Consider the following 72,089-nt stretch of genomic DNA (forward strand, 5'->3'; position numbering starts at 1 on the left):
ACTCAACATGTCCGCCGTCGGCCGATGCACTCAAAGAGTACAAACACATCGAGTATGCACACGAAACAACTCTCGCAAGCACTCTACACAAAGTATAACACCCGCCACACGTGGCAAGCACGACTCCATGGACCTTGAGACAAAATAAAACCGAGAACGTAAAAGCCTATTTTGCCACTCACTATACAGCCGTTTGCGTAAGTATTAACTGACAATGACTAAACGTCAAGTTTGGAATGCTAAAAGTTTATCAACATTGCATTTTTTTTTGTGTGTGTGTGTTCGTGTTCGCTTGCAAAACGACTGTGATAAGCGATTGACGGAACAATGCGCATTTGTACGCTGAAGCTCCCTGTTTCGCAACTGGAGCAGCGCTATGCGTGTGTTCGATTGATTGATTGATTGATTGATTGATTGATTGATATGTGGGGTTTAACATCCCAAACACGCCATATCACTATGACAGACACCGTAGTGGAGGTGTCTGAGCACACGTGCCTACAGCATTTTCGCCTCCATCGAAAATGTAGCCGCCGCAGCCAAGATTCGATCCCGCGACCTGCGGATTCGAGGGTGTGTTCATTTGATTTGCTTGTTCCTCGCCACGTATTTTCATATTAAACAGACCGCGACAGATGAACTTCCACTGACGTCACAAGTAGGATGGTCACGTGACTTGCGCAGATATATAACGTGTACATATAACGTGTATATATCTACACGTTATATCATATATAACGTGTAGATATATAACCTATATTTCGAATTAAAGGAATTTTTCTGTCAGGCGTCGCATTAGTATACCTCTATCTTGCAGGGATCAGTGGCGGCTGGTGCCTGGGTCAGTGGTTGGCTTGTATAACAGGGGCGGAGGGAGGGTTGGAGGTATGTACTCTACGCAGTGCCGCTTCGCGGTCGTCACTATCTTGCCCGCTTCATTGTACTACCAGAAACAGAGTCAACAACGATACCGCTCTACGAATGACGTCCCACGTGACGCTCTTGTTCGGACCACGTTACTCGAGCAAGTGACTGCGACCTGAAGTTTCGATATTGCGCTCGTCAAGAAACGGAAACACGCATTTCACTTTATTTGTGATACAAAGTGAATTCGTGATTACATTCCAACAAGTCCGCATTGTGAAAATGGTATCGGCATCGATTTACTGAAACGACGACTGTTTACCGAGTGTGCTGTGAGGGACGCCCTCGGTGTACAAGGTCCGAGAAGGATCTGGATCTCTTCAGAGATGCCTATTACTACAACTTGTTGGCCTGAAAGTTACATGAAAATTTTTGGGGGACCCTCAATCTTCGCCTATAAGAGTTGAACCCGAAAGCGATATTCTACGTACTTCAAACACTTTGTGTATGAACTCTTTTCTAACTTGCTATGCACCCTCTACATGACCTTAAGGGTGCATCAGCGTTTAAGCTTTTTATAGGGGGTAACTATCTTTAAACTATCAAGCCATTATCATAATACTATGTGTCGGACGCACGATGACAATGTACGCTTGTACCATGCATTATTATGGCAATAGTTCATGCTCTATTGTGAAGCATTTATACAGGACGTGTGGGTTTGTAAAGCATGAAAGTTACTTTCACTGCACTTCCAATCAGAGCAAGTTATTTTCACTGTATTCACAAGCAGAGCCGTTTCTGTGTGGTACACACTCGCTTGCCACGCAAATGGCCCAGGTTCGATCCTCACACAGACCTAGAATTTTTATTATTTATTTTACTTGCACCTTCCTCGATTTCTTGGTCACGTAAAGATGATGACGTTTCGCTCACAACCAACGACGCCGACGCCTGAATTTCTACGGAACCAGCTCTTTGAGGCCAGCCCATTACAATGCAGCCAGAATTCCATGAACTCGTATTCACAACTTGCTACTATTAGGCTTCAATCTTTAACAAACAATCTATCGAATGGTTTATAGAAAGGTGTGTCGTATCACGCATATCATGTACTACTACTCTACTATCACTGCTTAAGTGCCTATGATGCAAAAAGAAAAAGAAAGAACAAACATTATCGCAAGGTAAACAATTCAATATTTCAGTGCTGATCATTTTGACCTTTCGGAATTTCATGCAGCACTTTCAAGCATGGCTCTCAATCCAAATTTATCACAGTGGCTTATAGCTACTTTGGGAGATCGTGTTTGTGTTGAGCACAGCAGTGACGATGAGCAAGTTGGAGATTTGTTATCAACCCCTTCCTTTCAAGAAGTGAATTATTTGAAAAGCAGGGCACCGTCCCATTTGTGGCCGATTGCTCTAGGTGGGTTGCACCAAGTTGTTGAGGAACCAACCAACCTTTTTTTAAAAAAAAAACATTTGGCAGACTATACCAGTGAAGGAGCCGTAAGAAGACTGTCCTTTTACTCGACCCATTTTTCGTGCGACTCCCTATGCTGGTATTGTGAAAGATAACACACAAAAAATATGTTCCCATGCACTTTCATGAAAGTTCACGAACATGCTCTTTGGAAATGTACCACTCGAACAGGCGAAACCTGGCGTCGCGGCACGTTCTCACCGGCACCGATTGCCCAACGCGTCCAGCCGTCGCTCTGAAACGTAGCCCGGTATGTATAACGGAAAGCGAGCGAGTCGCAATCTGCGAGGGCATCGCGCCGTTTCTCTCTCCTTTTCGGCCAACGGTCAGTTCCTGGGCGTGGCAGGCGAGAAAAACCAAGAGCAGCGCGCGGCCTTGTTGGCGATATATGCGCGCGGCGCCTTGCCCCTTTTCGTTTTGTTCTTGATGAACGGCGGCCGCCTTGGCTGGCGACAGGCAGCAGACGTCGGCCGCGATCACGGACGTCGACAACGAGGCGGTGGTACGCCTGTTCTGGCACGCACGGGGTGCTGCCGACCACTGCGAGGCCCCTGTGTGGCGAGACTGTTTCTTCGCTCTCTTTAGATAACTGGCTTGCCGCACATTGAGCCTCGAGGCAACCCCAGACGGAGCTCGAGGATAATCGTACGACCACACACATGCCACCGTTAATTTATGTCCCTCGGCGTCCGTCCTCCTCCCCGTTTTCCACTTGAAACACGAATTTAATTCGACGGCCTTAGCTGGACATGTGGGGCTCATGCAAGTCCATGTTGACCATGTACACATTATTACTCAAGACGGTAAAATTAGATCCTCTATTCTACTTTAGGAGGGAAGTATTCGTTATACAAGGTCAACCAATTTTTTTCAATGAACGCAACAAAAACTTTGCATATTATGTACTACACTTCAGCTACTAATGATGATGATATGTGGGGTTTAACGTCCCAAAACCACCATATGAACTTCAGCTACTGAGGGGTCTTGTATGGTAATCAGGTATTTGCCTTGTATAGGGCAGTCCTTGTACAATAAGATACACCGGCATACGTGGCACTGTGTCACGATATATATGTGGTCTCTTAAGCTGGGGAATAATTTGTGCGGCTCAAATGTTTCCTGCGTGTTTTCGCAGGAGACCTACCTCGAGGCATGCAAGATTTGTGGTCTTGCGTAATTAATACACACTGCATGACTGTTATCGAGTTCCTGAAGAATAGCCCTCTTTCAAAGCACCGGTCATTCAGCGCAGGTTACGTGGATATCTTTGGTTATGGAGCACGAGGGCAGAGGAGTTTCCGCACACTAATAAGCCAACGTTCTTACTGGGGTGCTATGCAGATAAATATTAAGAAGAAAGATTCAGGCGCATCCTCAAACGTGAAAATCAAGTCCATGTCGTCTACATCAACACGAGGGATGGAAAATATTCTCGCACATAGACGGATGACCAAGATCTGTGACGTTACCTTTACGTTATCATGTGACATTTTCGCTTGGTCAAGGTAGGGTGACCGTGGACGCTGTGCCAAACTAAGCTAAGTGCAGAAAAGTTCCATCATCTTCAGCCCTCGTTTATGTTGTAGTGAACATTTACTAAACTGTCACATAGATATTTTTTCGGGAAACCATCCCATAGTGCGTCAGGTTAACTTTCTTACCATTACAGGTGAAGGCTCTATTCAGAGATCTCGTTTGTCATGGCTGCTGTCCTGACATGTCAGACCATGGTTCATCGGGCAGGGAAGTCTTGGCAGCCGAGTAGGGCTACCTGCCAGTCCTATCGAGTTAAGTTGGGGTTGAGAAGGATTGACCTGGCATGTTCATGACGTGTGGTAGGTTTCAGCCACTTCCTTGCAGTAGTGGCAGAGGCCGGAAAAGAAAGAGAGAAAATGCGTAAACAGTGCCGGGCACTGTGCTAACCCTAACTATAGCTCTAGAGGATCACGAAAACAGGGGTGATGGAAAGGACGCACAAAGTGTTTTGCCTGAATAACCAATCCCCCTGAGTTGGTATGGGCCTTAATTTAGGCAATTACCATCGCCATCATTTCATTGTCCCTGTCTTGATGTTCCTTCCACTGCCCATATGTCACTGTCCTAAATAGCTCGTACCCAGCCTCTAGTTAAACACAACAGTTATGTGCCTTGCCTCACTGCCCTCTTTGAAGCAATTGGCTTGCCCTGAGTGCATCTCTCTAACCCTACCCCCTTCAACTCCGTTGAAAATATATGCGCATCCCTTGTCTACACCGTAATAAGCTATGTTTTCTCGCCTATTCTCTCTCTCTTTCTCTCTATGAAACATAACCTTTATCGACACCAGATGGCGACACTCTACAGACATCAGTATACACTTGGTCTCTCCTCTTCCATTCTCTCTCCCGATTGTATGAATGCTTCTTTCTTTCTCCTCCATTCGCTCTTGTTTCGCAAGATTCGAGGAGACGGAGCAGCCATGGAGCCGAGCTCGTGCGAAGGCCATCGCAGGCGGCAATCGCAGCTCCGCAATCCCCGCGCATTCGAGGTGGAGCGAAAGACCAAGGCGCTGCTCCGTTCTCCGCGCGAGCGATTAATCCGCCCTCCAGCTGGGTACGGTGCGCGCGACCCCGGAAAACCTTCGCTCTGATAAATGTATGCATTAAGATAATCCTCCTCCTCCCAATCCTTTCTCGCATGCGTCGTCGAGAACCCTGCAGTTACGGCCGCCATAAACAAGGGCAGCGCACAAAACAAGCGTGTGTTTGGGGTGACTTACGAACTCTAGTAGTGTTAGCGATGTCTGTGGTATTACGTAACAAAACCAGTGTCACGATGGCAGACGCTGTAGTGGAGGTCTCCAGAAATTCCGACCATCTGTTGTTCTTCAACGTGACACTGATATCCTGCAGTACGTGGGCCTCTGGCATTTCACCTCCATTGATATGCGATCGCTGAATCCGGAGTCGAACCAGCGACCTTCATGGCAGCAGCCGGGCACTATAAACCCGGTTACGCCACGGTGGATTATGTACTTCACTATTACAGAAGGCTGGGCCAACTGATCTTGTAGTTTAACAATCTTGACTTCGGGAAATTGAGATTTTTCACTGCCATCATTAGAGTTTTGTGATGAGAGATCAGCAAAAAAAAAACATGAAAAAAATACGTCTTCGTATTTATTTTTCTGTGGTCAGTGTCATGTTATTTTTTTTTTATGTTAGTTCCCGACCAGATGATCTTCCGTCAAAATGGATCGATGGAAAATTTTTGTTATGGTCCCTCGCAACACGCAGCGCTTAATTAGCGCACCCCTCCCACCTCCCAAGAGCAAGACCCGGTCTCTGGACGTTGTTATTAAATGCCTGTCGAAAATTTTTTTTCGCGGACATTAGGATGCTGTCATTTGATTTGTTTATCGTTTTACACATCTGTGTTTGGGCCTTGATATACTTCGTCCTACTGTTGGTACGTTTGTTTATCATTTCGACTTGTTTCATTCAAGAACTAACCAGTAGCTGGCCCTTTCTCTTTCTCCCATCATCATCATCATCATCATCATCATCATCATCATCATCACCATCGTCATCATCATCATCATCACCATCGTCGTCGTCGTCGTCGTCATCAAGCCGATGCAATTGTATTGTGTGCACGAAAACTTACAACACTTAAAAAATACCGATGTGTTAGACGTGGAAAAGGCCTCCTTTCAAACTCCTTTCAAGTTTCCTTCGAACTGCACCACACTCAACCAGCTCTATAGGGTTATGTAGCTCTCCCGGCCTTTGCTGACGTGAGCTTCAATTTCGTGACTGTGCCCCGCCAGCTGGGGCGAGTATACAGACTCATGGTATACAGCTTATGGTTTTGAGCTAGACACAAACTAAGTTTTTACGGCAGTATCGTATGCTGCAAACTTTCGTTGCTTGGTTTACATGACAGCCGCAAAAATAATGCAGCGAAATCGGGACTCTGTAGCCGAGGCGGAAACTACTAAAAAATGAGACGACGCTAACGCTGTCGATGGCACAAATATGGCGATTACATCTTGGGGACGTGTACGACTAGAAGTCACTGAGTGTTAATGAGACACGCCGTAGTGGACAGCTTCAGAAGATTTCACCACCTGACGTTACCCTAAGTGCACGAGCTTTTCGGCTCTATCTAAATGAAGTCGCTGCGTCCATTATTGAATCCCGTGACTTGAGTCAGCAGTGTAGTAAAGGTGTTACAGATTGATTTGCGTGCAGCTTCAATAATACGACAATGTGTAGCAAGTGCAGCGAAAGAACTTGTTGTTGGGCTAGTTGGTAGAGCATTTCGAAAAGTTAATTAGAACGCGAAAACTTGACAGGATCACTCACACACCCATGCATCAAACACACACAGCGCCCACTTTCAACTGATTTATTTATAGCTCGAAGGCTTGAATATATACAGGACGCATTGTGCGCACACACACCATAGAAGGCCAACAGCATACATTATCAAACGTACAGTTAGTCAATGTCATAGCCTCAGAGCGATCAACTGAAGTTCGCCTGGTAACAAGGAAATTGAAGGGGCGCTTACGCAGTGATCTTTATTTTTTCAATGAAAAAGGCCTCTAACACTTGCGCTTCTGGCCAGAATCTTCGTCTCAGAAAATCGTGCGTCACAGCCACACGAGATGACATGCACAACTAGGTGCGCATACTTGTCATCTCTTTTTGTTAATTTTTGGGCTTGTTCCCTTAATCGGTCATTAATACGCCGTTAGGTTTGGCCAATGTTCACTTTTCCGCAGGATAAGGGTATGTAGTACAGTTGGAAGTGGGCGCTGTGTGTGTTTGACGCATGGGTGTGTGCATGTGTGAGTGATCGTGTCAAGTTTTCGTGCTCGAATTAACTTTTCGAAGTGCAGTGAAAGCTCGATCAAAAGAACGGGTTACATTTACAACAAGCGTGTCCGAAATCTCTCTTGTCAGTGGTGTATAGAACCCTTCAGTATTGAAACCAGAGTTATTTGTTCTTGTTTTTTTTCTAATGGTCCAACAGCTTGCCGAAGTGGCTGTGTTCCCTGACCTCGGTCATGTTGCTGATGTGTGCTCCGTTTTTCTCGCGGCTCAAGGACTGGATGCAATCCAAACCACTGGGCTGTTTGGATCGTATCTGGTCTGGTGCCAAGAACTTTAACGCGACCCGTTGTGCAAGTGAGTTTCGTGGTGCGACTTTTCTTACTAAACCAAGGTTTCTGGGAGTGGATCAATGATGAGATCAAGCACTGAGCAGGTATAAAGTCGGAGTCTCTTTTGGGACTCTGGGACTAAGACGCTTCGAAAGGGAAAACTGCCTCCTAATTTTTCTTCTCAATTGATTTTATTGACCAACTGAGTCGATAGTATGGGTGTTTTCATTTACAAGTTATTTGGATTCGTGAGGAAGCGCAATGCACCTGTGAGATGCGGTGTACGAAAAAACCGTCAGTCGTCTTAAGTTATCACGATTACATGAATTCAGCCAGTGGACAGAAGCCGGCACTGGCTGAGAGGCACCCCCTTTCAAGTTACCCCCTTTCATAAGATCGTCTAAAGCGCACGCGCATGTGTTTTTTTTTTCTTTGGCGGTAGGTGCCATGTAGCATCAGCAAGCAAACTTATGAGACATTAGGGCAACGTTTGCTTTATGACTGCACGAGAATAATTTTAGAGCGAAAGCTAATATGAGAATAAAACTCAAGTCACGCGCTGCGCCGTAGTTGCCGCCGTACTTGGTACGAAAGACACAGTGGGGCTCGAGCCCGGAACCACTGCGTGGCGGCCATGTATTCTACCACTAAGCCCCGCCAGCGCTTGGGGCTGGTTCGCAAACTTGCCTTATGCAGGCTTGACGTCGGGAAAGGAATCGCGTTAACATGAGTAATAAAGCGTTTTAGAACATCAAAAGAGCAATCAGGCGTCACACGATGCGAATAGCGTGTAGAGTGGGCCGTCCAGTGCTCCAACCCATTACAAAAGCTTGTTCTTAATCACCCATTAACGGTGGCGCATACCCACTCCAGGCATAATTCTTCCTCGTCGTCAACCACTCCACGGACAACTGGCACAGAATTACTTGCAAGTGTTTAGCGGATACCACGCTTCTCAGAAGAATGACGAAGGATAGCATAGTGAATACCGGCTTACTACCCAGAAACTATTATTAATAATACCGTAGTGCATACCCAGCAAGTGTGCTTGCAGCAGTTACCCGATGAGTGTTTAGAAAAGGCTCTGAAAGGCCGCTCTTCTAGCTTTCGCTTTGACTGCGCTGCGCCTTCCGCGCAGGCCTGGCGTTTTTTTTTTTTGTGTGTGTGTGTGAATGCGAACAATCTCTGCAGAATCCCCAAGGTGGCGAAAAGGATAAGTTAAATGCATTTGTTGGTGTTTACTCTCCCAAAACCACCATTTGATTAAGAAACGCAGTAATGGAGGGCTCCGGCTGTTTGCACCACCTGTGGTTCGTTAACATACACCTAACCCTAAGTGCACAGGCTTCAAGCATTTTCGCCTTCATTGCAAATGCGATAGCCGCGGCCGGGATTCGATCCCAAGACCTGCGGGTCAGCAATGGAGCGCCATAACTATTACGCCACCATGGGGAGTGAAGGGATAAGTGATACGCAACAACCTGTTTGTGGCACGAAACTCCGTGGAAATCCGTTTCCCAGAGACTACTTTTAGGCCAGGGACCGAACCCAGGACCATCTACTTTTCTAGGCAGTCGCTCTACAGGAATTGATCGAACGAGTAAGTAAATGGCAAGGCCGCGGGGGAAATGCTCTGAGAAAAAAAGACCCGAAAAAGCTTTGGTACCGTGCTCAGTCACGTGACCATGACGAGTTTTGGTCCCGTGCTCAGTCACGTGACCAAGACGAGTTTTTCGACAAATAATAAGCCTTCTTTTAAAGAATAGATTTCCTCGTGGCTTCTTACTACAAACTGTTGATTGTCGATTTCCTTTTCTTATTTTTTTTCTGTACTCCTTCCTTGTCATGTTTACTTTTACTCAGTCGCACAGACCATCACGATACAAAAGAGCTCCGATATTCTATCCGAGGTGGTCGCTTTACAGCAATTGATCTACAAGTAAGCGAATGGCAAGGCCGAGGGAAAAGACCCGGAAAAGCTTTGGTCACGTACTCAATCACGTGACCGTGACGAGTTTTTGGACAACTAATAAGCTTTATTTTTAACAAAGGATTTCCTCGTGGCTTCGTACTGCAAAATGTTGGTTGTCGATTTTTTTCTTAATTTTTTTCTGTACTGCTTTGTCATGTCGACTCGTACTCAATTGAACATATATACCGTCACGATCCAAATGGTAGACTCTTAAGAGAGCTCCGATATTCTCGTTAAACACGAAAAAAAAATGCGTAAACGCTTTGGTCAATCACCACACTTCAATGATGGATGTTTGCTCTGACATTGGTCAGTACAAGCTCACCTCTTCGCCACAGAGCGCCTGGAGCTCGCACTGCGGTGTAAGCCGGAAGTTCCGAGAGTTCCATGACGAAGCACAGTTGTCTATTTTATTTGGTTTGTGCGCCTGACTGAAGCATTGTTAGAAAGTCTCTTGCTTTTCAATTTTAGAACTGCCTTTTAGGCTGCTTGGGGTAAGCCATATCAATGAGCGATTTCGCGGAGCACAGAATAGAACGGCTGTTAGCAGTCGAAGTGACACTCCCGGGAATTCTTGTTCTGGTTGTATCGGTTGTGCGGCGCACTCCGCCATGGTACCCACACACCGCCGAACAGTCCTGGGTCTGCATCGGAGTCTCCCAACTTCTCGTTCTCCCAGGGAACGTAGCTGTCACCGTATATTATCGTCTGCTTCATCTTCATCAAGATCTGCGGAAAAGTAGCAGTGGTCAGAAGGTGACCTTGTGGTTGCATAGGTTCTAATAGCACCGCTGTTTAGCAGGCATGGCGATATGTTTTCGAGATAAGTGGACGATCCAGCTTCCTCTGAAATTCCATGTAGTACGCAATAAAGCTATGACAACGACTATTCAGCAGGGTTTCAAATTCGAGACTGTGAAAAGTAGCCAAAAAGTATTAGCCAGCTTTCTCCAGCAGGCAAAACGAAACCAACAAAGAAGCCACATTTTGGAATGAATTTGTATTTGTTTGTTGATATTGGTTATTTTTTACTATAAGAACGTCATCATCACGAGAGCTGTTTTATAGTAAATTTAGAAAGGTAAAGAAACCTTATGGAAACGTGCATATGATGTGTACATGGACGAAAGTAAACACTGCGCTTTCACTATCAAGTTATACGACTAAACTCTCGGTATACACGTGTGTTGAATTAGCATCACCGCTGCAGTTGAGGAGCAAATATCCGAGCTCATAGGTTTCCATCACTTCTGGAGAGATAACAAGGTTGAAGCTGTTAAGGTTTTTTTTTTTTTAATTGGTTACCATTGCCCAGTAAAAAAAATGTGTGCATGCTTACAGCAGGATGCTTGTCGACGATGTTGTCCTGCTCGCAAGGGTCCTTGGCCAAGTCAAAAATGCACGGCCCTCGTCCCACGTGACAGCCCACGGGTTTCGCGATGCGTGTACAGTTCAGCAACGAGCCTCGTCGTGTGGGGTCTGTCAATTTGAAGCCGTTGCCATGGAAACGCTGAAGGGCCTGCGTATGGGAATTTCTGCCTTACGCGGAGCACGTTAAGGGACGCTGTTTATTTCATTGTAGCAAAATGACGGTAGTGGGTACATATACAGTAGTCAGAAAAAAACATAGCCTCGCTTTGTGAAGCCCTGACATAATCAACAGTGAGAAGTTAAGGATGAGGACACCTGCCATTGAGAAACAACAGGAACGCAACTACATTCGTGACCCGCCATGGCCTCCTGGTCCTGGCGGGTCACGCCAGGACCAGGAGCCTCCTGGCGGCCTCCTGGCATAGCTAGTTGCGCCATCTTCAACTGAGGCTTGTATTCGCACACAATGTGTAGGCTTGACCGCACAAGAACATGGCGCCTGTAAGCTTGGCGCAATGCTGCCCTCCAGGGCGCACTTGTCGCATGCGTATTTGTGAAAATCACATTGCAATAAATGATGCTGTCTTTGTCGTGAGCTTGTCGGCGATCAGCGGTTTCTGATATTGCAATCCGCTCTTTTGCCGAGGTCGCTCGCCATTTCACGTTGTCGGGTTTTCATTCTTGCCTGGATATGGACGAGTGACCGTCGTTGCTTCCAGTAGTAACTGAAAATGTTGCGCTGGTAAGGACGTGAATAGTAACAATGATAGAAATCCCCGCCCAATCAGTCCGTACACATGAGTAATCAGCTAGAGCTGGCGCGTCCGTCCCCGGTGTTTAGCAGTGAGTTCAACCCGACGTGACACTAAAGCCTTTCACTATTATTTGGTTACATGTTTATGCTTCTTAATGAAGTTAGACACACGTTGGGCTTGGGTTTACCACAATGTTTATTTCACATGCCGCACATATACAGTGCCTCGCATGATGGTGTTCATGGAAGAGTGTAATGAGCGGTTGAATGCGTGTCCCAATGCGTTATTCACAGTTGTCTTTTCTCGAACCACAGGTGGTCACAGACGTCGCAGTATAGTGCGAGAAACTCCCGCCGAAGCCGACCGTTCGCCCCGGTCACACGCGCTCCCTTAATCGTCACGTTGAGGCCGCAACGCCACTTGTTCGGCGTATGAGTGAGTGAGAACAACTTTATTATGGTCCAGTGCAGACGCTGAGGTTGCCACGCGTCACCCGGCTACTCCCACGTGGGGACCGGCAGGTATAGCCTGATGGCCCTGTCTCGGGAACACTGGACGGCCAGGATTTGGTCCGGGAGTTCTGGGCTGTATATAGGCACTGCGTCATGTCGCCTATCGGCGGAAAGAAATTAGGAACCTTTTTTTTTTCCTCTTCTTGAAGAACCACGTATTCATTGTTCAGAATTGCGATGTTTCAGGTGTTTCACACTGCGAGCCAGCTCGGCGGCGTGGTTTGCCTGATCTCCCCGCCCCTAGCACTTGCATTCCCGTGCGCGATTTAGCGTGGCTTGGAGGGCTTCCGGGTCATCGGTACGCAGTTTGCCACCGGCACCCAGCTTCCAGGGCCTGTTTTTGTGCCAGGACTGCGCCATCGGCCCGGCGAATGCGAGCTCCACTGTCGGCGCTATTATGGAAGTGTGGCAGCTTGGGCTAGTTGGTAAGGTAAGTTGATAACTGTCGTCATGCTATTCTGGAGTTGTCTGTGGCATACCCATGTGGAAGGTTGCAGAAGAAATCGATGGGCACGTGCTCGGTGACACGGCTGCGACGGGATGGACGACGTCACTCGCAACGCAGCCAATGACGCACGTGTTTGGGTACCACGCTGCGACCGACGTACCTGATAGGACAGCCAATAGAGACCGCTCGTGACACCATTGCCGGACAGGTTTTCGTTGCTCCTACCCATACAAAGCTTTCGCTGTAAAAATAAATAACCCATGGGGTTTAACGCCCCAAAAACACGACGTGATTATGAGGGAAGCCGTAGTGAATGGCTCCGGAAATTTCGATCATCTGGTGTTTTATAACGTGTACAACCATTGCACAGTAGACGGGCCTCCGTAATCTCATCTCCATCGAAATGCGACTGCCACGTGCAGGATCACACACGCGACTTTCGGGCCAACAACCGTGTACCAGCTGTTGGCCCGAAAGCAGTTACGCTACACCACAGCGGCAGACGATACACGCGGATAGGTGTGCAATTCCCAGAATGGAGGACCGGAACAGTTTGGAGGGACCATTGAGAAGAAAGAAAGAAAGAAAGACAGACAGACAGACAGAGGCAGACACAGACAGACACAGACAGACACAGACAGACACAGACAGACAGACAGACAGACAGACACAGGCAGACACAGACAGACAGACAGGCAGACACAGACAGACAGACACAGGCAGACACAGACAGACAGACAGACACTAACAGACACAGACAGACACTGACAGACACTGACAGACACTGACAGACACAGACGGACACTGACAGACACTGACAGACACAGACGGACACAGACAGACGGACACAGACGGACAGACACAGACGGACAGACAGACAGGCAGACACAGACAGACAGACAGAGACAGACAGACAGAGACAGACAGACAGACAGAGACAGACAGACAGACAGACAGACAGACAGACAGACAGACAGACAGACAGACAGACAGACAGACAGACAGACAGACAGACAGACAGACAGACAGACAGACAGACAGACAGACAGACAGACAGACAGACAGACAGACAGACAGACAGACAGACAGACAGACAGACAGACAGACAGACAGACAGACAGAGTAGCGCTTCGGAGTCGCTAACGCCAAGCTTCTCTGGGTCCCAAATTTTCCCACAAGACGAGCACTCCCGAAAAATTTTCGTCGCTTCGCATATCGTGAAGCTCTTACCTTGTACGCCTGGCAGGACGAGACAAGTTTCTCGAAATCAGTCGACGGCTTCAGCTCGAGTCCCACAGGTGGGAACCAAGTGGACTTCTTCTCCCAGCTGATGCTGCTGTGCTTGGCGACGAAGCCCTTGTAGCGGCCGAGGAGGATCACGAAATTTTGGCCCGCCAGATCAAACCTGTGCACGATGGACTTCCTAGGGGAGGCGAGGTTCTTGCTGATTGCCGGCCATTGGTTGTACGAGTCGAAGTTGGCCACCTCTCCTAAGATCTTTGCATCTCCACCTGCGCGAGACAAAGTTCGAAGTTCATTTGCCGTTTCGGCAATACCTCTGTTGTCATGAGACATAAATTGCCATGAAGACGGAACAAAAAGGCATCTATACACGCAAGGATAGGCTGATAACAACACGGCTAGAGCAGACAACCACGGACAACAACACAAGAAGAACACAAAGGCATATATACATGCATATGCGTACATAAAGGGCGCAGTTACACACACACTAGTTGAATAGAGCTTAATAAAGAGTAATAATCCAAATAAGTACCACCAAATGAAGATGTTTTATAGATACGCGGTTTTGGGAACTTCTAGAGCCAGATATTTTTGGTATTGCACCAAGCAAATAAATAGAGAAAAAAATAAGAAATTAGCCCAACCAGTAATTCAGTCATGCAATCAAGAATAAAGTCAATCCTACCAATCAATCATTAATCAGTTATACGAATAAATAAAAAAATAATCAATAAGTGAATGAATGAATCAATAAATCGATGACACTAAATCCCTCCACCAATCTTTCATTCACGCAATCGATCAATCATACATATTATCGATCAGGTAAGAAACTTTAACAAATTGCTTGATTGGGCTGGCTGGTGCTGCACGGTAGAAGAAGAAAGTGCTTAACAGCACAAACGACAGGAAGGGATAGAAGAGATGAGAACAGAGCGCTGAACTCAGAGCTCTGTTATCGTCTTTTCTATCGCCTCCTGTACGTCGTTTGCGCTGTTAAGCACTTTTTCGTCTAACAATTTTACACCTAATTGGTCAGTCATCGTACCAATTAATCGATCAAAATGAACAGAGCCCGTCATATATATCATCAGCGTCGCACTGCTGATGCTGATCAAACTTCGTGATCCGACTTGAAATGGTAAGCCTAAAGGAATAAGGTGGTGAAGCGCAACCGCCGAACATTTGCTGACTTTAGTTTTGTGAGAAAACAACTTCAAGCTACGTGAACACACACGAAGTCAGAAGTACGAATATTAGACAAATCCGTGTACTACCCATCATTTCTATGCTCGCTAAAGCGCCGTGCATCGCAGCTCCCATAGGCACTAGCACCAGAGTTCCCTCTAGCCTATATTTATGAAACTTTATGGATCACGCCTTTCACGCAAGCCATACCCTCCTAAAGAAAGCATGCGTAGATATCTTACACCATGGGCATAGTGCAGACGGTAAAGATCCAGATGCCAGTTACTGGCCATTCGAAGAAGGCACATGTGATGACATCGCTCGTAGTTCTTTTGATATAATCAGATCGTTCAACATTGATTCCGGCGCCACGCGATGACGCAGCTAAAATAAACAAGCCGCCAGTGACCGGTTCTTTAGAGACAAGTTCAGCTTGCGCCGGACAGCAACCAGTGACGTGCGCTTTGAGTGGCCTGATGAAAAAGATAAGAAGCGCCCGGCAACCGAGCGCTTTTACAGCGCTTCGGCTCCTGTTCGCCAGGATGAGTTGCGCTTTTGTTCACTCTAACTCGACTGACGGCACTCGCTTTGATGTTTTTATCATGCCACTACCAAGATCACCAAGCGCAACAAGCATTCCCACCGCCGCCGATTACGCACCGGCAAGGTGAACGATTGTGGGCACCCAGTCGGTGACGTGCATCAGCTGGTTGGACACTCGCGGAGACCTGTCCGCCATCAGCGGGCTCCAGACGAATGCGGGCACCCGGACGCCGCCTTCGAAGTACGTGCCCCGGCTTCCGCGCAGGGGCCAGTTGAAGGACCAGTTGCTGCCGTCATCGTCCCCGTCTGGAAGGCCTCCACTGGACGACACGAAGACGAGCACCGTGTCGTTGAGCATGGTCCGATTCTGGAGCGCCGCGAACACCTGGCCCACGGAGGTGTCCACTTCGGCCAGGGCCCCTTCGTCACCACGAAACCCGCACATGCTCAGAGGTATTTATTACATGAGGCAGTGCTATTTCTATATTTAGAAGTTAAGACTGGCAAGTTGGCGCTCTATTTCTTTCCGGCGCAGGATTTCCGGTAATATTTTTTTGCAAGAATAAGGCACACAGTTTTGAACAACTATTAACGATTGAAGGCGTGTAAATTTCATTTTTACTCCGGAAGGCTATTTCGAAGAAACTTCATTTAAATTTTTCTCTCCATCGAGAAGTATGTTGTCTTTTGAACCCCGTGCATGCCTATGTGCGTGGGAATTCTGACTCTGCTTGGTGCGACGAGGCTATAAAAATGCATCGGAACCTCCTGGGTTTCGCTTTGTAAGAGGCGAGACTATTAATGAGCGCAATCATTCATGATATAAATGAAAATACCCCCCCCCCCCAGGACTGCGTTGTTTTTTTTCCTTCGTGGTTGCTATGCAAAGAACGTAGCCTGTATCGTGGGATATCAGAAAACGCAGCTTCGGAGCGGGAAAATGGGCACATATAGCAAGCACAGCACTTTTTCAATAAGTGCAGTTCTTCTGTTTTTTAGTATTCGGTGCACACTATTTGGCCATTCCTTTCCTAAATAGACCAACTATGCGGCTTACCTTCAGCGTGATCGTCAACGCACGCGTGAGCACGCTAAAGCATTTAGCAGCCCGGAAGCGAGATTTCTTAAAATATATTTAATGAATCAGCTATCGCTCTTCTGTAGGTAGCTTTCACGACGTTTTTAAAACATGCACACGAACACATTTAGCCGACCGTAAGGACCACAACCGTTACAAATAGTAGTAATAAAACACATCACTCGCGTAAAGATTCAAGCGCATATTGTAATTTCAGGAACCGATCCGACGCGGTAGACGCATCACGGCCTCTGCGTGTGTTCGTACAAGCATGGTATTGCGATCACACATGAAGTAACGGCTGCGAAAAAAAAAAAAGTGGTGAAAAAGCGCATGGCCTCTGAGATTTCCCGCTAGTGGCGTGGCAGTTACGGAGGCTTGCGCAAATGTCGTGGAAATGGAGAACTCGTGCGGAAAAAGGATGGAAGATGGCACGCAGCCACAAGTGCTTTTCATATTTCCCGTTAATAGAGAGCCCAACGACTCCTCAAGGAAGATGCCTGCGACTTGAGCCTTAAAGCTGGTCAACGCCTCCTAGATTTCCTGTGCCTGCCAGATTATCGGCGGTCACTTGGGAAGTGGCGATCGTCGGAACTACGGTGGTGACGCCACTAACGTAGGGGTGTCTTCAAATAGATATCTACGTTTTTGAAACCTGTATGCAACAAAAATAACGTTAAAAAGCATTAAAAAGGCGTAAACGAAATTATAATTAACCATACGTAAGTGACGCCGTCATTCAGCAAGCAACTTTTTTAATAAAAGGCATTCTCTAGAATTAGTAGCAAACGCCAGAATTGCCGATCTCGAAGGCCGAGTACAAAAATTCTTACCCCTACGTAGGCAGCGCTGCCATAGATGACCGGCGTTTCGCGCTCATCCGGCAGGCACAGAAAATCTAGGAGGCGTTAAGCTGGTTTCCGGCACTTTCTCGTTCTCTCCTTTTCCACTCCCCGAAACATTGTGGGCTGCGAGCGCTCACTGTGGCGGCCACTCTAAACCATGCTGCCTTTGAGGTTAACGCTATGTCTCTAGCTGTCTCGGAGGCATCACTTCCGAATCGAACAAAAACAATGTTGACTTCGAGCGCACTTTGCGGAGAAAACACTGAACTACGAGGAACCTCCCGTCCTCATGGGAAAGCGTGCGATGTCGCAGGCATCTTTTTAGAGGAGGCGTTGGAGAGCCAATCAGTTCAAACCGCAGTGCGCGCAGGCGCAATGACGTTCAGGCAGTTGAAAGCGTTGAGGTTCGTTGGATGCGAAGCTCTCGCAGCGAAGAGTGAGTGTGTAGTGTTCGAATAAGTTCGTTTATTGCATATTGACTTCGTTTATTATTATCACGTGCGTTTATCGTCGCTGGAAGTCGTCCACGGAACGACAGACACCAATTGTTTTTCGACATGGAATCGTTGGTGACCCTACATTATCGTTCACCCTACGGTTGGGCGCGAAGTTTTGAACAAGATAACCAGCGCGCTCCTTTTGCCGAAACCGTCTTCGCAGCAGATACAGAGCTCCGGTGAGTTCAAGAACGTTGCCGAATTGCGGGAGGGTGCATGACGGCTTTACGCCCGTAAGATAGCGCGAGCGGCGAGTTGCCAGAACGAAGGTGGTTGGCAAGTGTTTGATACGAAAGCTTGCATTGTGCTGGTCTCTCTGCTTGTCGTGCTGTTCTTCATACACTTATTCGGAGCTGGGTTGTCGTGTGCATTGATGAAAACGGAAAACAGCCTGAAGAAAATACAAGCGGCCTGTTGTGACACTGTGTTGGCATTATGCAAGCGTTTATTTATTTATTTATTTTACCCTCAGGGTACACAGTACATTTCAGAGGGGAAGGGCATGCACAACAATGAAAAAAACAAGGACTGCAAAGCAAATGGCATAAAAATGTTGTCACTAATTGGGGTAAAAAGATTATTACTCCTAACTCACATCATAATAAAGCAAATGATAACACTAATTTTATTATTATTACATGGTGAAGGCACAAAGCATTACAAATAAACTGTTACACAAACATACAGGGGGTAATTAGGTAATCATTGTTTTAAGGACATTCTTAAATTGAATGGGTTAAGGACATTCTTAAATTGAATGGGTTCATTGATGCTTGTTATTGATGCAGGCAGTGAATTCCATTTATTACAAGTTCTTGGGAGATATGATTGGGCATATGTTACTGTGTCGCAATGGGGGACTGTGACTTTTTGTTGGTGATTACGGCGAAGAGAAATGAAGGGAGCAGCTTGGATTAAACGGGAACGGAGTTTCCGTTTAACAACTATGGCGTTGCGTTGGTGTACCGTTTTCTTCGACTGTATTCAGTGCGTGATCGTTGCTTGAACGACAATAAGTGTAGTCACCATAAAAATGGATCTCCTTCTGAACATAATAGTCGCCCCATACTCTTTTTATGGTGGAAATGCGGCAATAGTTCACGTTCGATAAACATAGTTATACTGAGGTAACGTACGGATGAACTTTCTAGATGTAGACGGCCGTGTACGCACTAGACTGTCATGCGCGTGCTATGTTGCCCTGCGGCGTATGTGTTTGCGCTTGAGTCGCCGTTCACAATGGTGAGCTCGTTTTTGCAAGGAATGGACGTGATTGTTCCATTGCGAGGATTTCAGGGGGTCGGCATCAAGTCTCGGCTCGTATCGCTTAGGTGGTACAGGCGAAATCAAATTAGTCGAGTAGCCGAGAAAAAAGCATAGCGGACATTAATTTTTTTTTCTCTTTTACTGTATTGCAGTAATAATGACCCGAATTAGAATGAGTCAGCGAAAAATCACCAGTTCCGTCAATTACACCTGAACATGGAATGCTTTACCGATTGAGCTACGACTAAAAGCGTTTTCCCTGTGTTCTTCGTCGGGAATCCGACCGACACGGTGGTCTAGCGTAAGGTTATACGGTGCTCGAAGGCGGACCTTCAGGTCGCAGGATCCAATCCCGGCCTCGGCGGCTGCATTGGGGTGGAGGCGCGAATATACGTGAAGCCCGAGTACTTAGATTTAGGTGCACATTAAGTAGTCACAGGTAGTTGAAATTTTGGGAGACTACTAATAGGCTGTCTCTCATAATCATGTGGTGGTTTTGGGACGTTGAACCCCGACAACCAGTCAGTTCGTTGTGTATTTATGTATGTATAATCCCCGGGTGTGCTATATAGCCAGTGCAACTCGTAGTCAAAGCGGTGAGTGCATGGGGAGCACTATTTTTGCCACAGAGCGTCATGTGGCTTATTTTTTCACAAGGTGGCTACTGACTAATGAATAGTCGCATGTGAACTTGAGTCATTAAGCCTGCCGGGGCAAGGACCTCGCTGTTAATGAACAGAAGAAAGGGACTTTTCGAGGGCCTTTCTTTCTGTGTTAGACAACCAAATAACTGAATCGCAGACATGTCTCTTTTTTCGAAAATTCAGTGAGGACCGCGACTTGGCAAACATAATGCCTCAAGTTGGCATACGAGGTTTGATAGGTCAGCTGCAGCTTGGTGCTAAGATCACGTGCCACGTGATGTCTTCCTTCGAAAATAATGGGAACGTGGGAACTCCGTCTGTTGTAGCTCAATTGGTAGAGCATCAGACTCGCAGTAAAAAGGTTCGGGATTCAGATCCACCGAACGGAAAAAGGCGATTTTTTTTTTGTCCACTTCAATCGATTTCACCTTATGCCGTTATTACGATCGAAGCATGGTTGAGAGCATTGCAGTACGGTAGCACACGAGCGTAATCACGTGTTTTTTTTTTTTACATAACGCCGGATTCCTTTCAACAGGAATCCAACAAAAAAAGGTCCCCTTTCAGCCTTGTGCTATGGGACCTCCTTCTGTATATACTACCCCAATGCGTGTATATTTTTTGCGACAAATAAAGATTTCTTCTTCTTAAAAAAAACACAGAAAAAAGCCCATGCTGCAGTGCATGTGCACACGCAATCAGTTTTCTATAGAGCGCGTGGCTTCGAACGCGGTACACATCTTCACATGCTACCTCACGTTAGCTGCAAGCTTCCGTTCGTGCTTTAATTATTGCATAAGGACCTAGCTAGCAGCACTGTGTGAGGTATCCGTACGGCGTTGGTATCCGCAAATTGTTGCATAAAGCGGCATCTCCAGCGGCGGGCTGGGCGCTCCACACAGGTGTAATTCCGTCTGCACGTTGCCACGGACAGTTGGATAGGTCGTCTTGGAATGACCTGTACAACGGATCGCACTTTGAAAGTGAACTATGGAATTTCGCATAATTTCCCTCAGTTAATTAACGACCCAATCGGTGCCACGTGGCCGCAAACCATATGTCCTTGGTTTGATTCGGCTGTGGTTGACCACTTTAGGGGCACCAGGCTGACTTGCAATAAGTAAAGCAAAACTTGACAATATAAAAAAAGAGCAGGAAAAAAAAATGAAGAAAGAAAGAAATGTGAGCTCCGCAATTCTTTCAGACCGGGCATCCGTAGTGCGAAGGTTCCTTAATATTTAACGACGATAGTCCTTGGAATACTTCGACGCAGAAATTTTGATGTGTGTCTGCTTGTCTGTCTTGCTTCTGTCTGTCACTCCATTCAGCTATCAGAGCGAAAGTTTAGCCCCTTGCAAAAAGACCGTCCATATTTATCTTCTGGCTGCATTCATACTATTGAAGATTGCCAATCAAAATTTAAATATTACGCATTTTTTGGCGCAACAACAATACGGGAGCGTTAGGCAGTGTGTTACTTTATTTCTAAAATGCATAGATAGGTAATTCTAAAGACCGCAGTGCTTATTACAAGGCGCTGGCAATGCGATGCTATGACGGAAATAAGAAAAAGAGTGTTTCCTACGTTTCGCTGAAACTAGATGGTGCTGCTACCTACCAAGGGCTTTGAGTACTGGAAAAAAGTTTTGTTTTTTCAAATTACGGCTAGATGGCGCTCAAATATCACGCAGCGCCTACTCGCGGATTTGCTCGCGCAGCACGTCAAATGAATGTTTCATTATTTCTCTCCCAACAGAAGAAGACTATCGTCTTTCGACGACATTTGCCAGCGAACCAGGCAGACACGCCGCCAAATTTTTAACACTGCAGCTTTGTTAGTCGTCCTATGCTGCTTCGCTGCCATCGTCACAGTAGTAGTCGCACACGTGATATGATCAGGGAGTGAGTAAAGAAAATAAACCAAAATGAAGATGATGATACTTGAAGTGATGATGAGGATGTTAAATGACGTTGGTAATGATTAAAATATTGCTACGTCGTTTTAGTCCACTGCCACGGTACACGTCCGTGCCGACAGTTTCACTCACCGACGACTTCCACAACGTAGAACTGGTTGGTCTTTCTTTCAATTCTTGATTACATATTAGCGTGAAACACCAGGTATTAATGAACGAAGGAAAATACATGTAAGGGACAGGATAGCCTCTGAAATAAACTTTAGCCTACGGCCCTGCGCTTTGGGTTTTAACGGCCTTGAGGCAAAGTGCCGCCAGGGAGGCGATGCCTTACCGGCCAGCAGGACTCTTTTTCGGTGTGCGATGCTTGCAAAGGATTCGAGGTGTTCCGGAGGACACTGAACAGAGCCGCCTCCGTTGGCCGCCTGGACGCCTTGGTGGGCGACGAGCATGAACAGGGGCTGCAATAAAAAAAAAGCTGTACAATGGTATAAGGTTGTGCGATGCTAGATGAGAAGAATACTGATAAACATGCGCACGCTCATATTTTATCAGTCGAAACGCGCTATTTTTGGAATCTATATCGCGGAAGACCGTTGGGGAAGCGGAGCTTCTTCGGTCAAACTAGCGCACCTTTCAACGCAGTCACTCGTGCAGACCAGGTCAATATGTGCAAGGCCTGTAACCACAAAACGACCTTATCATTATCTCATGTTTACTGAACTTATAAGTGCCTTTTGAAAGGGGGAGGGAAAAATAAGTGCAGTTACATCACTGTCTCTCTCTAAGTGGAGCGCACCTCCACAAGTCTGTGCGGGTAATGGAGGTAAGGAGGGAATAAAAAGGATAGGGAGGAATTAAAAGTATAGAGATAGGGAGAGCGGCAGGGACAACCAACGGAAGTAAGGAAAAGATAGGAAAGATCGACACGGTCGAAGGAGTCCGAGGACAGGGCACCACTCGGCGAGAGCTCTTGTCGGCGTCAGGAGACTGCGTATAGGGCGGGCCAGTCGGCCAGAGCTGCGCTGTCGTCGGAGATCGCCGGGGCACAACAGGTCGGCACGAAAGCCAGCGAGCGTGTCATTTTTTTTTTTTTACTGAACTTTACTTAGCCTTCTGTACGGTTATTGGGCACTATAAGGACGCGAATGTGGTTGCAGGGTGAAATATAGTTACAAGACTGATGTGCTAAAGCTGGCCTACTCTGTTTATCAACAGCGTTGATGGCAGAACACCGACAAGGTAAACGCGAGATAAGGATGAGGTTCGTTTGCAAATACGGGCTTATTAGGCCGCGCATGCTCCTGGGAACACGCGTCACAGCATGCAAGGTGTCGCTCCGCAGAGCTAAGCCGCCTGCTCGTGCGCTAAACACCGACGTGGACGCGGCTGTGCACCCGTAAGCGAAAGTAGATGGACCATTGATGTCTCCACACCTTTGCCGTCTGCGCCGTATACGGGCCAGCCGTCTGCCGTATAGAGCATTTCTCTGACAAGTTACGTCAAATCTCGTCATACAAATACTATTGATGGCTCGCTACAGGATGGCGCAGAGGGATGAGAGAAATACTCTCGCTGGCATACGGCTCGCCGCAAGACGGCGCTTTAACGGCGCGTGCGGAGAGGAGGAGAAAGCTGCTGAACACTGTATAATGTTCTGTAATGGGCTTCACCCTATAGTTCAGGATGATTGCGCAGAGTTTTTCAAAGCACTGGGGTTTAGGGACAGGGAGGGCAAAATAGACTTTAAGCGGGCAGAAATTAACTAGGAGGAGGTTATCTGATTGGTGGCTAAAGTCAAGGCACGAGTGAAAATTAAACCCTTCAATGCAAAGTACGAATCCTCAACCTCACTATTTAAAGGAAGAAAAAATAAATCTAGTTTTTGGTTCATTAAGTATTACGGCTTGGTGGCGCTATAGCCGCCGCCCGATCTAAAAGGTACAGTCACATCCATCCATCCATCCATCCATCCATCCATCCATCCATCCATCCATCCATCCAGTTATCAATACGAACAGGTACGCATATATGCGCAAAGCTGCCGAACAGGATGCGCGCCCCTTGTCAGTGGTGATAACTGGACGGCACGCAATACGCTATCGCGAAGACTTGCCACTGTTCGGCTTTCATTTCACGCTGATAGTACGTATATTTTTTGCACACGGGTGTACATGTGCTACTTTTTTTTCGCCATGAAAACTAATTGGCATTTGTGAGGGGACACACCCAATAAAAAGATGTGCAGAATGTGCGGAGAAGCATTACTACGATTCACGTATGAACGATGCGGCGTTTCGCTTACTGTTTTCCTGCGGAAATGTTTACATGGGCACTTGAAAATATGCCTGAATATTGGTCAACAAACACAAACAAGTTTACCGGATATTTGGATAGTCGGGCCAACTTCTGATTTGCATAGCACTGATCTGGAGACGCGATACTTTTTTAAGAGAGTGCACTGTTTTGCACGTAAGTGCCGACAAAATACGCGAGAGATTGACGTAAGTGCCGACAAAATACGCGAGAGATTGTTGAAGCCAAACTGATAGCGAGGGTAAATTTCGGGATCGAATCGAGACAGCGGCAGCCATACTTTCGATGGAGACGAAAATTATCGATGGCCACGTAACTTAGATTTTGGTGTATGCACGTTAAAGCGGCCCAGGCGGACCCAGGTAATTGAAATTTCCGTAGTCCTCCACTACGGGCTGTCTCATAATTACGTAGTGGTAATTGAGACGTTAAACCGCGATATTTATTATTACTGATCGTGAGGGCAGCTACTAGCTGTCAGATGCTCTTCAGCTGCGCTGACTGGAAATGATATGCCTTTCTGGGCGCCGCAGATTTTTATCGGTGGTGATAGAGCATTCTGTGTTCCGACAAACTTTTATTGTTACTTCTGACAGTAAACATTCAGCTGAAGGTTATCACATCATCCAACTGTGTCTTGCTCGTTCATTTATGCTAACCATATCCCACCGTTTGATATAGTTAACCAAATGGCCCGCCTCGCCGCGGTGGTCTAGTGGCTAAGGTACTCGGCTGCTGACCCGCAGGGCGCGGGTTCAAATCCCGGCTGCGGCGGCTGCATTTCCGATGGAGGCGGAAATGTTGTAGGCCCGTGTGCTCAGATTTGGGTGCACGTTAAAGAACCCCAGGTGGTCTGAATTTCCGGAGCCCTCCACTACGGCGTCTCTCATAATCATATGGTGGTTTTGGGACGTTAAACCCCACATATCAATCAATTAACCAAATGGCCCAAAAAGTCACGTCGACGAGCACCACACCGCCTGTTGTTACACCGAGAGATAACTACGATAACTTCGCGAATAAAAGACTGTGTCCTGGTGCCACCCATATAATTGGAGAAAGCTCACCTTCGTCTTGTCGTGTTGTGCAATAATTTCCGTTGCCCTCTCTGTGAAGAGCCGGGTCGCGTACTTGCCCGTCTTGTTCCAGAGCACCTCCCGATTCAGGCGCAGGTCGTAGCCGTGAAAACTTTTGTACCACCGCTGGCGAAACATGAACAAAAAAGGACGAAAGAAAAAGTCCAATCAAAGCTTTCGTAAGGATTTGCAAAGAACAGATTGTTGCGCACAAGCTACACAAGGATTTAGTAGACACGAAGTACACAAGAAACACGGATTGCGCTCGTTCATATCTTTTGTGTCTCTGTGCAGCTTGTGGTCAACCCCTTTTTCTTGCGAAAATGAACCAAATCGTCCAGCAGCAAATTTTTGTTGAACCATCTTTCCCGAGAAATCGCTCTTTTAAGTCTGTGTCCGTCACAAATCAAATGCGTGCGTTCATCACGATGCTGACGGACTTCCAGTCATACACGCATTCACGCTTGTTTGCAATGGTGCTGTATAGTCCTGCTTTACCGCTTTGTCCCCCTTTAGGCTTAAGAAAAGACATGTGGTCTATAAATTATAGATAGTTCCCTTGATTATCAGCTTCACTTATTCTGATGACTTGCACCATACCCCGCAAAAAGTAACTTTGCGTATGCAAACCCCCAATCTTGATCTCAGCAATGGTTTCTTCTTTGTGCCTCCTTTGATACGTGTATCATTTGGAACCTCTATAGAAGACTCAACACGCTTGCTGGTATGCGGTCAATCTAAGTGTGTTCAATTCAGCCTTATGAGCTGTTCAATAAATGTTTTTTTTTTACGAGAACCGTGCAACCAACGCAAAAAGTTGGTGGGTTGAACTGCAAGTATAGGTCTCCTTGATTCGACTGCACTTTCTGCACTAGTTGAAGAGTGCTGCACTTTGTCCTTCGATTTGGCGAGCACAGCTGGCGCCACCAGCACGTATGTCCGCGATGTGACGTCGTGCTTCATCAGCACTTCAGCGCTACCTGTTGTCCATATGTCGTTGAAATGGCCGGCGAGGCACAACTTTACGTTGAAACATCAATTAGCTTTAAGCTGTAGAGTAGCGCGCATGTGTGTGTAACCTAAATACGTATAATAGCCTCACGTCCGATGACACGTGCGTCCAGTAGTCGCCCGGTCCGCTCCACTTTGCGAAGGCCGTGTCGAAGCCGCGATTTTCAGGCGTGAACTCGTCCTTGAAGAAGCCCAGGCTCCACTGTTCTTCCAGAGCATTGTTTACGAAACACGCACACAAAAAGGACAAAACAGATAGGAGAAATCAATGAAAGATTGATCACAATCTAATCTTTGAATAACGGATACCTGAGATAGTTCACAGGAATTCACATTAACAGGAAGGTCTAGCAAACTCGGCCACAAGGGAGAAGTCAGAACAACAGAAACACCAACTGGCAACTGAGACAACTTAGTCGGTGGTGGCTCTGGCCCTTGTGTTTGTACTCGTAGAGTCATTCAGCACCAAAACAATGTAATCGTTAGTTATTTGACTGCCGGGGTGGCTTTGTGCTTTTGACCAAGTGTCCTAAATCGTTCAACACTTTTTCGAAACACAGACTTGACCTTCTCTTATGCCGTGTGCTGGACAGCTGATGGCTATCTCATAGTAGAGCTCATATTGTACTCTAAAGCGTTAGTAATTTATTCTGTACGCATACGTACACACACAAGGAACTGGGAAGCGTTCTGTAGCTCAATGTGTTAGGTATCAGGACAACCTATAGCTCTTCCTTAGTAGAGTGCGTCGTATAGTGCTCGGAAGCGCTCGCAATTTATTTTGAACACATGGAAGCTTCCGTTTAGGTGACGAACATTACCTGTATAGCTAGGACCGCATTCTGATCGGGGCGCATGTCAAACCTCGAGACGAAGAGGTCAGCAGACAACGAAATGTTGGTTATAACTAAATAAGTGATGAATATTCATGTCATTGATATGCTAAAGATTGCATACCCTTACATCAATCTTTCCGATATAGCGAAGTCTTCACGTTACTTACAACGCCATATAACGAGTGCCAAAATGGCACTGTTTGGGTACTTTGTGGGCATCCCTGTAAAAGATAACTGATGACACATATCGGCTGCGCAACAATCTCGTTTGAGCACGTATCTGACCTAGCCGTACTGTCGTCCATGTAATGAGACAACCCCGGCTTATATATATTACGTAGACGCGTGAATCGTAAAACAACAAAATTTCGTTGTTTTCGACTGCACACGTCTGTCCCATGTAGACTTCATGCTCGCTTAATATATGAGCAGTTATCAGCACCGCTTTCTGTTTTCTCTTTCTATGTCCCGTGAGCTTTTGTGGATACTTTTCCCTATAATGGATCACGAACTGACCCTATAGGGTTCACTCCTATAAACCACTGGAGACTTCCGAATCGTAAATTTGCACAGAAATGGGAGTACACGACAACATCCAGGAAGATGTCATTGATTCCACCAAATGTGACCCAAGAATGCGAACTCACGACACGTCCCGCCGTGGTGGTCTAGTGGCTAAGGTACTCGTCTGCTGACACGCAGGTAGCGGGTTCGAATCCCGGCTGCGGCGGCTGCATTTTTGATGGAGGCGGAAATGTTGTAGGCCCGTGTGCTCAGATTCGGGAGCACGTTAAAGAACCCCAGGTGGTCGAAATTTCCGGAGCCCTCCACTATGGCGTCTCTCATAATCATATGGTGGTTTTGGAACGTTAAACCCCACATATCAATCAATCAATCAATTAGCGAACTCACGACACCGACGAAGTGCGTTGCGTAGCCCAGTTTCTTGAGGAACATTGGGAGAGTGGAGAACAGCGTGGGTAGCGCAGTTGGTTGAGAAGGATGTATCGTTTTCGTTATGCCTGCGGCGAAAAGGAAAAAACAAATTGCATCAGCACTGATAGGGTGTATAGAACTGAATTTGACAGCTTCAGGTTGGAATGCTACGCAAAGGAAAGTATATAGCAGCTCATTTTTTTTTTTCTTGGAGCAGATCAGTCGTAATTACGAAACACCGATCTAAAGCAAATGCTGCCCGTCCAGGTAGCGAAGTGTTTTCCGTCCTTTTTGTCACATGTACGCGAAGTGTGCGATAAGAGCAGAGCACGTATATGAGGTGTCTGCGAAGTTTGTAGATACCACTTTCGCGGACCGATGCTGCCAGTAATCTTCGACGACTTGCGCGTGAAAACATGTTTTCGCTACGGTGCCGACCAAGCAACGAGACGAATCGTCGACACCACCTGTCCTCTTTGATGGCTCTTCGCATGCCCACTGGACTCGACCGAAGAGAAGCCACCCTTCTTCATCGCTTATGGCTAGGAGTGGCATTTAAAAAATCTTACTCCTTTGTCATAGGAATGGCCGACAATGCTCTCTGCGATGCCTGTCGTTGCGAAGAGACGCTACACCACATCCTGTGCGACTGTCCGTTGTATGACATCCAGAGACAGTCACTGGCGTCCGTTTTTGCGCGCATCGACAACAGCCAAATGTCCGTGGACACTATTCTGTCAGTTGTCCGAGAGAAGACATTGCAACAGAAGGCGACAAAAGATCTGCTGAAATTCCTACGCTACACGGACTTGAACAAGCGTCTGTAACAGCAATGTCACACACCGCGAAAAACAAGACTACACTATGACTGAGTGTGCGCGTGTGTGCCGCCGAATGTGCTGTGTTTATCTCTCTTCTTTCTCTGCTCTCCATCTTTCATCTTCCCCATCTCCCTCCTATGCGCAGAGTAGCAAACCGGCTGCCTATAGGTTGGTTAAGCTCCCTGCCGTTCTTTTCCTCCTATTTTCCTTCCTTCCTTGTCGATCGCTCGCGGCTACGCCCTTATGATCAAATTCGTGGTTACTGCTCGAGGGACAATGCCATACGGTGAGTTCATCACCCTACGTCACGTTACGTGAAGTCCCAGTGGCGCGACGCTGTGATGTTATAGTGACATCATATTGACGTCATAACGACGCCAGATCTTCATACCCGTGACATCCTCGTGACGTTATGTAGTGACGTCATCACACGATTATTGTTTGCATCAGACAGCCGACATGGCGCATATACATTAGGTGTGTGAATGCAGTGTTCGCCGCCACTACTCGGACCAACGTGAGTGTACGCCAGGACGACTGGCTGAGCGGTGCCGAGTCGCCCTTTCTCAGCCCACGTGCAGTGGACCATGGGCTGTCCAGCGAGCCAGGGCTATCGCCGAAGACATCGCACGATGCTCAGCAGACGATAGCTCCTGCAGGCCTAGCCCTGGCCAGTAATTCTTCGTTGGATCCTAATAAAGTTTATTGCCTACCTACCCACTCCTCCCAACACCAACAGTTACCTTATCTTTGATAAGACATTCAATGGTTTCGCCCTAAGAGCATTAAAACCGTGAAAATAAGTTTTGAGTTAGATCATTGCCTGATAACATAATAAGCTGGGTATGGAGCTGCCTCCCTAGCATACCTGCACGGAAGGGATACACCCCGGTGAGGAGGCCGATCCTCGAAGCAGTACCAGAGGGCAAGGTGTAGTACTTGTTCAGGATAACACCGTCCGCCGCCAGAGCATCGAGGTTTGGGGTTCGCATCTGGCGCGAACCGTGGAAGCCGACGTCAGCCCAACCCTAAACGAGAGCATTCAGTGCAGATGCCGCTCAATAACGTAACAGGCAGTTATGTTGTGTCTAACACACAAACGAAACATTGATTAGTTCCCCTTCATTTTGATCTTACAATTACGTACCGTTACTTCAGCATTACTCACGTGCCTGAAACACAGAAACCGGTGAGACATCCGACTTCCCAACTTTGCAATTACAAGCTGCGAAGTTTCCTACGGCCCAATCCACATTGGCAATATGCGCGACGGCGTGAAGCTGGTTTTATTTGCACTGCGTAGTTGTTTGTGTGTTTTTTTTTCAGTCCAATCTCTGAGTATAATAAGGTTTCTTGCGTCGACATAGGCTTTGATTCTTCAAGAAAACCTTTAGAATCGGCCTTACGTTTAGATGCCCGATTGATACAGAGCTGCAACAATTCTGGAAACTTGAAGCATTTTTGCGCAGTGGATTAAGTATAGTAGTCTAGGGACACGGCACTGACTTTGGTGCTCCAAATGCTCGCTATTTGGGCCCGTCATGTGAGTGCATGCGATTTATCAATACATCATTGTAACCATAATCGATAATCTTCTATAGAATCGCTTGACAGGTGAACAACTCTGACAGAGCTCATCCTTCTGCATTCGCGGATGGAAAAGTGTCTTGCATTGCGTACGTTTCTCGATAGTCTCGCTCGTGCGTTGACTAAAATACAATATTTCTGTTGAACACGCGACGGGTACAACCGCGGACGCTTACTGCACGACATAGCAAAAATATCTCGCACGCACCAAGTTTTCTGCCATGATGACCACGATGTGCGGCCTTGGCTGTCCCGGAACGAGCGGAGCCCCCGACAGCAGGAGTAGCAGCAGCGCGATGCCCCTGTTAAGCGTCATGGTCTTTCTCTTCGCGGACAAGTGTCTTCAATGGACGAGTTACACGTAGTTGATGCGTCCTCTGCAGTCGACGGCACCACAGCACACCGTCACACGGACAGCTGTCCCAGAACGAGCGGAGCCCACGACAGCAGGAGTGGCAGCAGCGCGATGCACCTGTTAAGCGTCATGGGCTTTCTCCTCACGGACAAGTGTCTTGCAAGGACGAGTTATACCTAGTTGACGCGTCTTCTGCAGTCGACGGCACCACAGTACACCGTCACCCGGACAGCGAGTATACGCAAGGCTGTAATCGGATGGGACCCATGACGCAGACGTAGGCGCAGCGACTGCGGCGAGTCTTTTTTCTCACGCTGGCCTTGCGATGCCTGTTTCAGCGACTTCCTCGATTGGCGGCATTCTTGGGGAGGTTTCGGACAGGTGCGCTACGTCCACCGATTTGAACGAGGTGACGCGCGGCAGTGCTGTCTTACGTGATAATTTACCATTTTACGTATCGTCTCACACGACGTCAAGCTACGCCATGTTTATTTTGGTTACTACCCGATGATGATAACCTCCCAATCCGTGGCTCGTACCCTCTAAGGGTGTTATACTACTACTACTACTACCACTACTACTACTACTAATACTAATACTAATACTGTGGCGGCTGCATTTCCGATGGAGGCGGAAATGTTGTAAGCCCGTGTACTCAGATTTGGGTGCACGTTAAAGAACCCCAGGTGGTCGAAATTTCCGGAGCCCTCCACTACGGCGTCTCTCATAATCATATGGTGGTTTCGGGACGTTAAACCACACAAATCAAACTACTACTACTACTACTACTACTACTACTACTACTACTACTACTACTACTACTAATGATAATAATATCAATATTACTAATATATGTTGTTTTACGTCCCAGAATCGCTGTATACGTTTATGAGGGACGCTGTATAGTGGAGGGCCCCAGCACATTGACCACATCATGTTCTTCGACGTGCATGACATCACACAGTAAATGGAGGTCCCACAAGAACAATGATAGAAATGGTCGAAGGAGCATGCATTTAGGGCCATTTCTGGATATAAGCGCTGGGACTTCAGTTTCAGTGGTAAGAGCTATTGTTTGTATCGGCCGCAAAGGCTGTAAAGACCATTGGTAAAAAAAAAGCACGATGAAGTGACTAGATAAAACGCTATTCACAGCTGAGGCTTGTGATCGTCTAAGTGCCTTTAGTATCAGTCTCTTTTTGTTTTTGTTATTTTCAGAAGAAGTTGTGTCTATCGGTCAATAAGTACAACTCTGGACTAATGTATTCGGTCTGTATCTGCACGCAGTGTATACCACGAGAAGATCACGTGCTTATACGCATCAGCAGTCTGTCTAATACGCATGCCCATCATGCCAATAATAATGAAGAAAACTTAAAAACTTCATCAGATAAAATATCCCCGAGCACGAAGTTTGGCGCTGAACGAATGAAAGCTGCGTTCAACTACGGTACCATTTTCTCTCTCTTTTTTAAAAATATTCATAATCATTTTACCCGCCATGCCCATAGCGCTGCGACGAAGGAAACACCCCTTTTCAGACTTATTCACATAGTTTAAGAAAATTTTCTTTGTGCGTGTGCAAACCATTTCAGACAAAAGTGACATAGGACAGAGAACACTCGTATAGCCCACTCATCCGCACATGTGCAGGGCTCTTCATTAGGTGGGTCAGGTTCCACCGCTGCAGCACCCATACCCCCCCCCCCCCCCCCACTCCTTGCAGTTATGATCGGGTCCAAAAAGGAAAAAAAAAGACTCAAAGGGCCCCAGAAGCATTAGCTCAAGATGACTCGAAAGCGAAAGATCACCGTCTTATCTTTCATCTCAGACGGGGTACTTGTCGATAGTACTAGCGCAAGAATAGAACGAAGACGCAGAGACAAGAAACACACGTCGTTCTGTTCTCGCGCTATAACTATCATCATGTCATACCACCTAGCCCAAACTGCCACACTTCTGGGGTGCTTCTCCTCGCATGCGCCACTCCAAAAGCTTTCTGCACAACGGGGTTTTTGCACGGCCTCGGTGATCGGAGGCATTGGAAGCTGTCTGCACCTCACCTGGTTTTCTCATTGCCTCCATGAACGGGCCCGGCTTTAACCATTCGACAATGTCCCATGATGACATCATGTAACGGCATGCTATACGGCACCATCAAAGAGGTCGCATGACGTCATGACAACAAAACAGGTTTGAAACGTCACAATGACGTCATATAGTGGCATCATCACGGAATGGCGATTTTCTGCCACGCTAGTGCTCACACCGACGACAGTCTATTTTCGCGTTTGATAAAGCATCTAGGATTCTGGTCATAATAATACAAGCTTCGCAATAAGTGCAAAAATGAAAGTGGAAGCAATGGCGCGCTGCCCACAGCGGCTTGCATATCAGAGTAACGACTAAGCAATGATATGGGAAGACCTAGCGGTCCACTTCGATGGTTCTGGTCGTGTGCATCCACGTCTCCTGTCTTCGTCTAAGTCGTCCCCTGTGTCTGCATGTATGCTTCATCATCCTCACAATTCGCCCCGCCACGGTGGTCTAGTGACTAAGGTACTCAGGCGCTGACGCGGGATTGAATCCTGGCTGCGGCGGCTGCATTTTCGATGGAGGCGAAAATGCTGTAGAGCCGTGATTTGCTTAAAGCTGCGTACACGTTAAAAAACCCCAGGCGACCAAAATTTGCGGAGCCCTGCACTACGGCGTTTCTTATAATCATATGGTGGTCTTGGGGCGTGAAACCATATCAATCGATCTTCACAAATATCTTGCGCTTGTTTGCTTCCAATATGCCTACCCTTCGTCGAAGTCAAGTGTCAGCTTTCAACAACAAATGGAGCTCAGGTGGGTCTCCCGTGCTTCCACCGACGACATTCCATCTTAGTTTTCTTTTCTAACGATACTGTCATCCCCTTCTCCTCCGAAAGCTATCTATGAAATTTCGTTTTGCACCACCTCTACGATCGCAGGCATTGTAAACTCTTTTTGGACTTCACCTGTTTTTACGTTGTGACCGTGATCACACTGCCACGCTTACTCATCGTGTTTCATGACCACGCCGGACATGAATGAATCAATGTACAGTCGTCAGCAAGCTTAACATGACCGCTTGATAGCGTGTCCAGAAACAGTTTGATTGACACTAGTTCCACGTATCTGTGGGTTCTCTTGCCAAGTTGCTACCCATGCATGCCGACGTACCATCCAAGCTTACCAATGTAGTATCGCGGCCACAGCGCCCAGCGCTTAGCCACTCGCATCAGTCAAAGTAGTCCAGGTCACGCGTCGGAGCATTCGTGTTAAGCTTGCTGACGGCTGCAACGTTCTGGGAGAATTGCTCCCAGTTCGTTCAAGTAAACGCCATTTTGAAACTACCTGTTTTGAATTTCCGGCACGTAACCCCCCCCTTTGCGTAACCCCTTTTGAAGGTTATGCGAAGGTGCGCCATGAAAAGAATTTCCACTCTGGCTGACAGTTCCTCCCGCACTACCTTTCAAAACAGCACGGTAAACGTATTCGCTCGATGTGAAACCAATTGCTTAAATATTTCGCATACGTGTCCCTTTACGTCAGTGCCTTCACGAAGCATTATGAGTACGAAAAATTTTATTGAGATTATGTGAATGTGATTTAGTTACTAATCAAACACAAGTGTCTGAATGAGGAGCTGCTCCCTTGGCATACAAGCTTGGAAGGGGCACACCACGGTGAGAAGACCTATCCTGGATGCCTCGAAAATCATGTATCATAGTGAACACATGAACTAGGGCATCGTTTGGGATCGCTAGGAGCCTGTTAGGAGCCTTTGGGCATCGTTTGGAGCCTGTTTTCGTTATAGTTATCGAGATAGTGTGACATGGTATCGAAGAGCCCCCTTTAAAGATCGTCGCCCCCCCCCCCCGCGATGCGCTCGCGCGCTTGTCTCGCGATGACAACCTGTGGTATATCTTGTGCTCTAACCGTTAGTGAGAGAGACAGAATGAAGATCATTCACTGCAGCGCCCGCTTTCCGAAACGGGCGTATAGCTCACATGAAAAAGTTACAACTTTAGCAGTTACTCCTGTGTATGGATCTTTTTTTTACGGAGAGGAGGATTTCCTTCTTTCTAGGATGTTGCACGAGAGTACGTAAGCCAACGTCACAGCCTCGGCAGTGCATTTTTCGGGGCGGTCACGCGTGCTAACAACAGCCTAGAGAAGACTACGCGGGCGCCCAGAACGCCTTGAGTGAAAAGGTCTATACTTATGTGATTCTTATGAGAGAAAAGAAGATAAAAGTGAGCCCCGTAACTGTCTGCATCATAGTGCGACATACTTGTGCGTTCGTTTCGTGCGTCCTTCTTTGTGTTTGAGCAGCGCGCCTTTAGCGTCAACCTGTGACAGTCTTAGTTCACGCTAATCCTGTGTATGTTGTTTCCACGTGTCCTCTCTTATTGAGCAGAGCGTTGCTTGTTTGGAGCGGCTTGCCGTTCTTCGCGCCACGTTGCGATTTGTTCACATCGCGTTCATTCATTCACCCTTGTGGCGAGACGCATGCACAGCCAATGTTCAGCTACTTCTGAGAAGGTGCGTTTCACTTTTGTGCTTTACCGATTCCTGTGACAGAGCGATCAGCTACGTTTTTTTTTGTTTCATTTTGTTTCAGATTCTCAGCAATCCAATGATTGATGAAAGCGTAATGGGGAGAGTCCACACCTTCAGTGGCGCAACTATTGCTATGCGCCGCTATACCATCACGTGGTTGGTAAGATAGTGTCAGGGGCAGAGGTCACAGCTAGCACCGTTCCAGGCTCTGGACGGACGAATACGAGTATGGGACATTAATGACTTTCGCCTGAATATTCAAATTCCCAGTGCAAGCACTATCTTTTATGTAGCAAATGTCAGTCTCTCACTCTGTCAGCATGTTATGAACATTGAACTTCTTATTTTGGGATACCTTTCGAAGGAGCGAACCATAATTAATTCAAACTAGGTAGAACTTCCGGAATAGAGTTGCTTGGAGCAAGAAATAGCCTATGAAGAGGGCGAAAACCCATCAAGGTAGCAACCTAGTCTGTCAATCTTGCTTGTCAAAGCAGTGGCTCTAGCGACATTTGCTGTTGATAAATTTTTTTGTTTCTTCATGAGTAGGCAAGCTACCATTTCGCTTAGTAGCCATCACAAAAGTGAAACTCGTCTCCTTTAACACAACACATTATCGTACTTCGCGTTAAAGTACATCTGGGGCAGTTCCTGAAGAATGACAAACACGCATGGCGACAACATTTCTGCCTATGTATGAAATGTTTCTCTAAGAAATTTTTCAATACCCCTTAAATATTATATTTAACTCAACGTTTCTCTAACTAGACAATTTTCCAGAGCCGCCATCTCGATGATAATCTATCGCAATTAATATTTTCGATATCCCGAGCGCCATCACTCAATAAAAATGGCAGCGGAAGATGTCATTTGATATACAGGTTCTAACATTTTGAGAATGTACTATGTTTAGAAGGCGAAAAATTGGGGTCTCGGTTTCGGAAAAATTTATTGTCGGTCTGTACAACTTTATTTCTATTTCAACAACGTCATCTCGTAACAAATATATCAGTCTTCAAGAAGCAGCGCAAAAAAGGCACCGCTCACTTCTTCCTCTTGCGAAGAAGCTCAATGTACTTGGTCTCCCAACCGGGCTCCTCATCCAGGCCGTTGCCGTACGAGATGGTCTGACCCATACCAAGACCAGCAGCGAATAGCTTCTTGTAATTGAGATCAAGCGATAGCGGGTCGACGACGGCCGCAGCTGGAGTGGCGTGATGCACCACAGCCGCAGCTGGAGTGGCGTGATGCACCACAGCCGCAGCAGGGGCAGCGTGATGAACGGCAACAGTGGCCGGAGCCGCGTCATGGACCAGTGTGGGCTGCTCCTGGACTACGGTCACGGGCGCAGCCTGCTGGACTGCGGCTGCCGGAGCATGCTGAACGATGGTCTTGACGTGAGGAACAGAAGCAGGGGCTTGCAGGAAGGCGGGAGCTCCCAGGGTGTGTCCGAAGCCTAGGCCGGTTCCGAAAGTGGCCACTGGAGCCGACACGGCGGCCGTCTTGTATGCGACGACCTGAGGAGCGGCGGCGGCAACATGTTGTACTACAGCCGGCGCCGGGGCGTGGGCTACGGCGACGGCTGGCGCTGCTGGAGCGAATGCCGGAGCAGCGGTGATGATGTTCTTCACGTGATGGACGGCTGGAGTGGCATGGTGAAACAAGGCGGCGCCAGTAGAGGGAGCAGCGAAAGTGTGTCCGAACCCGAGACCAGCTCCGAACATGGTCAACGGTGCCGTGAGGGCGGCTTGGCGGTAGGCAACTACACTGGGCGCTGCCTGTACGAAGGGAGTCTGCTGAACAAATGTCGCTGGAGCTTCAGCGTGCGACTGCTGGACCACTGGAGCTTGGTGAACGACTGCAGCAGGTGCGGCAGCCGGAGCGGAGATGATGTGCTTGATGTGAGGTACCGCGGGAGCGGCGAGTGTGTGCCCCAAACCGATACCCGCTCCGTAGGTGGCGAGCGGAGCGCCAAGGGCGGCAGTGCGGTAGGCGACTAGGTTAGCTGCCGGAGCGGCGTGGACTAGGGTGGGCGCCGCTGCGAATGCTCGAGCAGTAGCAGCGACTGCCGGCGCTGACACAAACTGTTTCACGTGGTGGACGACGGGAGCGGCCTGCACAACAGCTGGAGCAGGAGCATGTGCTACGGAAATGGCTGGAGCTTGAGCTACTGCCGGCGCAGCGTACACGGAAGGAGCGGGAGCGGATACGATGTGCTCAACCTGAGGCACGGGAGCTGTGACGGTGGAGGCGTGGTGGACTACAGCTGCGGCAGAATCGGCTCTGTTCCCGAATCCGAGACCTGCACCGAAGGTAGCTAGTGGAGCGGACAAGGCGGCCGTACGGTACGCTACAGCGGGAGCCGCCGACTGGACCACAGCTGGAGTGGCTTGGTGGACGACAGCTGGGGCCGCGGCAACAGTTAACTGGGGCGCAGAGAATACAGGTGCCTGTCGAACGACAGTGGCAGCTGGTGCCGGAGCCGACAAGAACTGTTTTACATGCAAGGAAGCAGGTGATGCTGCAAAGGCAGGCGCTGCCAGAGTGTGGCCAAAGCCGAGACCCGCACCGAATGTTGCCAAAGGTGCTGCCAAAGCCGCGGTACGGTACGAGACGGCGGGAGCGGCGTGGTGGACAACAGCCGGAGCGGGAGCGGCTACAGTGACTTGTGGCACACTGAATACAGGTGCAGCGGGAGCATGGTGTACAACTGCACGTGCAGGAGCTGCTACAATTTGCCTAACGAGTGGAGCCTGCTGGACGACAGCCGTGGCCGGTGCAGGAGCACTCACGAATTCTTTAACATGAACAGGACCCTGTGTGAGGAGGGGCGCTGCCGATGCAGCTAGGGTGTGACCAAGACCGAGTCCAGCACCGAATGTCGCCATCGGAGCGGCAAGAGCTGCAGCACGGTAAGTAAGCGTAGGAGCTGCGTGGTGCACTAGCGTAGCCGCAGGTGCAGGAGCAGCGAAAGTTACCTGTGAGGCAGTCACTGCTGGAGCAGCGTGGTGAGCTATCGCTGGCGCGGGGGTAGGCACGAACTGCTTGACATGTACAGACGCAGGGGCTGCAAACGCTGGATCAGCGAGGGTGTGGCCGAAACCGAGACCCACTCCAAACGTCGCTACAGGAGCGGCAAGGGCCGCAGTGCGATAAGCGACGGCGGGGGCGGCGTGATGGACAACTGCTGGTGCTGGCGCGGTGACAGTTACGCGCGGGGCAGTGAATACAGGCGCGGCAGGGGCTGCAAATGCAGATGCAGCATGGTGAACGACCGCTGGAGCGGGAGCAGCCACGACCTGTCTAACCTGCACGGGCGCTGGGGCTGCGAACGCTGGAGCAGCGAGGGTGTGGCCGAAGCCGAGACCTGCGCCAAACATGGCTACTGGAGCAGCAAGAGCCGCAGTACGATAAGCGACGGCGGGGGCGGCGTGATGTACAACTGCTGGTGCTGGCGCGGTGACAGTTACGCGCGGGGCAGTGAATACAGGCGCAGCAGGGGCTGCAAATGTAGGTGCAGCATGGTGAACGACCGCTGGAGCGGGAGCAGCCACGACCTGTCTAACCTGCACGGGTGCTGGGGCTGCAAACGCTGGAGCAGCGAGGGTGTGGCCGAAGCCGAGACCTGCGCCAAACATGGCTACTGGAGCAGCAAGAGCCGCAGTACGATAAGCGACGGCGGGGGCGGCGTGATGGACAACTGCTGGTGCTGGCGCGGTGACAGTTACGCGCGGGGCAGTGAATACAGGCGCGGCAGGGGCTGCAAATGTAGGTGCAGCATGGTGAACGACCGCTGGAGCGGGAGCAGCCACGACCTGTCTAACCTGCACGGGTGCTGGGGCTGCGAACGCCGGAGCAGCGAGGGTGTGGCCGAAGCCGAGACCTGCGCCAAACATGGCTACTGGAGCGGCAAGAGCCGCAGTACGATAAGCGACGGCGGGGGCGGCGTGATGGACAACTGCTGGTGCTGGCGCGGTGACAGTTACGCGCGGGGCAGTGAATACAGGCGCGGCAGGGGCTGCAAATTTGGGTGCAGCATGGTGAACGACCGATGGAGCGGGAGCAGCCACGACCTGTCTAACCTGCACGGGTGCTGGGGCTGCGAACGCCGGAGCAGCGAGGGTGTGGCCGAAGCCGAGACCTGCTCCAAACATGGCTACTGGAGCAGCAAGAGCCGCAGTACGATAAGCGACGGCGGGGGCGGCGTGATGGACAACTGCTGGTGCTGGCGCGGTGACAGTTACGCGCGGGGCAGTGAATACAGGCGCGGCAGGGGCTGCAAATGTAGGTGCAGCATGGGGAACGACCGCTGGAGCGGGAGCAGCCACGACCTGTCTAACCTGCACGGGTGCTGGGGCTGCGAACGCCGGAGCAGCGAGGGTGTGGCCGAAGCCAAGACCTGCGCCAAACATGGCTACTGGAGCGGCAAGAGCCGCAGTACGATAAGCGACGGCGGGGGCGGCGTGATGGACAACTGCTGGTGCTGGCGCGGTGACAGTTACGCGCGGGGCAGTGAATACAGGCGCGGCAGGGGCTGCAAATGTAGGTGCAGCATGGTGAACGACCGCTGGAGCGGGAGCAGCCACGACCTGTCTAACCTGCACGGGTGCTGGGGCTGCGAACGCCGGAGCAGCGAGGGTGTGGCCGAAGCCGAGACCTGCGCCAAACATGGCTACTGGAGCGGCAAGAGCCGCAGTACGATAAGCGACGGCGGGGGCGGCGTGATGGACAACTGCTGGTGCTGGCGCGGTGACAGTTACGCGCGGGGCAGTGAATACAGGCGCGGCAGGGGCTGCAAATGCAGGTGCAGCATGGTGAACGACCGATGGAGCGGGAGCAGACACGACCTGTCTAACCTGCACGGGTGCTGGGGCTGCGAACGCTGGAGCAGCGAGGGTGTGGCCGAAGCCGAGACCTGCTCCAAACATGGCTACTGGAGCAGCAAGAGCCGCAGTACGATAAGCGACGGCGGGGGCGGCGTGATGGACGACTGCTGGTGCCGGCGCGGTGACAGTTACGCGCGGGGCAGTGAATACAGGCGCGGCAGGGGCTGCAAATGTGGGTGTAGCATGGTGAACGACCGCTGGAGCGGGAGCAGACACGACCTGTCTAACCTGCACGGGTGCTGGGGCTGCGAACGCTGGATCAGCGAGGGTGTGGCCGAAGCCGAGACCTGCTCCGAATGTCGCAACAGGAGCAGCCAGTGCAGCAGTACGGTAAGCAACGGCGGGGGCAGCGTGATGGACTACAGTGGGGGCTGGTTGGGCGACTGTAACACGAGGAGCGGTAAAGACAGGTGCAGCTGGTGCCGCTACTGTGAAACGAGGAGCACTGTATGCGGGAGTAGCATGGTGAACGACTGTTGGCGCAGGGGCTGACACGAACTGCTTAACATGCACGGGCGCTGGGGCTACGAAGGCTGGTGCAGCGAGGGTGTGGCCGGAGCCGAGACGCGCTCCGAGCGTCGGTACTGGAGTGGCAAGTGCAGCTGTACGGTACGCAACAGCTGGGGCTGCGTGATGAACCACAGTGGGGGCTGGTGCAGCGACTGTAACACGTGGAGCGGCAAATACAGGCGCAGCCGGTGCCGCTACTGTAAAACGAGGAGCAGTGTATGCGGGAGTGGCATGGTGAACAACCGCTGGAGCGGGAGCAGACACGAAATGCCTAACATTCACTTGCGCGGGCGCTCTCAACGCTGGAGCTGCAAGAGTGTGACCGAAGCCGAGACCCGCTCCGAAGGTCGCTACAGGAGCGGTATGTGCAGCAGTACGGTAAGCAACAGCGGGGGCAGCGTGATGGACCACAGTGGGGACTGGCGCGGCGACTGGAACACGCGCAGTGGCATAAACAGGCGCAGCCGGTGCCGCTACTGTGAAACGAGGAGCTGCGTATGCGGGAGTGGCATGATGAACAACTGTTGGCGCAGGGGCTGACACGAACTGCTTAACATGCACGGGCGCTGGGGCTGCGAACGCTGGAGCAGCGAGGGTGTGGCCGAAACCGAGACCCGCTCCAAACATGGCTACTGGAGCGGCAAGTGCCGCAGTACGGTAGGCGACGGCGGGAGCAGCGTGATGGAGAACTGCTGGCGCTGGTGCGGTGACCGTTACACGCGGGGCTGCAAATACAGGTGCGGCTGGGGCTGCGAATCTAGGTGCAGCATGGTGAACAACCGCTGGCACGGGAGCAGATACGAACTGCCTAACATGCACGGGCGCGGGGGCTGTGAACGCCGGAGCAGCTAGGGTGTGGCCGAAGCCGAGACCAGCTCCAAAGGTCGCCACGGGAGCGGCGAGCGCAGCACTGCGGTAAGCAACAGCAGGAGCGGAATGATGGACCACCGCCGAGGTGGGAGCGGTGACTCTAACTCTCGGAACGGCAAATACAGGTGCAGCTGGTGCCGCTACTGTGAACCGAGGAGCAGTGTACGCGGGAGCTGCGTGGTGAACAACTGTTGGTGCGGGAGCAGAGACGAATTGCTTAACATGCACGGGTGCTGTAGCGGGGAGCGCTGGAGCGGCGAGAGTGTGGCCGAAGCCGAGACCAGCTCCGAAGGTCGCTACAGGAGCAGCGAGGGCAGCACTGCGGTAGGCAACAGTGGGAGCTGCGTGGTGGATAACAGCCGGTGCTGGGGCAGCTACTGCAACGCGTGGTGGAGTGAACACTGGCGCAGCTTGTTGAAGAACAGTGGGTGCTGGAGCAGCTACCGAATATCTAGGAGTGGCGAACGCAGAGGCTGCGTGATGGACAACAGTTTGATGTTGGGCCGACAGGAACTGCCTAACATGCACGGGTGCCGGAGCGGCCAGAGCAGGAGCAGCAAGTGTGTGACCGAATCCGAGGCCAGCTCCGAATGTTGCCAGAGGAGCGGCAACAGCGGCGGAGCGGTAAGCGACAGCAGGTGCGGCGTGCTGCAATACAGTGGGAGCGGGAAGGGCAAGTGGACGGAAAGCTGGCGGGGTGGGAGCCGCAACACTAAGAGCTGGCGCGGCGTGATGAACGACTGCAGGAGCGGCGAGTGTGTGACCGAAACCTAGACCAGCTCCAAATGTGGCCACTGGGGCTGCTACCGCTGCGGTGCGATAGGAGAGCGCTGGTGCAGCGTGCTGAACTACGGTCGCAGTGGGTGCGGGAGCGGACACGAACTGCTTATAGTGAACAGGCGCTTGCGCAGTCACGGTTACGCGAGGAGCCGCAAATGCTGGAAGAGCCGGCTGGACTAGTGTGGGCGCTGGTGCGGCGACTGTTACTCTAGGAGCAAACGCAGGTGCCGCTGGTGCAGCCACTGCCAAATGCCGCACGCTAACGGCTGGTGCTTGCTGTACGAAAGTTGTGGCTGCTGGAGCCACTGGAGCAGACACGAGCTGCTTGACATGCACTTGCGCCGGAGCTGCGGCGATAGTGTGACCGAAACCGAGACCCGCTCCGAAAGTAGCTACAGGAGCAGCTGCGGCAGCAGTGCGGTAGGAAACTGCTGGACCTGGGACAGTCACCTGACGGAATCCGAAGGCCGGATGTTGAGCTGCCGCAACGGTCACACGAGGAGCACTAAAGACAGGTGCGGCGTGTTGGACGACAGCTGGAGCAGGGGCTTGGACGATATGCTTGATGTGCACGGGCGCTTGCTGAAGCAAAGCCCGAGTCGGTGCCTGCACGGCGAACTGTCTCGCGAGCGGGACTGATTGAACGAAGGCTGCGGGAGCCGGAGCGGAGAATACTTGTTTTACGTGCACCGGAGGCTGGTGCACAACAGCAGGAGCCGGCACAGCTACTTGTCGAAGGACGGGAGTTTGTTGGACGAACGTTGTCGTTGGTGCGGCGACGGCGACCTGTCTCACAACAGGTGCCTGTTGCACAAATGTGGGCGCAGGCGCCGATACGATGTGCTTGACGTGTACGGGCGCCTGCTGGACAACCGCTGCAGGGGCAGGAGCAGCAGCTACGTACTGTCTGAATGGCTGTTGCGCCGTGGTGGCGGGAACAATGTGCTTCACGTGGACGCCTCCTCCTGGTGCCGGTCCGATCAAGGTCTGACCCACGGCCGGGAATGGAGCCTGCGCTGCGTAGGACACCGGCTGCACTACGTTGACTCTTACGGGAGCCTGCTGGACGAAAGCCCGTCGCACCTGAGTCACAGCCGGTGCATGGCTGAGGAAAGTGGCCGCCGGTGCGGCGCCGCCCAAGAGGCCGCGGAAGGCGACCTGTGCCGGCTGCTGGTAAGTGACAGTTGCAGCCGGGGCAGTGGCTACAGACACGGCAGGTCTCGCTACTGTGACAGGGCGCGCTGCTTGTTGCACCAACTGGGCAGCGCGGGCAGGCCTGTATGCCAGGTTCGCCGGGTAGGCTGTTCCGACGGCTACTCCGGTGGGGGCGGCAGGCTGGAGGATGGCGGCGCCACCACCGTGCAGAAAGCCCGCGAAGACATTGTTGGCCAGGCCCAAGATGACGGCGATGCACTGCGTAGAGTCAAAGTGGACGATTGGGGCAGTTGGTGATTCATGATAGATGTCGAAAACAGGGACGAGAAGCAGACAAGGCCAAGCGCAGACTATCAGCTGAAAGATTATTTATCCCGCACTACATAAATTTTGATGAACAGAAAAAGAAACGTTGGCGTTTTAACAAACTAGAAAATTCGTACACCCGAAGAAGGATGAGGCAGACTAGCAGATTCATATGCCAGATACTGAAGCTCTATATCCAGGAGAGCAATCAATAGTTTGCTCACGCAGTTGTCAGGTTTCCGCGCTATTTTATCTGCTTCAATGATCATCAGGGTATGATCGTCGTTTGACCTGGTTAGAATCGTGCTTATGCAGTACAGCTCTATTCTGTAACTGCATATGACATCTACACCTGCTGACATGCTCAGCCAAGAAACCTTCGTAGACTTTGCGTACATTATGTGCGTGCTCACGCAGCTGCTTATTGAGGCACTTCCCAGCCTGCCCGATGTACCAAGCTACAACATGGTGGCGGAGTCCTGTATACTACATGCATGTCACGTCAGACAAACTGCGACTTGTGCTCGGCATTGCAAGAACGTTAGGGCTTATTGCTTGCACATGTCATTTTGGCAAGTTGGGAAAGCTTGTTTACAAGGTGCGGAATAAAAAGAACTTGCACACACATGTTTTGGCCGACCATGCGATGGGCGACCCTTTTTATGCAGTGCGTCATATAACTTCATTTGATAGTCTACGCTTGTCCTTGTTTGATTCTCGTCCCTGTTTTCTACCGCGCAGTATACATTGACTGCGTAGAGGATTGCACCGCTAGCATTCCTTGCAAGGGTCCACAACAACGAAAAAACAAACTGTGATAGCACCTGCAGTCACCGTTCGTTTAGATTAGGAACCTTCTGGTTTAGATTTAGAGACCAATCAGTCGTACAAGCAATATTTTTTCGTGTAGCGCGAGGATGTGGGCTGAAATTCAATGGTGCGCAGATTTTGCATGTTCAATGCACTGAAGTAGTATTTCAATGTGCACATGCAGCCGTCCATGAAGATGGTCACCAAACCGTTGTCACCCAACTTTCGCTTGTGACTTTATGCTCCCATTCAATACTTCAGAGTTTAGAGCCACTGAGTCACTGATACGAATCATTACATCATAAGAGAACATGCGGAAGTGGTTAACAAGAACCGCAGCCTATTGAGCAGGTATTGAAAGGACGTTCTTGGCAGTCTTTATAATTCTGCTATATCAAAGTTTACTATTCTGAAGTAGGGGGAAAATAAGAACGCAGCTTTTCAGAAAATGATCTTCATATTCTTAAAAACATATATGAATATATGAAACTGTAAATAAACACTCTGCCCAACAAAGGCTCCGGAATGGCGTATAGAAACAGCTATATTTTGGAATGATCCCTGATGCATTAGATTTCATGAGCATGTGATAAATATATTGTACAGTACAAAGCATCTACCGAATGCGTCACCAGGCGATGTCACGTTTTTACATTCATTAACGTATCAATAGAGCTGCTTGTGCGACCAGTTCTTGCATGGTTGTGCTACTGGACCGGGTGCAAGAACTAATGAAAATGCAGAGAGTGGATGTGACGAGGTCGTCGTCGGGTTGCTTTAATTGTTTCTCAATTGGTTGTCCCTCTTCTCCTTTTCACAGCTATTTTCCCACAAACTTCACCACTCAGCTGTGGCTATGTCATCTACGACCAAGATGGAGCCACCTATCGAAGTGCACGAGGCATATTACCCTGCTGATACAGCGTTTCTCTGATTTCGCGAGGTAGTCAACTGACAGGTGATTGCCACTCATGCACCATATCGAAGGCACGCATGAAGGTATTACTGGATCTTGTCCTAACAGCAATTCTACATTCATTACTCTCTGACTTAACAGTTATCTAATCAGTAACGTGACTGATTAACTGATTGTTATACAATATTCGGAAGCTATTCCTCGAATACTTCTCTGCCTTCGGTCTACATGGAAATAGCTGTCCCAGCTCTCAACCAATTTTGGCCAATTTATCCAAGAAAGTCGGAGCTCATGCGCCCGAGGCAGTATTGAATGTTAGCATGATCATTACGTCATCAAAGCATAAGCACTACTTCTTGGGCAAGTTGGTGCTTACTGATAATCATAATGTCGCACGAACAGCCAAAGCAGACACACAGAACCAGACAACACAGGCGTTACAAACATGTAAAATCGGTGACATACCAGCTGTCCCAGCTATCTTTAGCCGAGGGAGATTACAAATCGGTGACATACCAGCTGTCCCAGCTATCTTTAGCCGAGGGAGATCAGTTGCATGTTGCTGACTGCTACCTTGAGCACTACAGCCAGCGTTTTTTTTTTTGCAGTTAACTAATTTGTTAATTAGAGCAATCTTACTAACTCGATGAATGTTGACTTTAAGCAAAAAATCAGACTCGCAAAGTCTGAGAGCATCTTTAGGCTCACCTATCACATTATTTGTGATGAAGAATGTCTCACGCATGCACTTTTTTTTTTCAACCTCCAAAGAAAGCCTGAGAAATTCAAAAGATCACGTGACTCGCGCGTAGGTGCAACACGAACGTGCTGCTTTCATCCGTACTTTGAACGAATGAAATCAGCTGTAGCCACGACTCGTCGGATCCGTTGCAGCGGCAGGCGTATAAGTCGGCGGTGGCTGGCTACAAAGGGCACCGTTGCGCGCGCCCACTGACTGGCAACAGTCAAAGAAACCGCCCCCAACTTAACGGCCTACCACTCTGAAGGATCCGGTTAGACCTTGAGTAGTGCCATCCCGTGGCGGTCGTGGTGACTGTGCAGCCCACGATGCTCGATACCAACAATAGCCGTGTACTTTGGGTTTTCGACATGGTCATTAGTGTTTATGGCATCATTTGTAGAGAGAACACCGAACTATTTCGAGTAGACTTTGAGAATTCATTGTCAATTGCAGGCCACGTGCTGCGCCAAAATGTTTGGCTCATATGTTCTCGGGAGCTTCGACTATCAATAGGTATTGTTTTCTTACCGTTCTGAAAAAGTGTTGCAGGGCCGCTTTTAAGTCGGCAAAAAATTCTCTTTTTTTTTGTCGGTACCACGTTTTGTCGGTACCAATTAAGCGTCCGATGTTCTACTCAATGAGCTGAGACAGGAGGTGCTTCCTCGTCAGGATTGTTGCGTACGCCTGCACACGTATGAATCCCTGACAGCGTCAGACAGGGTGACTCGTATGCTAGGTGGCGAGTGTGGGACACTCTTTTTCCGCATGCTTAAAGCTCTGAGAGCTTCAACCATGGCCGCTCGTATCTGGAGTGATGAGTGTAGAACACTCTTTTTGGGCAAGGCTGTCACGTGGCTCGTGGTCTTTGCGCGAAGGCGGCAGCTCAGCCATAAAGTTATGCCTGGTCATTCAAGACATCAATACATCTGGGGCGAGGACCACGCTATGAATTATGAAGAGCTGGGAAGTCATATGACGCCACTAAACTACCCCGCGTTCAAAGGCCGCAGAGTGGCTTTCTTTTAACGCGATAGCGCTAAAGAGCTCGTGTCGCAGAAAACCCGCCACCGGCGTCTGCCCCGTTGGTTGTTAGCGAAAAATCGTCTGTGCGTCTGTGACCGAAAAATCAAGTTACCGAGATAGCCGCGGGAGGCCGCTACTTGTCCGCGCGTGCACGCGTGATTACACTGAAAAAAGCAGCGCATTCGAAGAATAAAGAAGTGCTCGAAGTCATGAGGCGCCGTAGTTTCTTTGTCCTGCCACCCTCCCTGCATAGCTTCCAGCGCTTTCGTCAGGACGAGAGAAGAGATAATGCGATTGCAGCATGCGACAAACTTTTGTGACTTCAATCGCACTGGACGGACTCTTAAAATTATTGCGGCGTTGAATTCGTGAGGCAATAAGCTCTTCTAGTGCATTCATTCCATGGTTACTTGAAAAAGTGCTTCAGGGCCCCTAAACGCATTTTGTTCGACAGGTGTCACGAAGAAAACGAGCCCATTCGGCGATCATAGCGCGCGCTGGTCCAATCTACTGTGTGCGTGTTTGTGTGCGTGTGTGTATTTAACACAACATTTTTATAAGTATGTACTTGGCGGTTGAAGCGCGCACTAGGGGCCGGATTTCCATTATCGCGTTCAACTCTTAAAGGCGAAGCTTAAAATTCCCCCAATTTTTTCGCCTCCCTGCCTGGAAGCGCTATTATTTTCCACTTCTAAAAAAATGGCTCTACAACCTACAGGTTCACGCTCAGAAAGCGGCTTTGTGCTGCATCTGGCCTTGAAGCTCAGCCAAGGTCGGGTTATTAATCTTGATCCTCTCAAGTGCATCACCATCGAAACGGGCATGCCACGTGTCGGTTTGTCTTCTCCTGCTCAACCCCTTCCTGTCCTACGGCCGGGAATTGGCGTGGCCTGTCATGCTCGAGGACTTCGTGAATTCTTGTGCGAACATGAATGTACATGCGCTAGCGCATGCACTTGCGGCGTAGTAAAAGAAAAAGTTCGCTTGTGCAGACGTTGTCCTCAGCGATACTCCTGTTCATGAACACTATAGCCATTCGTATCTCAACGCGCAATCGCAAAGTGGTCAAGTATGAATCGCCCTATATTGGTGAGATCTAGTTTCCAGCTCTATGAGCACTGTGTCTTGTTTTGTATTTGCCCTGTCTTAGTGGCCCTCACCCGCTTACAGCTTCTGCAGAACAATGAAGAGAGCAGCCATGCTTTCGTAGAACACATCGCAGACCCGCCGTGGTGGTCTAGTGCGCTAAGGTACTCGGCTGCTGACCCGCAGGTCGCGGGATCGAATCCCGGGCTGTGGTGGCTGCCTTTTCGATGGAGGTGAAAGTGCTGTATACGCCCGTGTGCTGCGATTTGGGTGCACGTTAAAGCACCCCAGGTGGTCGAAATTTCCGGACCGCTCCACTACGGCGTCTCTCGTAATCATATCGTGGTTTTTGCACGTTAAACCCCACATATCATCATTAGAATACATCGCAAACCACGTATTCTTAGTCAAACACGAATAGTTAGGAAGTACGATATGTATTAGCTGATATTCAGTGCGCTGTTACCACGTCGTAGCGTTACTGCGTTGTCACGTCAAAGAACGAAACGCATATTTCCGGGAACATGCTACGCAAAAATGATATTTTGAGAAACCTTCCAATGCCTGGCTCATCGATCAAAATTATGTTATCGTGCGGCTTGAAGGTGTGGATGACCTGTAGGGAAGTTTTGGGTCCAGAGTGGGCAAAGCGGCGTTTGCCTACCATTAATCGCTCAATATGGAACTGCTAATAATAGGGCAAAAGCGTTGACGTCGAAGACGACATCTCAATCACATTTGTCGCTCAGCTGCAGTCTCGGCGAATAAGCGTATCTTCAATAAGCGAATGGAAAGATGATAAAAAAAATTGAAGATTTCTGGCATGAAGGTTAAACAAGGAACGTCGTTTAGTAGGGTCTACACTGCACCGCTAGACTTCGCCTATGAAGAAAGTGCTCACCTTTGTCTGAATACCTGTATGACGTATATCATCTGTTTTTTGACGTATTACAATGAATTGTTGGGTTTTACTTCCTGAAACATCGCTGTGATTACGAGACACGCCGTAAAGGAGGTCTTCGACGTTTTCGGCCACATGAGATTCTTGACGTGCACCTCGCATTTTGTTTCCACCGAAATGCTGTCTCCGCGGCTGGGATTCGATCCCGCGACCTTTGCTTCAGCGGCCGAGCATTATACTGTACCACTGAGGCGGCTTCCCGACTACTCTAAAACTCCCGTGGAACCTCGCGCGGACCGTGCTCGCACGTCATGGAAGACCACGTGGTCGCCGGTGTGGCAGAAGTCGACGCCGCAGAGTAATCCATCGGGAAGCCAGAGGCGTCGAATCGTTACGCGCACCGTCCAGCAAGGGGTGACGTGTGGACGATTTCCCAGAGCACAATCGCACTCGAGTGCAAGCGCCGCTAGAGCAATTGCTGCGTCGGGGTGTGTCCCCGGTACTCACGAGGGCCTGCATCCTGAAGTGTGGTGGCTGGCTTTTCCCCCCTTGTCCCAACCGTTGTGGCACTTTTCAAGAAGATGGCCTCTGATCCCTGGGGCCCCGTTCACTTTTATATACCGCCCTGAAGATCAGTCCAAACGATCGCTACTCCTCTCTGCGTACCACCTCGCCCGCAGAGCGACCGAATGAAAGGAAGCCTCCCGGTAACGACGGTCTCTTCTTCTATCGTGCCCCCCGCCCCCCTTTCTGGCACAACACAGAAGAGAAACCCCGTGCCTGCCCTCCTCTCCTTCCTCCGTATCCCCTCCTTCGACCCCACACGAACTACGATGTCTCGGAAAACGATCACCTCGACGATGAAGAGTTTTTTGTCGCATCGTCCCAAACATCGCGAGGCGTCTCCGGCGTGAGTCCCCCCCCCCCTTCCCATGTCCGATGCCGCCGCCGGATAATCCGATGAGCGCAGAGGTGTACGGGGTAAAGATAAGCCCTGGTTCGGGGGGGGGGGGGGGGGAGAGATATGCGCCGTTCGACTCTCAAGGAGTCGCGAGCGGGAGAGGCTGAGAGAAGGGCGGGAGGTGGAAGAGCCGCCACACCACCCGCGCGCGCTCCGTCGAAACTTAATTCGGCAATTCGAAAACCTTCTAGCAGGGTCCCCTCCTTGCAAGAGGGTGCAGCGAGACTATCGTCCTCGCCCTAAACGGTGCGCTATGCTCTGGGAGACGACTGTATTCGTCGTCGGAATTCGAATTCGGTTCAGATGGGCGAAAGAGGGTAGAGTAAGGGAGATATGTACACGAGAAGGGAAAAGCAGACTTTCGCTTTCATTTTTTTTTGATCAGGAATAAAGTATACAACGGAACGTAGTTCTCGCCCAGAAGAAGGAATTTCGAAGATCCTACTTGTTCCGCGGAGTGAGGTATCACCCGAAGCCAAGGAGGGCAGGAAAGTTGTAAAGGCGCGTAAGCTGGCAGACAATCCCGACACAGCAACGACGACCTTGGACTTAAAGCGGAATCCAGGTTAAAACAACGGCGGGGAGACGTCTTCACACACTGCCGCCGACGACACCGTCCCGTAAGATTGTGCGGTGCCTCGGGAGCCCCGCTGATTGCGTGTGTGTACTACGCTAACAGGGAGTGTTTTCGCTTGACATCTAGATCGTTTTGTACGGCTGCTCTTCAAGAACGGATGGTGGCGCCTTCGATAAAGATGACTCTGCTGCGTTCCACAGTTTAGTATAAGAAACAAAAATATTGGAAGTATCTCTTAGTACGCGCCGCACGCCGCCCACACTTTTCGTCGCCCCGTTGAGTAATCACCCTGTCGCAACTAGACGCACTACAAGCGGGTCACCGCTAACCAAATAGTTGCGCTCTTCTTTACTGCAGTGGGTAGGAAGCTCGTCTCTGATACCGCAGTGTATACCGAACAACGCGGATTCGTCGGTGTAGCCTGCGTTCAAGGACGGCTGACGTTCCGATAAGCGCTTACTGCAACCTGGTTTGGCGGGAGCGTTTCTGGCATGGCGAATTGTCGATAAAATAGATAAAAGTGTAATCCCATTTCTCCTCTTGTTTTTGTTTCTTTGCTCCGCGAACGTCTGTGGTGCGAACTTGCGCCGCAGCTGACATCAAGCCCCGTGGGTGGTGGCCGAGGGGGATTAAAAAAATACTGGAATGGAAATCACAGCCTAGGAGTGAAGCCGTGCCCCTGGCAAGATGGCGGCGGCGACCATCTTACTAGGGGCATAATAAAGTATCGCCGTTCAGCGATTAAGAACGAAGCGTTTCCCTCGAGTGTAATGTGGAAACTTTTTCGGGTAACACAGTGCTCCAAGTGCATCTTAGTGTTACTAGTTTTCCTATAGTGAGCCTCTTATTAGAGGCAAAGTTCTTGGGGAGTTCAGTCACCCATACTCGTATATGTATGATATTTCGTCGGGAACAGCTATCTTTCATTATAGAACTAACGTAGCATTTACCTAACATATCAAAGCCACTTGATCTTCAAGTGGGCGCTACCAGAAAAGAGCATGTTTCCGCCATCTTGGGAGTGGCAAAAGCTGGCCTCACTTCTGCTGCCCCGCCGCGGTGGTCTAGTGGCTAAGGTACTCGGCTGCTGACCCGCAGGGCGCGGGTTCGAATCCCGGCTGCGGTGGCTGCATTTCCGATGGAGGCGGAAATGTTGTAGGCCCGTGTGCTCAGATTTGGGTGCACGTTAAAGAACCCCAGGTGGTCTAAATTTCCGGAGCCCTCCACTACGGCGTCTCTCATAATCATATAGTGGTTTTGGGACGTTAAACCCCACATATCAATCATCAATCATGGCTTCACTTCTGCTGGCAAGAGATTGCGGGAGTTTCCACTCCAGCAATTTTTTTTAATCCGCCTTGGTGGTGGCATCAGTGAACAGAACAGCTACCGGAACGCTTTCCCCGTGGGTGCACGATTATTCACTTCTGACTTAGAAATCCGCCCTTCTATGAACCGTGCATCTTGCTTGGAGTGAGTGGTGCGTCTTTAATTATACTAAGTTATAATAGTCACTAAATTATTTTTATTTATTTACAGAATACTGCGGTCGAAAAACCAAGCAGGTGGGCATAATAAAAAGTGACTGACAATGTAACTTCAATAAAAAGAAATTTCAAGCAATAAAAACATGTTAAGTCAGTAGAACACAGGATAACATTTGAACAAAGTAAAATGGCAGCAAGAAATTGCAAATTGCAACCAGAGAATGCAAATCAGATACAACGTGAGACAGTCTGAGATCTTGAGTTGAACGGTTAAAAACGGAAAGATACATAGTTATTGAAGTCAGGATTTTAATTATCACAGAACGATACAAAAGGTAACGCGTTCCAATCATTGATCGTCCAAGGAAAGAACGAGTTCATGAAAAGATTAGTACGTGCGAAGTAAGGTTCAAGAGTGTAACTGTACGTATGTCGAGTTTGTCTTGAGATTCGATTTCTTATATAAGTTTCTGGACTAATGTTAAATTTACGGAAATAAAGTGAGTGTAGAAACTTCAGCCGGGCAACAGCTCTTCGGTATTGTAAAGTAGGGATATCAATAACGGCCATGATCGTTGTTGGCGAGTCATTTCTGTCATTATTACCTTTAATTAAAAAAAACAAGCTGTGCGGTTTTACTCATTTAGAACCTAATTTATCCGCAAAATAAAGGAATGGAGCACATTGTACACACACGTGTTGTTACGAAATAGCCCGACTGAAGTGAAAGGTTGACACTCGCGACGCGCTAGAATTGAACGCTAAAAGACACACTGAAGCACAGGTAGGACACACACGAGCGTGAAGTAACAGCTGTTTATTCGACGGAAATACGACAAAGATATATAGAGTGAAAGGCAGAAGAAAAGAAAGAGCGTAAACCTGTGCACTGTCCACCACAATGAAGCAACCATCTGCGAGACGTCAAATCTGGCCTTGTCAACTGTCGAAAATATCTACGTAAAAAAAAACATGTTCATCGTTGGACAAATGAATTCGTGGTACACTAACACACCTGGGGGGAAGGGGGAAGGGATTTTAAATGAAAAGAAGAGGAAAAAGAGCCCCGTAGTGGTCTCTCAAGGGGAGGACACCTCAACAGTAGCTCACGAAGGATGGGGGTAGAGAAGGGATTAAAAGGTAAAGAGGTAGAGAGAGAGGAAGGAGAGAGCGAGGTGCAGGGACGGAGAACGACGGAAGTAAGGAGAAGACAGGAAAGATGGACACGGTTATAGGAGTCCGAGGCCGGGGCACCACTGCCGAGAGCTTTTATCGGCGTCAGGAGATGGCGTAGGGCAAGCCCAGTCGGCCAGAGCTACGCTGTCGTCGGAGATCGCGAGGGCACAACCGGTCGGCACGGAATCCAGCAAGCGGGTCACTAACACGCCTGTCTTCACCGAGCCTGCGCATCATGAAAGCTTCAATCATTTCTCTTTCATTTGTGTCTTTGGATCTTGATAAAACAATGGTGTTTTCGAAATTTGGCTTACAATGACACTTTCATGCATGGGTAGCTAAGTTACCAGGTGTGACTAACGTGCTTGCAGTTGTAATCATGCTCATGTAAACGTGAATTAAGACACCTACTAGTTTGCCTTACGTACCAATTTCCGCATGGCAAAGGAATCCCGTATACAACATTTTTTTTTTCACACGGTACAAACTTGTGACATGCTTAACAGAACATGAATGGTTGTTCTTCTGGTGGTTGCCGTTTACTTGGTGACAAAGTGAAATTAATTTGTCAGGTGCCGTGAAGGTCATGGGTACGCCATGCCTGCTGGCAATCTTTTTTCAGTCCGCGCGAAATGCCGTGGACTCGGGGCATAACAACAGCCGTCTCTTTTACCTTTTATTTTAATCCTAGGTTGGTTCTACACGTGTTTCCGGCTGTTTTCAAGAGCCTCTCAACCAAGGCAGTGATCAAGGCATCAGGGTAATTGCTGTCCCTGAATCTATCAACTTGCTTTATTAAATTTCGCGCTATCATGTGGTCACACGACTTTTGCGGCAACTGTTGAAAAGGTGAAAGGTCTGGAGTTATTTAAAAGCACTCTATGTGCGTGACTTGTGCGTTCACGGCTCTAAGCTGCGCAGAAAATGGGAATAGGCTAGGAGAGAAAATAAACTTTCTTTTAGTGAATAGGCTGGTAACGCCGGGGCGTCGGTGGTAAAAAAAACAATGTTTTTGATGTAATTGCACTGAAACACCTATTCGTCTTTTCCACTGACTTTCTGTTTGAGTTGTTACCGAATATATTTCATTCGGTCGTGTTGAACTTGGCTTGGACCCGACAGCTTACTCGAGATGAACATGTTATTAATTAATTTATTTATTTATTTATTTAGGGATTTATTTATTTAAATACTCGCTATAGTATTACACTGTTACATTAAGACGTCTTTCCGCAATACTTACCTGAAGTATGCACTGTTTACACCACGAAATTATATAATTTATATATTTGCTATTTCGCGTGAGTCTATCAACACCTAAGTTCATCCCTGTACCCATTCATTATGAACACTTCGATGAGTTTTGACAAAGCCTCTTATATGTCTATTACTCTTTCGTTACCATGATACGCTTTTGGATCGTCGATATCGGCGTGTTATTTTTGTTTTTCGTGCACTTCTCAGAATTTTCAAGTAGTTAGTACAGCCAGTCAGCTTTCAGAATCAATTTGAGTTTGCCCGTTGTGGCAACATAGTAATTTTTGATAGACCTTTGAGTGAACCAATGTGCGTGTATTGTCGCAAAAGTGCAGTGGGATGACGAACTTGACAGAAATGCGTGCCTCTCGGGAATATACTACAGTAACATCGAAGTTCGGTAATAAAAAAGAACCTTTCAAAGCGAAATATTCGATTAAAGTGTCACCTTCGCAATTTCACAATGTTGAGCAGTAACTATATTGCCAGAAGTTTGTGCCAACTCTTCAATCGAGAGCTGTTCCTAAGAGTGGGGGAATATTTGTTCTACAAAAATATTTACGAAGGTCCGCCGCGTGTTTAAAGTGTCGAGGCAGCCTTCTCTGACAGTTTCCAGCAGCTTTGGTTTTTGCTTGCATCGTTATACTAGATACCCGGTCCCGCCTAGTGTTACTAGTCGCACCTATGGCGTCATCGTCATGCGTGCATGGGCACGCACCAGCGCTGCATAACACACACGCTGCTCGAAACTCTCTTGCAATCCCGCCTGAATTGAGTGAGGGCGAACTTAGAAGTCCGAGGATGACCGCGCCTCAGCTTCGAGTTTTGTGGTGTTTCGCGTCAGCCCGAGACATCCGCTGCCGTTCGTGGGTTTGTTTTGTTTACATCCTAAAGTTGTGTCCTCCGCCGCAAGTGCGTATAGACGCCGACCTTTGTGCACAATCTTAAAGCTCCTCTGGTTATGTGCGAGGACCACACTTCGCTGGGGGCCCCGCCGCGATGGTCTAGTGGCTAAGGTACTCGGCTGCTGACCCGCAGGTCGCGGGCTCGAATCCCGGCTGCGGCATTTCCGATGGAGGCGGAAATGTTGTAGGCCCGTGTGCTCAGATTTGGGTGCACGTTAAAGAACCCCAGGTGGTCGAAATTTCCGGAGCCCTCCGCTACGGCGTCTCTCATAATCAAATGGTGGTTTTGGGACGTTAAACCCCACATATCAATCAATCAATCAATCGCTGGGGCGTGGTGTGCTGGCGTCAGCTGCAGACCTTCTCCTAATGACAAGATGGTCCCCGGAGTACATCTTGACCCTGACTACGCAGCAGTGCGAAACGTTTTAGAAGTGCGCGTGATATTTTGTTTTTTCTTATATAAAACATGCGCAAAAATGCAAAGAATTATGCTTGGATGCACATATTGGAACGCCAACCTATGAGAAGTGAGGTGGCTCATGGAGAGAGTTGACGCTTGATAAAATAACTGAGTTCATTGGGCATCTCGTTTATAGAGGGATTATTCACTTCACGGGCATCCGTATATATTGGAACACCTGGAGACTCTTACCGCAACACAACGAAAATTTACTAAGAAAAGTGTACGAGTTCGCTTGTGCCTCACGAAAAACAATGCAATGCTTCACCGCATGGCAAGAGTAATTAAATAACACCTCGGTTCTGACTTTCTTTCTATGTGTAGAGAAACATTTTCATTGTAAATAACCAGCCGTGAGCCGTAAAAAATAACCAGCCGTGAGCAGAAACCTGCTCACGGCTGGTTATTTTTTCACCCACTTTTCTTTCTTTTTATTTACATTCAATTGGTTCTAATAACTTCCCCTGTACATTCCTTGGCATTACTGTCTGTTAGATCTCATTAATATTGCGTCAAAACACGGGAAAACGAGCCCTTAGGTATACACTTCTTTCGCGTATAATATATATATATATATATATATATATATATATATATATATATATATATATATATATATATATAGGCAGGCATGGTGGTTGAGTGGCCGTAGCGTTGTATATAGTCCAGTAGATCCTCCGTGAGCGGTCACAACGTGGTTTATTTCGACGTTTCGGCCTAGAGTCTGGCCTTCATCCTGATGATATATATATATATATATATATATATATATATATATATATATATATATATATATATATATATATATATATATATATATATATATATATATATATATATATATATATATATATATATATATATATTAGCACCCCTATTCAGGCAACATCCACCCCCTCAACTGCGGCATTTGATACACCAGTAGTCTTCAGAAAATTTGGCTTGAACACAAGATCGCCTGAACAGCAGATAAAATTTTGGTAATTTCAAAAGCTTCCAATGACTGGCCTAATGGACATGGACAATGATATGGTACTCAAAGCGAGCTCCGCTCATGATTTCATGATCCCTTAGAAGGAAAAAGCCCCGCCGCGGTGGTCTAGTGGCTAAGGTACTCGACTGCTGACTCACTCGCAGGGCGCGGGTTCGAATCCTGGCTGCGGCGGCTGCATTTCCGATGGAGGCGGAAATGTAGGCCCGTGTGCTCAGATTTGGGTGCACGTTAAAGAACCCCAGGTGGTCGAAATTTCCGGAGCCCTCCACTACGGCGTCTCTCATAAGCATGTCGTGGTTTTGGGACGTTAAACCCCACAAATCAATCAATCAAGAAAAAAAACTGCTCTCATTTTTTAGCCCTAGAAAATCTGTCACTCCTCACTGTTACCTAAAACAAGGTGACCGCAATGAATACCAGTCAATTCTGGTAAACTGTGGACGGTCCGCCAACGGTCCAGCTGATGCAATAATAATAATTGCCCCAAGTAACGTCCTGATCATGGTCACATTATTCTCAATGCCAGACCACAATACATTTTTCGTAAGTGTGTAGTATAGCAATTACTGAGCACAGCACGACGTCGGCGCATGACTTATTTAAATATCGATCTTTTTTCTGCGTGCCTCAGTGGATCCTGGCGAACCAGGTGAACACGAGAAGGCAAGGCGCTGTTGCCTCTACGATGAAATATTTCTCCCTCCTCGCTCTTAGGGACTCGTGAGTCTAATAATGGCGACATACGTCTGACCATATATGAAGCACAAACGTTGTGAATATCTCAAACATGGTAGTGGACAGCAGACACCGTTCTCTGCTCCAGTAGCTATCAGATTGTACAGTAAGAAATCAAGCATCGGAAGAAGTACGTTCCATGCATCGAAGGGGTGGTGTACTCTCTACCCCATGTCCTGCGGCAAGTGGTACATCGGCCAAACAGCCAGGTGTTTAAATGAGCGGCTGAAAGAGCACGCTCACAACGTCTCTCCTACAGAATCGAGCCACCTAGGCATCCATTGCCGAAACTGCGGTTGTGTCCCCGACTTTCAGCATTGTACCGTCATTAGGCGTCACCGGTACCAGATGATACGCGACATTTTGGAGGCTACAGAAATAGAAAGGCTGGGCAGTGCATGTGTCAGCAGGCCTTCGATTTCTCTATCGCAAAAAGAAATAGAATTTTCTTCAGAACGTTGGCACACGAGATGTTCATGGCGCGTAATCACGATGATTACTCGTTTGTTATGTGAATTCTGTTTTCTTTGATTTGTCACTTCTCTTATTTGTCAGATACTGCTCAATTATATATTACGCAGTTGCAGCAAATAAATCTTGTTGTAAGTCAGTGCCACTGTCTGTCCCCTTCTTTTCTTGTCCCTCGTTATTGGCGCTGTTTTTATGTGAATCATGTCGTACGAACTCGCCCAAGCAACCACGTTAGGTACTAAGGCGATGCTTTAGGCGCCTCATAAAAGACGAAAAGCGACCGTTGGTGTCAAGACGGAATAACGAGGTGGCTGGTGACATTACAGAGTTCCCAAATTTCTGGCGTCACGGTGATGTTATCGCTTGGTCAGTGGTTTCTCGATCCCGGAGGTGGTGCGATGCCATGGTAGAAGAAAACAATGATGGCTTTCGACCTTGACTAACTTTAATGTAAAGCATAAGAAACCACGTGAGTGACTCATGGGTCCTGGTCGGATGTGAAATCGACTAGCTATCAACAAAACAAGCCACAAAGGACGTTCTACCGGTGTTTTAGTAGACACTGGCCTATCCTGAATGCTATAAGAGGTAATATAGGCAGTGACTCGCATAGTACCACAGCGTAATTTTACATGTTCATTAAGGTTACAACTGAGGGGTTGAGGAGCGAAAAACACGCTTATTTTGCAGCCCTAGAAGCGAGCATGGCTTAGTGGCTGTACGGGAATGATTTACTGTAGACGTGAAGACAAGATGACCTAACTCATTCGCCTATCTCACACCCGGCTTTTTTCGTGCCCTTACTCTGAGCTGAGCAGCAAGTTTCAAGACATTGCCCGAGACCGATCTCTTCAGCACTCGCTACAGAAATCCTCCCGCCTTAGCCTACTCATTTGCAAAAAGCACATCTACATGTTCCTTATGAACTCAGTTTCATTAAGTCATCCGTCAAGGAAATAGTGGAATGTGTACAGTTAGCAAAACACACTTTGTCGCTTAATTCTTGAACTACGTGCGCTTTGATTCATTGTGCCGAACTGGCATTCCTTGGGAGTCCCCCCCCCCCCCCCCCCCCCCCGCCGAGAGAGGCGAGTTCCGCATGCCTTAAAAGGGCTTCTATTTCGAACAGTTTTTTAGGGGCGAAGCTCCTTAAGGCGAAGGGTGGTCGTCGTCTGTATGTATGCATGTATGTAGTAACCGCATAGCAGCATATTCACGTAGTGAATGATGAATGGGGCGAGGCTTCGGAGGTTTTTATCGGCAAACCGAGAATGAACCGCAGGCCGCGTCCGTCCATCGTCTGTTTGACGCATGGACGACAGAAGCACGGACGGACGCACGGACGAACGGAAGCGCGGACGGACTGACGGGCGCTTCGCCCCACTCATCATCATTCACTCCGCGGATATTCTGCGATTTTTTTTTATTTCTCTAGCTAATGCTTTTGGATCTAAACCGACCTTCACTTTAGAATACAAGCCAGCTTGGCACTCATCGCACGCTCAGCATACAACAGCAACGCTTCGCCCACAAACGGCATTGCCGTTGTCTGTAAGTCCCACTTTGTCGCTATCGAACGAGCACCGTCTAAGGGCGTGGATGACCTCTACGCCCGCAAATTATAAAAAAAGAAAGGACGGCAGCAGATGAGAGCAATACGAGACACCATCTTCTACAACCCAATTCACATCCGCGCCAGTTTTCCGTTCGTACAGAGTAAGTCAACAAGGACAACCGACAAAGCTCGTGCAAAAACAGGGCAGTGTGCCCACTGGCGAAACGCGTGCCAGACGTCTTCGCGTTAGAGTCGATTCTTAACTCGAGCCTCTCTTTCCCAGACGAAGAGCAAACCCGACCGCCAGAGACGCTGGCACCTCATCTATATACATCGGCACATTCGCATCCGGCATTGAAATAGCATCGTTTATGATCATAGTTTCCTGAATATACACTAGAGGAAACTCTGGTGCTAGTGTCTATGGGAGCTGCAACGCACGGCGCTTCAGCGAGCATATATATAGGAACGATGGGGGGGTACAAGGATTTGTCCAATCTTCGTACTTCTGGCTCCGTGTGTGTTCGTGTGGCTTGGAGCTGCTTTCTCACGAAACGAAAATAAGCAAATGTTCAGTGGTTGCACTTCAGCATGATATTTTTTGGGATTGCCATTTGAAATATGGTCGCGAAGTTCATAAGGGTTCGTTCTTTTCTTCGAAACAAAACCGAAATACAGCAATAAACGAAGCCATAAGTACGATTCGCCGCTAGAAAATACGAAAACTAGGCAAGTTTGTTTACTACCCATCGATCCCATGGTTGCTGAACGATCGCAGGGCCAGAGTCTCCTCTAGTAAATTTTAGGAATCACCGTGTTAGTGCTAAAGTAAGTTGAAAACCGCTGGGCAGGGCTTTATGTCCCGAGTGACGTTCTGCTAAACAAGTTGGAGTTGAAGTTAGAGGCTTCAAGAGTTGAACGATTCACGTGGTTCCTCAAGATTCGCTCAAGACAGCCAGAAGAAGAATATCACGTCTTTCCGATGATCACGGTCGTTGGTACCGATGTAGGTGATACCACGCTTCTTCCAATAATGATGAAGTATAGCATAGTGAATGCCAGCCTAATACACAAAAAATTAAGATTATTTATGACGTAGTGGGTACCTAGCAAGCGTGCTTGTAGCAGTTACTCAAGGTGTGTTAAAAGAAATTCTCGGAAAGGCAGCTCTTCGAGCTTTCGCTGTGACAGTGTTGTGCGTTCCGCACATGCCTGGTCGGTTTTTTTCACACGATTAATTCGAGTTTACAACTTAAATCTTGAAAAAGATATCGCGAACGACATGAAATGCTATATGGAAGGCTTGATTCCCCGTGCCCCAGGGGCCCGGCAGGCACTTGAACGTTAATCGCCCTGCGGGCGCTCCATCACCTTCGGAGGCCTGTCGGTGCTTTCCAGACTCGTATCTCGTTTGTTTCCCCAGACTCGCCGATGGTGCGTGGCTTCGGGGCACGCCTGAACGACGGTGGCTCAACAGAGCCGAACCTTGCGGATCAAGCGCGCACTGTTTCTGAAGAAATCCGCACTGAGATATACACAGAGAGGCGATCCAAATCGTTTCGTAACGAAACCTGCCTTTCGAAATGTACAAAAAAAAAGGGAAAACCGGAAAGAAAAGAAAGATTCCTCGTGTTTGCGTCGCGAGATTTCTTGCTCCGATTAGTCATTCCGTGTTGATGTTTGGCGAGGTGTGAAAACGCGCGTAGAATTTGCATTCGAGATTGTTTTCCAGCTTTGTATAGTCCGTGTGGATTTCGCGCAAGGCGGTGTCGATTTGTAAACGCCGTGATGAAGTTTGATTTTTGTGGAGTGCCTGAAGGATTGCTCTGGATCTTCCGTTGGCTCAGCGTTAAACATAAGCGTTTGGGTGACTGTTTCCTAGAAAATTATTGGCACTTACCGGTGATGTTTCTCGCAAAACCAAGAATAGCGTAGAATATTGAGAAGCTCTTACTATTTCAGTGCCATTTAATACTAGTTAAGATTGACTGTATGGTTGCGAATGTTCTAAGTTAGCACAAAACCAAATCTTTTCGAATGAAAAAAAAAATGAGTGTTTTGTACAGATGTGGCGGTTCTCTTCTTTTGTGCTTCCTAGTTTGAGAAGACGTAGATACCCTCGGTGGAGAAGACGTATGAAAACTTGGCATGTCGCTCAAAAGAGTTCAGTGGCCTTGACCACAATGAAGGATGTTGTCGGATGCAGCTTTAGAGGTCAAGTCAAGTCAAGTTTATTCACACTCCGTTACACGTTTGGAATAGTACAGGAGGAGGTGCCAAAGTTTCATAGAAACTGACGAGGGGACCTCCTATGGCGACATGAATGGGATAATTACAAAAAAAAGCTCAGCAAAAGGTGCGAATTCGTGAGCAATGACTAATTAGCTTTAATAACAGTAACAATGCTATTAATATAAAACATGATGGTAATACTACTATTAAAATTAGACATAAAAATTATCAATAGCAAGGGATAAAACTAGAACAAAGCAATATAAAGAACCGTACATGACAAATTCGACTACTTTTTATCAGTTGCGTAAGATGTAGAAAGGCTAATGCTAATATAAAACTAACACAGAACTGTTGAAAGCTACCAACAGTTAAATAGGTCTGAGGTATTCCCTTCTCAAAGGGGAATACACACAAGCCTGAACTCGATGAGGCGAAAATGGTGTAGGCCCTTGTGCTCAGATTTGGGTGCACGTTAAAGAACCCCAGGTGGTCGAAATTTCCGGAGCCCTCCTCTACGGCGTCTCTCATAAGCATAAGTTGAGTTTGGGTCGTTCAACCCTACATATAAATCAATCAAGCCGGAACCAATGGGAGCCCTCTCCGATGCCACGTTATCGACCAGACTTCTGGTACGTGACCCGACTTTTGGGTAACATTCCCAAGCGCATGAGCCGGATGACCAGGAAAGAAAACCCCGGTCATCTGCAGGTCTCTCCCAGATGACTGAATGGTCTCCTATGTGGTCTCCCATAAAGTCTCTCCGGAATTTTTCACTTGCATTTTGGCATTAACCACATAATGGTAACCTCATCACGGCACGTCATAACCTGGTTATTGTTCAGCGATTGATTTTTTTGGCCACTTTCTTATGTGAAGAAGGTAGAATTGGCATATACCTTATAACTGTATAAACTGCTGTGGGCACCCTAAAATGTAATAGGTCGTATTTGCCCCATGGTGTTGCCGTTGGTAACTATTCGTCAGGTACCATAAACGCACCAGTAGAGCCCACTCAAGACATTCTAAATTTTTGTCATCTAGCCCAACTCTCACAACATCTGCCTGTCCAAACCAATCAAAGAGGCCTTGGTGCTTTCTAAACGGATTGATCGAGAGAGCTTCCAACTGTATAGAATCCTCTGGGCCAATGAAAACTCACAATATGTTGGTTTCGTCATACCCAGGTATTTCGACATTCGTTGTAATATAGCGCTACTCCGGGTCCTAGTAAAATCGGGCAGGATATTCGGTACGGTACGAAGAACTTTATTTAAAGATCTCGAGAAGTGCCACCCCTTAGGGCGACACCGCGGGCCGCTCCTACGGGGGTATAGTTAGACCTAACCTAACCACCGCATCGCAGGTTCTCTGGACTGCTGATATTCCGAGCACTCGACCGCCAAGCTCCATTTGTGCTCAGTGAGGTCCTTATCTGCACGTAACGAGAGGCCCCGCCAAAGCATCGCATGTTTCCCCGCAGTGAGGGCATTGCGAGCTCAAGTCATTTGCTAATAGAGAGTGCATGACAGCGAGAGTCGCATAACAATTAGTTTGTAGCGTCCGAAGGGTCATCGCCTGTGGCCTCGGGAGCTTTTTTTGTGGGTGGAGGAAACACTCTCCGATCCCTATATGAAAGTAGGAATAAGCTCCGTCATAGTTTCTTTCGTATAAGGCAAAGGGCAGCCCTTCAGGTGATTCTCGTTATTTTTGAAAAGGGTACCTACAGGGTACCATGGTGTACCTGCAAAACTTTTAGGTGAAGCTACTCTACAGGAATAACATATGCGCGTAACGCTGTCTGGCACTGTAGACCGGTGTGCTCCGATTTGGGTGCCTGTTAAAGAACCCCAGGTGGTCTAAATTTTCGGAGCCCTCTACTGACGTTTCCCATGATCAAGTGGTGGTTTTTGGACGTTAAACACAACACATTGATCAACCGCGTGTGGCATATGGTATAAGTGGCTTGAGAACCTTGACCACAGCTATCAAGCCGTAGATTGAGATAGGTGGACACTATTTCCTGCTTGTCTTTAACGCATGGTTCTTAGACGAAGGTTCACAACCTGCAGGTTCACGACTCAAATGGCGTAAGGACCTCTCCGTCTAGAATTCGCCTTTTCGAAAGCCTACGCATGACTTGCCCCTCGACACATGTGCCAAAATAATGTGCCCTGAGCAGTGTAACAACGAGGAATCACTTTTTTGAGTCTGAATCCCACCTTGACTCTTATCTTCTATCTATAGTGGAGAAATTTACGAGCTCCAAATTTTTTTTTGGGGCCCTCAACTATACGTCGCACGTCCGCGTATCTCGCATAACGTTCTGCCTGTCGCATAATACTCGGACAGTTTATACGCGTAAGCCCCGCCGTGGTGGTCTAGTGGCTAAGGTACTCGGCTGCTGACCCGCAGGTCGCGGGTTTGAATCCCGGCTGCGGCGGCTGCATTTCCGATGGAGGCGGAAATGTTGTAGGCCCGTGTGCTCAGATTTGGGTGCACGTTAAAGAGCCCCAGGGGGTCGAAATTTCCGGAGCCCTCCACTACGGCGTCTCTCAGAATCATATGGTGGTTTTGGGACGTTAAACCCCACATATCAATCAATCAATCAATCAATCAATCAATCAATCAATCAATCAATCAATCGTTTATACGCGTAAGCCACCGCCACGTCTGACGCCGTTCGTTCTCGGTCGAATGCCCCGATCCTGCCCCGAGGATCGCTTTGGTAACCGTACCGACCCACGTGAGCCGATGCAAACGCGACTGGCATCGGGGAGGTTCGTATTCGCGTGATCTAGTGCAGGAGAGCGGAAAAGACGCGAAGGTGAACGGCGCCGACGCCGAAACGTTGGCGGCAAAAAAAAAAAAAAAAAAACGCAGCGGCCCCCCAGCCAGGTGTAACGCACGCGGGGTGAAAAGCGAGGCGGTTTTTTTCTCTTCGAGAGTTTCGGAAGTTTTGACGCTGTGCGTGTCCGGAATACGGTGATCCTCGGTGTGCTTCGGAGCTAGCGTGCTCGGCGGCCTATGCAGCCCACGGCACCTGAGAACGCATCCGTTGGTCTTGGTTTCGTAATCGGCGTCTTTCTCTGATTGGGAGCTGAACATGCTGCGTACTAAGCAACGTATCCGTTCGAGGAAGAGCTAGCCAAGGGGGGGGGGGGGGGGGGTGGGTCGAGGTGTCACAACTTTCCCTTACCTGAGTGGACGACCTGCAGAGGATGTCTGAGAACATGCTCGAGTAATTGTAACCGTTTTGCAGGCTGTAGTTCCAACCGTGTCAAGGAAGGAAAGCAGGAGAAAGAGAGAGAAAAAGGCGGGAATGGTAATCAATTTAGAATAAACAACTGTCTTGTGACAGTGCAATAAGGGAGACTGCAGTACATTTGTGACTGTCCTCGATGCGCTATGCACAGATAACCATTCGCAGTAACTCTAGCTCGGCTTGATTCTAGACCGATGTCGCTATCAATCATTCTGTAAGGTCATCTCGAAAAAAATCGCGGAAGAAGGCAAATCAACGGCGTATTCAACATACATTAGCCCTATGCTTGAATACGTCTGTGCCGTGTGGGACCGCTGGCAAAGTACTTTAAGTTAAAAACTTGAAAAAATACAAAGTAGAGCTTCAAGGTTTGTTCTAAGCCGGTACTCAAGAAATGACAGTTGCACCAATATGAAAAATGAACTAGGGTGGGAATTACTCTCATCGCGTCGAAAGAAACTGCGGCTAAAGCACCTGTACCAAATATTTCATGGTAAAACCGGCATTCGAAAAGAAAAGTACCTTCACAGTCCTCATTATATCTCTTCGCCAAACGATCATTGTTTCAATATTTTAGAGTACCGTACCAGATCTAATTTGTATGTTAATTAGTTTTTGTTCGTTCCATTAAATAATGGAATCACTTATCAAATGAACAACTGTGCTGTATTAATGAACATGTGTTTTTCTCGACATTGTAACACCCCTGCTGCAGCGCCTTCGGGCTAAGCGGGTTAATCATTGAATAAAGCATAAAGAATAAAGCAAGGCATTGCTAAAGCTTAAATACAGCACACTTGCAAGAGCGGCTCGCATACAGCAAAACACTCTTGGCCTATGACGGTGCGTGTGTGTGTTCTCACTTTGCTCTTTTGTCAATCTTCCCAGCCATTCCGCTCCTGTCGAAATTTTAGAGTATGGGCAACTTAGAGAAACACGAGAAAAAAAGAAGAAAATTCGCTGCCTATTAACGAATATTCATGACGTCAAAACTGACTGGCGAACTACTGGGCTTACTGATCGACTGACCGACTCACGAACCAACCTCGTTCATTCAGTGAATCTAGGATCTTGACCCACCGACTTCAAGGCTTAGATTCTCACCATGAAACAAGTCCATTTTGCACGTTATGAAGCTGCAACTCGCGGCTTCTTCACCACGCAGGCACCATCGATACTGCAACATCAGGGTGATGGCAGCGTTACCTGGGCTTTCCGGTTGGCACAATTGCCATCGCAAAAAAAGTATCATATTTGTTGCAACGCAACATGCTTTCAGGCGCACAGCCCACTAGCCGACCTGAAATAACTATCCCACCTCTAGGCATGAATGAAGTTGATTCTGCAGAAACACGCAAGGTAGGAACAGGTTCACAAAGTTCAGTTTAGCTTCTGCGTCACGACTTAGATATAGCGTGCAAGCTTAAACACATATGCGATTTTGACACCTATCAGTATGTTCTGCTCTTAGACATTCCTTAATGATGAAGCTGACGTTAAAAGTCAGGCATCGTTTCGTAGCTGTTGGTCGCGACTCGTCTGCAGACGCATATCGTACAGTTCGGACCTTTGTTTCCATCTTTCATCAATGTACAGTGGGGGCACTTCTAAACCAGTTATGGTTACTAGCGAAAGGCACACGGCTCATTAAACGTGGTTGAGGCAAATGCCCACACATGCTACTGCGTGGCTTCCAAGACGTCCGTGGGGACGCGGAATCTGGAGAAGCGGGAAGCATAGCGATCTGAAAGGAAAAAAACAACTCTGCTAAGCTCATTGGTTGTGCCGCAATGGTCGCACAAGCACATAGTGGCGGACCCACCAACGCTTACGCCCCAAACGTCAAGCCTCCTACTCTAAATGCAGGAAAACCTGGATAAGCTTATTACGTCCATTGTTTGTACGCGTACGATCCGTGTCGACGATTCGTGCGTAGCGCGCGTAATCTGAGCCCGACCTAAGCGACCGACCCGTAACTCATGTCCCAACCCTGGTGAAAGAAACATGGGTTCAAACCGAGCGTTCTCGCCTCCCATAGATCTGCAGGTACGTCGCTCGATCGCGTAGGTCTTTGACTGCTTCGGGGGTCGTCTCGCGGCAATCGTTGCCTTTCCGATTGCTTGACATTTACTAGCTGCGCGTACCACTGAAGCACTCCGTACAGATGCTTACTTGTGGCCATTGCGTACGTCACTGGGTTAATCCTGATGATTCATTAACGCGATAGCGTTAGAGAGCTCGTGTCGCGAAATAATCCGCGGCCGGCGTCGGCCCCGTTGGTTGTGAGCGAAAAATCGTCTGTGCGTCTGTGACCGAAAAATCAAGTTACCGAGACAGCCGCGCGAGGCCGCTACTTTCCCGCGCGTGCGTGCGCGATCACACTGAGAAAGCCGCGCGTTCGAAGAAAAAAAAAAAAGAAGTGTTCAAGGTCACGAGGCGTGATAGTTTCTTCGCCCTGCCATTCCTCCCTGTTTAGATTCTTGCGCTTTCGTCGGGACGAGAGAAGAGAGAATGCAATTGCAGCAGGCGACAAACCTTTGTAACTCCTCTCGCACTGGATGGATTCTTAAACTTTTAAAGATGTTCTGAATTGCTGCTTACGCCTGTCTATAAATTTCGATCAGCGTTTACCACCCGTCTGTTGCATTTTTTTAAAATTTTTGCTGCGCCACTGGGTAGAAGGGGAATTCGCCCAGTTTTTGTGGCACGTACCCATTAATGACGACGATAGTTTCCTGTTGCATCTGTTTTATCTCGAGCTTCAACAGCTTCGCTAACGGGGACAACTCACGCTTCCTTAAAAGACATGGTGCGAAGGGCATCAAATATCTGCAAAAAGGAGGGACCTAGAGGTGACAGGGTCAATACATTGATTGGGGAAAACAAAATGGCGGAGCTTCGCCTTCAAGAGTAGGTCTACAAAATGGTGGAGCTTCGCCTTGTCTAGATAGCGTATTTGGACCACGCGAGCATCGCCCTCTCAACTGCTGGCCTGCTCTGGTTCTCGGCACATGCCTCAACCACGCTGCAATGAAACCAACGACTGTGCAATGAACATTGGCCATTTTAAAGCATAATTGAATGCATATTGCAAGCGCGATTTCTGTTCCAGGCCCAAGCAGACAACTGCATGGGCCTGGTTTTCCGGCTGTGGCCCGGCCCGGTCCCGCTTTATAAAGGCTCGAGCCCTGCCCAGGCTCCGGCGTTCGTTACCAAACTTATCCAGGGCTCACGTGTTCACCGCCAGGCCCTGACCGGGCCCGCTAAAGCGTATTAGGTGTTGATGATGATTATATAAATGATGCCTTGCACTTTGTAGTGGGTCATCGGACGAAAAATTCGGTGTGTACATGCATCGAAACGTTGCCTTGGATGCGGTGGTAGCTCAGCGGTTAAGCGGTCAAGACGCGGGTGCGATTCCCGTGGCCACGGCAGGCGCCTTTTAATTGGAGCTAAATGGAAGCACACCGGTATATTTTAGGTGTGCGTTAAAGAATTCCAGGTGGCTGAAAAAAAAATTTGATCCCTACTACGGCTTGTCCCTCAATGATATTGTTGTTTTGGCACGTAACACCAAGGAATATAGATGAAATGTTGCCTATATGGCACGTGGCAGATCACTACGAAAGCAGTATAGCGAAAATAAGCCAGAGCAAAAAAATTTATTTGAAAAAAGCGTACAAGTAACTTGAAAAAAAAAAAACGGATAGAAGCAAGCCCGAGACATTTAATGCTCTTTTCTACACTTGCGTTGGAAGCACTAGCTACAGATTTTAAAAAAAGCTCCTCAATAATTAATTGTGGCAGCAAGGTACACAACATTACGTTATGCAGGGTGACCCACGTAACTTTAGCCAGACCTTAAAAATATGCCGGAACACATAATCACGACACGATTAAATGCATGTTGCTCACCGTTGCCAGGAGTTAGACTATTTTTGTGTTCTTAAATATTGTTTAGGTACATATGTTTAATTAACTATGTTTTCATAAAACGAAGGTATATAAAAAATTCAATGAGAAAGTTGTATATCGGTTGGCAAAACGTCCGATTCGACAGTATTGAACTCTATATCTGTTAGGTATTTGTGTTCATCAGCTAATTGCAAACGCCCGCGAAATACAAAAATTACCACGTGAAAAACCCGCTCGCGCACCAGTGCGCGAAATGCTTCTAGTGCTCCCTAACGTTCCGCATACGAACGACCATAGCATTTTGCCTCATTGTGCTGTCTCTGCAGGGCGGCAACGATGGTGGTGGCTTTACGATGAGCAAGTTTTGCTATCGTACACAAAAACGATAACCGCTCTTACTGCTTATCGCTGTCATGAACTGGTGCGACGGAAGCGTGTCGTTCGTACGCAGACCGTTAGGGAGCACTAGAATCAACGCGCACACTGACGAGCGAGCGTGCTCGTTGTGTGGTATTTTTTCGTATTTTGCGGGCATTTGCAATAAGAAGAAAAACACTAATACCTAACAGATATATAGTTCAAAAATTGTCTAATCGGACGTTTTACAAACCGATCTACAACTTTCTCATTGAAATTTTGTATCTACATGCGTTTCTTGAAAAATCACCTATTAAACATATATAAAAGAAAAATGGTAGGTGTAACCTTGAGAGACAAGAAGAGAGCAGAGCGGATTTGGAAACAAACGGGGGTTAAGGATATCATAGTTGAAATAAAGAAGAGGAAATGGACATGAGTCGGGCATGTAGCGCGTAGACAGGATAACCGCTGGTCATTAAGGGTAACTAACTGGATTTCCAGAGAAGGAAAGCGGGTTAGGGGGAGACAGAAGGTTAGGTGGGCAGATTAAAATAAGAAGTTTGCGGGTATAAATTGGCAGCAGCAAGCACAGGACCGGGTTAACTGGCGGAACATGGGAGAGGCCTTTGCCCTGCAGTGGACGTAGCCAGGCTGATGATGATGATGATGATGAATTAAACAATATTTGAGAACACAAAAAAGTCTGACTAACTCCAGGCAACGGTGAGTAACTCGCATTTGGTCACGTCTTAGTTACGTGTTCCGGCATATTTTTTTTTAACTTTGGCAAAATTTACGCGGGACACCCTGTATATGATGAACAGCCAGCCAAGGCAGATGAAATATAAATTTTTCATATTCTAACGTCGTCACGCAAACGTGCCCCGCCACGGTGGTCTAGTGGCTAAGGTACTCGGCTGCTGACCCGCAGGTGGCGGGATCGAATCCCGGCTGCGGCGGCTGCATTTTAGATGGAGGCGAAAATGCTGTAGGCCCGCGTGCTCAGATTCGGCTGAATGTTAAAGTACCCCAGGTGGTCGAAATTTCAGGAGTCCTCCACTACGGCGTCTCTCATAATCGCATCGTGGTTTTGGGATGCTAAACGCCACATATCAATCAATCAAATCATGGAAACGTAATTACCATGTACAATATAAATACATAATCAGGCTGCTAGACACCATTTTGGGTGTCATTCCAAATAAATGGTTTCGCTCTTCGGTTAACCAGGATTGAGAATACGATAAAAATAACACCCAGAGGCACAAAAAGACCGCACCCGAAAACGATTCCACGGGAATAGGAACGGGAAAAGGCCAGTAAAATGCACAAATCTACACGTTCCTGTAAGAAAACAGCAAGTTGTCAGGGATCTCCGGCTTAAAGCACGGCCTCCTGTCCTGGATCACGTACTATAGTGCCTAGAGCATATTCTAGGTACAATAGTACGTACCCAGCTGCACTGGAGTTACGTTCGGTGCTGCCGCTCGTTGATGACATATACAAAGCACCTTTTGTTTGCAAGAAGTGAAGGCTCATGGTGTTTACAAACTGGGCATGACAGCATTTATGCAGTCTCTCAATTTCCTCACATGAATCACCGTACCAAAGGTAACTGTCAAGCTCCCTGTCGTCTGGTTGAGTTTTCGCAGCTTCGCGCCACTTCTTAAATTAGTCAAGAGGCGGACGCTTCGCTGGTGGTTCATTATCCGGCTGGTCTGTTCTCGTTTCTCCTTGTGGCGTACGTCAATCAACAATTCGCTTACTCTGTCGTGAACAGTTTTCCTCTCCTGCTCATCAAAAACGGGGAGATGGCGGAAAGAAGGCCACAAGGACATTGTCATTTTGCTTTGTTTAAGGAAGTTAAAGGTAGTTTCATTTAAAGAACTTCTACCATCATTGACTTGAGCTTGCACACTTCTGGTGAGTCCGTCGAAGCATCAGTAAGGTGCTTCTTCAGTTTTGTGTAGTACATCAATACGAGAAGCAGCGTGCCTACTACTTTGCCATGCTCAAGCTTTTAGCCGGCCTCCTTGAAGGGTTACGAGAAATCGATGACCTCAGTCAACATGGCCATATAGACGTCTTCGAGGCGTCCTCCTGCATTCAACAGTAGACTATACTGTTGAATGCAGGAGGTTGTTTGTCGCATCGCCCTAGCTGAGTTAGCACGGACTTGATCATGGCGAACTTCGCATTCCACCAGCTCTTTGCACGTGTCACTTCAGCTTGGCACGGAATGCCCTAGACCACGCAATGCATAACGTTCTCGGGTGCTCGAAGACACCAGTTAGAATGAGCGGGCCCGACTCTGGTCTGGCCTGATGCCTCAAGATTGGGCCCGCAGGCCGGGCCGGGCCCAAGCTTTTGTGTCAGCCCGGGCCCGTTCAGCGTTCTAGTATTCGTATCGATGAACTTCTGATTCTGATTGTAAGTGCCTT

At 48.5% G+C, this 72,089-nt stretch overlaps 3 protein-coding genes across 4 annotated transcripts in view; 1 reads left to right on the top strand and 2 right to left on the bottom strand.

Moving 5' to 3' along the window:
• Window positions 1–169, top strand: part of LOC119179568 (uncharacterized) — an 8,111-nt gene extending 7,942 nt beyond the window's left edge. The window contains exon 4 of the mRNA XM_037430676.2: window positions 1–169. This exon is cut by the window's left edge and continues 70 nt beyond it. The gene's annotated coding sequence lies outside the window, so the exon portion shown is untranslated.
• A 9,693-nt stretch (window positions 170–9,862) lies between these two features.
• On the bottom strand, window positions 9,863–31,211 carry LOC119179410 (arylsulfatase J). Of its 2 annotated transcripts, XM_075868659.1 has the most exons (10): window positions 30,574–31,211; window positions 29,647–29,806; window positions 27,934–28,043; window positions 26,277–26,387; window positions 25,166–25,300; window positions 22,117–22,243; window positions 15,654–15,956; window positions 13,791–14,071; window positions 10,814–10,993; window positions 9,863–10,203 (listed from the first exon to the last, which is right to left on the bottom strand). In XM_075868659.1, the coding sequence occupies exons 1-10, from the start codon at window positions 30,679–30,681 to the stop codon at window positions 10,018–10,020; spliced, it is 1,701 nt and encodes a 566-aa protein (XP_075724774.1). In that variant the 5' UTR covers window positions 30,682–31,211; the 3' UTR covers window positions 9,863–10,017. The 2 variants fall into 2 exon arrangements, with proteins under 2 accessions (XP_075724774.1, XP_075724775.1); XM_075868660.1 differs by lacking the exon at window positions 26,277–26,387.
• A 5,029-nt stretch (window positions 31,212–36,240) lies between these two features.
• On the bottom strand, window positions 36,241–50,002 carry LOC119179409 (uncharacterized). Its single transcript, XM_075868656.1, has 2 exons — window positions 49,803–50,002; window positions 36,241–43,769 (listed from the first exon to the last, which is right to left on the bottom strand). The coding sequence occupies exons 1-2, from the start codon at window positions 49,812–49,814 to the stop codon at window positions 36,354–36,356; spliced, it is 7,428 nt and encodes a 2,475-aa protein (XP_075724771.1). The 5' UTR covers window positions 49,815–50,002; the 3' UTR covers window positions 36,241–36,353.
• Between the last annotated feature and the right edge of the window lie 22,087 nt (window positions 50,003–72,089).

This window comes from Rhipicephalus microplus, chromosome 7 (assembly GCF_043290135.1).
Source record: "Rhipicephalus microplus isolate Deutch F79 chromosome 7, USDA_Rmic, whole genome shotgun sequence".
Classification (NCBI taxonomy): domain Eukaryota; kingdom Metazoa; phylum Arthropoda; class Arachnida; order Ixodida; family Ixodidae; genus Rhipicephalus; species Rhipicephalus microplus.

What these genes read in the sequence shown, in the direction of transcription:
- LOC119179410 (XM_075868659.1), bottom strand. Translation starts at nt 30,681, where the DNA reads ATGACGCTTAACAGGGGCATCGCGCTGCTGCTACTCCTGCTGTCGGGG. An exon ending in TCATCATGGCAGAAAACTTG is followed by an intron (nt 29,807 to 30,573) that starts GTGCGTGCGAGA and finishes GCTCTCGTTTAG; the next exon opens with GGTTGGGCTGACGTCGGCTT. An exon ending in CAACGCACTTCGTCGGTGTC is followed by an intron (nt 26,388 to 27,933) that starts GTGAGTTCGCTA and finishes CTGGAAGAACAG; the next exon opens with TGGAGCCTGGGCTTCTTCAA.